General features: G+C 36.1%; 3 protein-coding genes across 3 annotated transcripts; all 3 read right to left on the reverse strand.

Annotated features, from left to right (window-relative positions):
- Window positions 1–1,074: 1,074 nt before the first annotated feature.
- Window positions 1,075–1,797, reverse strand: LOC118348031. The gene is made up of 2 exons (XM_035688757.1): window positions 1,540–1,797; window positions 1,075–1,377 (listed from the first exon to the last, which is right to left on the reverse strand). The coding sequence occupies exons 1-2, from the start codon at window positions 1,795–1,797 to the stop codon at window positions 1,075–1,077; spliced, it is 561 nt and encodes a 186-aa protein (XP_035544650.1).
- Window positions 1,798–16,873: 15,076 nt separating this feature from the next.
- LOC108981202 (probable LRR receptor-like serine/threonine-protein kinase At1g67720) lies at window positions 16,874–25,617 on the reverse strand. The gene is made up of 15 exons (XM_018952300.2): window positions 25,274–25,617; window positions 23,673–24,204; window positions 22,861–23,366; window positions 22,578–22,710; window positions 22,366–22,437; window positions 22,181–22,249; window positions 22,027–22,098; window positions 21,752–21,820; window positions 21,010–21,164; window positions 20,649–20,890; window positions 20,044–20,170; window positions 19,878–19,946; window positions 19,568–19,754; window positions 17,801–17,936; window positions 16,874–17,496 (listed from the first exon to the last, which is right to left on the reverse strand). Exons 1-15 carry the CDS (start codon window positions 25,398–25,400, stop codon window positions 17,161–17,163), a joined length of 2,832 nt encoding a protein of 943 aa, XP_018807845.1. The 5' UTR covers window positions 25,401–25,617; the 3' UTR covers window positions 16,874–17,160.
- A 16,694-nt stretch (window positions 25,618–42,311) lies between these two features.
- LOC108981203 (L-ascorbate peroxidase 2, cytosolic-like) lies at window positions 42,312–46,528 on the reverse strand. The gene is made up of 10 exons (XM_018952301.2): window positions 46,410–46,528; window positions 45,845–45,976; window positions 45,310–45,484; window positions 45,133–45,198; window positions 43,639–43,687; window positions 43,465–43,547; window positions 43,238–43,317; window positions 42,913–43,015; window positions 42,746–42,804; window positions 42,312–42,631 (listed from the first exon to the last, which is right to left on the reverse strand). The coding sequence occupies exons 1-10, from the start codon at window positions 46,496–46,498 to the stop codon at window positions 42,607–42,609; spliced, it is 861 nt and encodes a 286-aa protein (XP_018807846.1). The 5' UTR covers window positions 46,499–46,528; the 3' UTR covers window positions 42,312–42,606.
- Window positions 46,529–72,089: the final 25,561 nt, after the last annotated feature.

Below are 72,089 nucleotides of genomic sequence, written 5' to 3' on the forward strand. Positions count from 1 at the left end.
GTAAGATTTCATTAAAATCTCTTATGCATAGCCACTTTTCAGGATTGAAAAGATGAAGATGTCTCAGAATACTCCAACCTTCATGTCTCTTGTCTGTTTCAGGATTGCCATAAAAACAAGTTAGTATCCACTTGGCTTTTGGTTTACCAACCCACATGTTTATGTGTCTTTGTGAATAGGTGCTTATGTTGAGTTGAACTTCTTCTACCCATAACAGAACCATACCTCCACTTCTACCAACACCTTCAACTGAAAATAAACAATTGAATCCCAATTTCAATTTTAAATCTTCTAAGTTCTTCTTATGCAATTTTGTTTCCATAAGAAACAAAATGCTAGGCTTATGGATCTTAACCAACAGGCTAAGATCTCTAACTGTCCGAGGGTTGCCAAGCCCTCAGCAGTTCCAACTCAGGAGCCGCATTTCTCTCGGCGGGGCTGGTTAACAGCCTCCGCTGATATATCATGAGCAAAAGGTAAAGCTTGTTTTTTGCCTATACCATCTTGCTGATTTTCCATTTCAATCATACCAGATTCTTCATCATTCTTTCTTTTCCTTGTAGCATAATAAGAAGGTTGCATCATTTCAGTAGTTTGTTGCCCCCTCGCCCTTCTCTTCCATCTGTGTACACATACCTCAGGAATTTGTTGTGATTCACTCAAACTGTTCTGATCCTGCAGGTTTTCATTCTGATCTGGCTGACTGGTGCTCATCACTGCTAATGGAGATAGTGTTACAGACTGATCCATCACATTCTTTTCATTGTTGAGAGGCGATAGTGTTATAGACTGATCCATCACATTCTTTTCATTGTTGAGAACGATAGCTTTTGATTTTGCCTCCCTATTAATCAGTGGTATGTCAATAATTTGAGGATTGCTTACAGTACACTCTTCTTGATCCACACCAGTTGATTTCTGCAGTATTATTTCCTGACTTGTAATAATCTCAACAGATTCTTTTTGTTTCAAATTGTCCACCTTGTTACCATTTCCTTGCTTTTGAAGAGTAGGAAACATTGGACCATATGTACTTCCATAACTTGAAACTGCAGCAAAGCTAGAAACTCGCAGTCATGAGCCATACTGTTGCATCATGTATTCTTTGTTTTCTGCCTGCTGGTTATACATCCCCACACATCCTTGCACTCCATGTTTAATAACCCCACATTTAAAACAAAATCTAGGAAGCCTTTCGTATTTGAATTGAATAAAGTTTTTCTGTCCAAGCAGTTCCACAATCTTTCCTCTTATTAAAGGCTTCAGTAAATCCATCTCAACTTTCACTCTAATCCACTTCCCCCAACAATTCCCATCTGAATCAGCCTCCACCTCAATAACTCTACCTATTGTAGATCCAATTCGACCTCCGATTTTCTAATTCAGGCATCCAAGAGGTAAATTATGCAATTGAACCCACGGAGTAGTAGAATTAAAGTTCATATCAGAAGGTGGAGTAACTCCATCAAACTTTTTTAAACAAATCATATTTGAATCGAACAACCAAGGCTGCCCTCCCCAAATTCTTTGTAAATCTACCTCAGTTTGGAATTCAAACACATAAAGGTTTTCTCCAACTTCAATAATCTTTGGTCCAGGACAAGATTTCCACACCTTTACCAACATATTCTTAAAAGCATCCTTATTAATTTTTTTATCAGCTATTACTTTTCCCACCAGACATAACTTCCCTCTCTCCATATTGGTCTCTATATCTTGGTCAGTAATAACTATCTCATACCTTTCCTCTTCAGTTAAGGAAAATTTGTTCCATAATTCTGAAAGTTCCTCATCCATTTGAAGCCAAAATTCAATCCTGTATTTTGTCACCGTTTGAAACTTGTGAAGACAGAAGTGTTACAAAACAGATGTAGAAAACTATACTTCAGAAGTAATAACTACAGTTGCCCCGAACTTGCCCTAGGCAAAAGACCCTTCCATCAAAGGTAAATGACAAAATTCCTCCTCACCAGAGAGTTCTCGAGTAGAGAGGAAATCATTCTAAAGACATCTATTAGTGGCTTCTCGCATCGAGTTTTGCTAGACATAAATTGTTGTGTTTAACTCATCACTTAAAGTAAAATCCATTATAACTTTAAAAAAATAAAAACACCAATCAGAAGCTCAGCAGTGTATTAAATGTATAAAAAATGAGGCTTATTGTTAGATACGTGTTTCGTACCACCGCTGATGGTCTCAATCAACCTATATCACAAGAAGTGTAGGGGCTCAGTGTTCTTGGGACACCTTTGATGCCTAAGATAATGTTTAGAACAAAAAATATAAAATATGTATGGTCATCCAAAGTTACCTTTCATCGCCTCTCATTTTCAATTATATAGGCGATTATTTAACTGATGGAGATCACATAACTACATGATCCTCTCTAATGATTTTGGGTATGCTGAATATCAAGCATTGAATAGGCAGTAGTTTAGGAAGGAATTACCACTTTGGATGGTTATCCTTTTTAGGAAGGTTTAAGATCTCATCAATGGTTATATCATTAATTCTCAATTAATAGAGTTTGTATTCCCTAGTGGTATCTTCACGTGGTTGTACGATATATCTCCTTATTTCTCATTTGCCAGGCTTGTGGTCTTGCATTCGTGGGCCTCTGTAAGGTGGATTAGGCCCAGTCCGAGTGGGGAGAATATTTGTCCCTCCAGTTATCCCGTAAATTCTTTTCGTATGGGTACAGTGGGAATTTTTTTTCTTTTTTTTTTTTTTTCCTTGTACCGTTCCAATTACTCAATCAGTTTTGTCTTTACTCCATCAACTCTCTTCAAAGACACACATTTCTGCACCTAGAATAATGTGTGCCGGTTCTGCGCTCATGTCTCTTCATGCAGCAAGGATCATGGGATTTGCTCGTGATGTCTCTTCTCCCTTGACACTTTTCACTTTCCTACTAAGAGTCGTTCAACCGTCGTTGCCTCCCATTTAAATTTCTTTCCCTGATTTTCATGAATTCTTTTAGTCGTTGCCTACTATTGTTACCTTCTCTTCGAAAGACCCTAATCTTCCTCCCTTACTTTCCTTATTATATCATCAATGACACCCAATAATACTTCCCATTTTTTGTCCTAGGGTTCATGTCCATTGCGTCCCAAGGGATCTCCCAAGAAAGCTAGGACTTCAAGCCAGAGCAGCCCCCCATATTTCGAGGTGTATCACTGGTCCGTGACAACTACCAAGGCAGACCTGGATATGGTGAGGAGTTCCTACAGTGTGCCCAATCCTATTATCTTGGAAGTGCCTAGAGCCCATCGAGGGACAACTCAAACAAATATGCTGAAAAGGTCGCATTGTATACCAGTATGTTCTTGAATGGGTTGCGGCTTCCTTTTTGCCACCCCAGTTGGGATATTCTGGATTATTTGGCCTTGGCTCCTTCGCAACTCTATCCCAATGCTAGGAGGATCCTGGTGTCATGTTGAGTAGTATGGTGCTTCTTTTTGGAAGCTGGTGGTGAGAATTACCTTAACTTGATTGCCAGGGAGTTTGTCTGTACTCACGGGGTACGGTGCCAAGATGATACTCTGTGTAGTTTCCATTCTCGGACTAACAATAGGATAGCCCACTTGGAACCCCGGTTCTCTCGTGTCAATGACTGGTTTAAGAAATTCTTTTTCGTGTTTGGTCACGGTTGGGAATTATCCTTCTGGCAAGGATGCTCGCCAAGAGTTCCATGTTCGTGTCATGTGGGGAGTTGGTCGTGATGATAAGGAGTTTTCCATGGTTCTTTTTGACCGGGAGCAAGCTCGCCTAAAGAAGGTTTATTCCTGGGTCAAACAACACCAAAAAGAAGTTTGGACTAACACCCGTTTGACTAAGGTGAACATTGATTGGTTCTTGGTGATACCAAATTGGTCGCATGTCAGCAGCCGCACTTCTTAAGGGAACCATTCGTTTCTTGGTGGTGACTCCCCTTCCATTCCAATGGATATGGAGGAGTATGAGAGTTTTCCAACTCCTTCATCCATATATACACAACACCCTACACATTCCATTCCACATTTACCCTAGAAATCCAAAAAAACACATAGTAACCAATTGGTGGTTTGGAAACACTTTACTAAAGTGCAACGTATTGACCATGATAACCTAAAAGCTCAGTGCAACTATTGCGCTAAGCTATATAGTTGTCACTATAAGAATGACACTTCATCTATGATACATTACCTCCAGAATGCATGTGAAACTTCCCCACCCGAGTTAAAGGAGTTAGAAAAAGTCAATCATCTAGTGTTAAGAGAGATGCAAATAGAAGAGTGTGCAACTCATAAGGTCTAGTGAAATATGATGCAGAAAACTTTAGGGTGTCCACTACTAAGTTTTTAGTAGGTGTGAATTGTCTTTTAGGCTAGTGGAGCACGAACGGTTTGTTGAGTTCATGACTGATTAAGAGTCTTGATTTATTTTGTCATCTCTAATCACTTTAAAAATGAATTGTATTAAGTTATATAACGAAGAGAATATACATTTAAAGAAGTTGTTGGATGGTCAAAGAATCTGTATAACCACCGATACCTAGACATCGATGCAAAATATGAACTACATGTGCATTACTGCGCATTTTATTGATTGCAACTGGAGATTGCATAAAAAAATAATAAGATTTTTCCAAATTCCTAATCATAGGGGCGAAACTATTGGGAATGTGTTAGACTTGGGGTTACATGATTGGAAGATTAATAAGATTTTGACCATTACAGTTGATAACACCTCCTCTAATGATATTGTTGTTGATTACATAAGGATGAGGATAAATAATAGTAATTGTACCGTATTGGGCGGTGAATTTCTTCACATGCGGTGTGCTACCCATATATTGAATTTGATTATTATGGATGGTTTGAGATATGTTTATAAGTTTGTAACAAGGATTAGAGATGCCATCAGATATGTGAAGTATTCACCTTTAAGGTTTGCCAAATTCAAGGCTTGTGCGGTAAAGGAAAATATTAGTGGGATGATGATTTGCTTAGATGTTTCTACTAGATGGAACTCCACATGTTTGATGTTAAGTACCGCTAAAAAACATAAACATGCCTTTGAACACAATTATATGTATGTGGATAATGAATTCGTGAACCCCACTAGTGATGATTGGAAAAAATCACAGATTTTTGTAGAGTTGTTGAAAATATTTTATGATGTTACATTGAACATTTCTGATTCTTTGTACGTGATGGTTAATGTATATTTCTAGGAACTCTACACAATTGAAAATACAGTAAATGATATGTGCAAGAGTCATATATTATCACTAGGACCATGAGCATAAATATGAAAAGTAAGTATGACAAGTATTGAGGTAGCACATATAGGTTCAACTTGATGATATATGTTACTTTTTTGCTTGATCCACGATACAAAATGGTGTCAATAAGGTTTTGGTTGAAACAATGCGAAGGGGATGAGTTGGCGAATAGGATAGAGGTCAAGGTTAAACTCTTGTAAGCCGCTTGATTGAGCAGTATAAAAATTTTCGTGTGGCTAGTGGGGGGAGTCCTAATGTGGCTCAAGGGAGGTCAAGCACTACTTCTACTTCTACTACTACATCAACTAAATTTGATATCAAGTTAGAGAAATACCTTTAGGAGCAATGATTTATGAAGTTTAGATCAGAACTAGATAGGTATTTGTCGGAGGGGTGTGCACAAAAATACCCAATTTTGATATTTTGGATTGGTGGAGAGTTAATGCCACCAATTATCATGTCTTTGGTGAGGTAGCACGTGATGTGCTATCCACCTACATTTCCATTGTTGCCTCGAAGTCTGCTCAGTACTGGAGGATGTATATTGGATCCTTTTAGGAGTTCAGTGTCTCTAGAGATTGTCGAAGCCCTCATTTGCACCCAAACTAGATCATCACGTTGAAGCCCTCATTTGCACCCAAAACATATTTTGGAATGTACCCAAAGTTGGAAGAATACGTACAGTTGATGGACCTTAAAGGTAAGTTTGAAAATTGAAATATTTTTTTAATATATATCTAACTCAGTTTATTATCTATCTAACTCAATTTTTAATATTTTTTTTAAATGATCATCTAGCTACATCTTCAACAGAGGCTGCTGTAAGTCTTTCTTCCCATTCGTGCTGAAAAAAATCTAGAGTAAGTGATTTCTTCTTGCATAATTAGCCAGCTCTGTTATTTGTATGATTAACATATATGTGTGTGCATTAAAAGATATATGTGGGCTTTTGTCTATTTTAAAGTTTGTTTCTACGTTTAGGTTATACAAATCTTGTATATACCTCGCTCATCCTTGTTTAAGAAGCCATGAACAATATGAAATATGGAATTGGGTATGTTTCTTTTGGGTAACTAATCCGTTTTGACAGACTTACAAAAAAACGCTGCATTATAAAAATATGAATTGTGAAGAATACTTGATAGTATTTCTACTTTGCATTGCTGCTTGTTGATAATTCTTTTTATTGTGTATGTCTGAAGTTAACTACGAAATAATGGCAAGCATAACAAACTTGAATGATAATATGTGCAATTGATGAATAAGTTAGCATTCTTTTATGGGTTGATGAAAAACTTAGTAACATGTATTGTGTAGCTAATGATTTTTTCTTGTTTTTTCTCTTTGCTTTTAGGTACATTATTCTGATTTGGATGACGACGGGTTCTAGAGCAGGATTTTCTTAATTTAGTGTAATGATGCCAAGGTGCAGAATTGTTCTCTTGCATGTGTCTCTGGAACTTTTAGATGAACCTAATTAGGAGGAACTGCATACCAATGACTTTGGCATTTGACTAGTTAATTAAATTATCATTCTTTTTAGGAGATTGGGGAAAAAATGGCAAAAGGAGAATTTGTAAAGAATAATGCACCAGAGTTTTGTGAGGTCACCATTATTCATAAATGGAAGAAGGTAGTGGAAAGCCAAGAGATTTGAAGAGATTGAATGTAGAAACTAATGAGCTTATTTTGTTGGTTTTAAAAGTAAGACATTTCTTAGAAAAAATTTTGTTTTTTCAGGTTCCCAAGTTTCTCATGACGTGCTGATGCAATTAGTAAACACTTCAAGGGCACAAAAGCAACTGAATAGATGGCAGTTTCAAACTTTCAATTGAAGCATTTTGTAACTTTCATATATTATAATTTTGTATTTTGTAATGTAATGTAATTTAATATGTAGTGAATTGCATTATTGCATGCATTTTACATGATAAATATTGAATTTTTTTTAAGATGCAATTAGTTAAAAAGGCAATAATTGTTTTTCACCATTTTTTATTCAAACAATTGAACAATAGGCTTTTAGATTTAAAAAAAATAAAATAAAAATAAATAAATAAATAAACCGTGTTGAAGACTGAAACCTAGATTTTCTGGTTGTAAGGTTCCAGCTCGGGTCATAACCTGGGTTTCAAGCTAGGTATACCCGGGTACCCGGTCCATAACCTAGATAAACACTCTTGTTTCTCGTGGCCAGAAAAGGCCTTCCGGTACTCTGTCGGAGGGAAAAAGAAAGAAATCTCGCATAGAGGACGAGACTATTTGTGAATCGAAGAGGGTTCATGATTGCTCAGGGGTCGAACCCGTCTGGCGGTTTCAATCATCGTCCGGTGTTCACGGGTCGACTCAGTGTGAATCGCCCAATTTGGATAGCCTTGATGATATTCTGGAATGAGTGGAAGTTGATTTAGAGACGGTGTTGGACTTTGAGTTGTCTTCGCCATCTTTTGCTCTTAATCCTACCTTGTCAGGCGGTCAAAAATACGTCTAGGCTCTTAATCAGGATGATGCAGAGGTAGAGATTATACAGCTTTCCTCGAGCCTATCTCGAGTGATCTCCATAGTTCTGTCCCTGGCATGCCTTTTGAGAACTTCGGGAAGATGCCCATGGTGTCGGGTAACCCTGCCCAGGCAAGTGAAGTGGCTACCAAGGCACCTTCCTAGCTGGCCGAGGATATTTCTCGGGGTGACGCTGATGGCAGAGCCCATACTCCACATTCCATTCTGTCCATTGTTTTCAATGGTGAGACTCCAGTCCTTCCTGTTGACCCATGGGGTTTGGTTCACGGAGATCCCCTGCATCTAAGCAGGGATAAGATTATGATACCTTCATCGCCCTTCAAGGCAAGAGGTTTCTTTGCCAGTAATCTTGGAGGACACAACCTCCTGAGTTCTTCTATTGGGCAGAGACAAGCCATCAAACGAGCAAGGAGTTGAGATTCCTGAGGGCTTAACCCCTCCACTTCAGCCTCTTTCTTCCTCTTCGCCACACCCATTTGGGCAGCTAGGAGGCTTGAGGTCAGTTTTACAGGGTGAGGGGCACACTTCCTCTGTGTTGCCCAGACCTTCTAAGCCACGTCCTTCTGGGTCTGCTCCGCATGCCAACGATGCTAGGGCGAAGTCCATCTGCGAAATTGCCAGCTAGCTTAAGAGCTTTCTTTCTTCGATAAACTTCTTTAACGTTTTCTTTCAGCCTCTTATCCTTTATTGTAACACTCGGGTCCAACATCAAGCCGCATTCTATTTTTTTGGGTTTATACATATGAAAAGCCCACTTGAGATTAACGAGTAATTTTGGAATAGACTATGGGCCTAATTTTTATTTTGGCAGATATTGAATTTTTATTAGGCTTGCTAACTAAGTTAAAAAAATTATTGAACATTTTTGGATTAGGTGGAATCTTTTTATGGGCCGAGAAATTTATGCGACTAATTGTATTATTTTTAAAGGTCGAGACCCATAACTCACGGAAAAAGCCCAAACCTTGTACACCCAAAACCCAATCCCGTGAGAACCAATGATCAGACTCCACACACGTCTCCACCTCGTTTCCGCGCCATGCAAGTCTCCTTCCCTAGGGTTTTCCAATTATCTATATATATACACACACACACACTTAAATACGCAAACCCACTCACGAAAAACCCTCGCACGTAAATCATCTTCAACCTATGACTAGGGTTGTTGCATTTTAGACCTCTTCTCTTTTACACTCAAGAGCTTCGCCTCCTAGCGGTAGTTTTCTCCCCGTACCTGTAGCTTCCTCCCTAAAGCCATGCCTCTCCCCTCCGCCAGCCACCTATCCAGCAATCCACCGCACACCCCTCACCCAGGCTGTTTCTCTATCACTAGTAGAAGCCATCTTAGCCGTAGTTGCATCGTGATGTCCAAACCAAAGCCATGATAGAGCACAACCGCGTATGACAACCACCCAACGTTGCCAAGTTCTCTCCTGCAGATAGAAGCCACCAAGCCCACTGCTTCAAACCTCTAACCCACGCCACTGTAGTCCACCTTGAACCATGTGTAGGATTCTAGGAACCACCACGCAAGCCTCCATCATCCTCTGTTTCAACACCCAAAATAGAGCAAGAAAACCCTTCCCCATGTCCCTCAATTTTCAACCTTGTTACACAACGAAAGCCATCGCATGTCGCCCCAGACCCGTCGTACGCCTCCTTGCTGTCTCACGGTGAGCTCTCTCTCTCTCTCTCTCTCTCTCTCTCTCTCTCTCTCTCTCTCTCTCTCTCTCTCTCTCTCTCTCGTCACTCTCTCTCTCTCTCTCTCAGTCGTTCAACCACCCAGCTGGCTGACGTCTTCACCTCATCACTGAGATCTGCCATCATGATCTGCTCTCTTGTTGAGTCCAAGGCCTCTGTCGCATGGCTTCACACTTTGGTGAGATTTTGGTTTCTCTTCACAAAGAAATGGTGCCTTTTTACCCTTCCATAAAATAGCCTTAGTTGTAGTGTTATTTATAAAGAAATGCCAGCAAGCCCTATTGTCACGTGATTATACGTAAGGCAACTGAAGAACCCTTTTCAAATATTTTTTTATGTCACTGCCCTTATAGTCAAACCTCGACAGAATACTTGTTGAATTGGGATGGACTTGACTTTAAAATTCGGACATATATTTCAATTTGGGCTTATTTTTAAATAGACTTGTGATTGAGCTGAAATTGTGTTAGGTGAATATTAAGTGGATATCGATAATTTTGGAAAGTGATGGTATTTTAGAGTTATGAGCATTTTTAGATTTTTAAGAAAATAGGTTATTTTAGTATTTTAGCCTTAAATATCAAAATTTATGGTTTATTAAAGATTTAAGTAAGTGATATGTCTATTTTATAGGTAACAATTGATTTTTGTTTGAAATTGTTGTGAGAAAATTTAAAGAAGTTAAAAAGTCCAGATAAGCGGAGTTCTTATGCTAGATTTCACATAAAATAAAGGAAATGGACTAAAGTTGATTTGTGAAAATATGCATGTTATGTTTTGAAAAGAAATGTGAAATGTAAAAACAACCTCAGTTATGTATTCTGCATTATTCATGAAATCTGTATAAAAGAGAAAGTATTTTCTGTCATGACTGGTGTAGACATGAGCTATTTTTGATATTCTGTTTCTATTTCTGGTGCACCCACTTTGGAAGTAAAGTGATTTTCTGCGTGGTCTTTCCTGTATGCACACTCAGAGCTCCAAGAATAATAAGGGGAAGATTTCACATTCTATTTATGCTCGGTTAGCCGTCAGGGTTTGCACAACCCTACCACGGAGGTTAAATATGGAATTATGTTCTGATGAGATGTTTCAGTTATGTTATGCCAAAGGAATTTTGAATAAGAATATTTCTGAACTTTCGCTTTGATATTTTTGATAACATGTTCTAATTCTGCCTTCTGAAAATAAAAATATTTTGTTCTGCATTCTGAACTCTGTAAATGTTTATGTTTACATACTAGTATATATTATTTGCTTTTTGAGTTGTTGATAACTCACCCATTATCTCCACAATATTTTTTAGATAATTTTGATAGTTCAGCTGGAAATCAAGAGCAGTAAGTATTAACAAGATTTGATAATCGTAAAGGAATAAGTGTCAAGGGTACAAATAATTATTGGAGAGTCCTTATTAGTAGATTTATTAATTTATGTTATTTTGGATATCATGAGACATGGGTATTTATGAGTCTTTAAGGAGATTTTAAGTTGTTATGTTGATGCATTTATTTGGTGTACCTGTAGAGGAACATATATATTTATGTTAAACGGATAAATTTATATTTTATGGAGTCTTTGGAATATATATAATTGTGTCATGGGAGATGATTTTAAGCTACATGAGCTAATTCTCCAGGCCTCCAGGACAGGGGCGTTACATTTATTATTCATTTATTCATTTAGGGGGTTGATTCGTTGGGCTGCTTGAATTGTTGATGGTCGGGCTGAACTAGAGTATGAGGTTCGCACACTGTGGTCCTTTGCACTCCAAGCTCACTAGGAGGTTGTCAAGGTGAGAGTCAAGAGGGATAATGCAGAAGCTACCTTTGCCCATGTGGATGCTTACTCCCACTCCCTAGAGGATATTAATTATGCTCTTCACGAGGACGTATCTTATCTTCATAGTGATTTAGAGAAATCGAGGGAGGAGGTGGCTCATTGTCACTTTGAAGCTAAGATCTTGGAGGAGGAATGAGACAATGGGTGAGATCGACTAGCCTGCCTAGAAAAAGAGCTTTAGGAGACTAAGGAGTGTTGCTGTGAGTACGCAGCTACGACAGACCGAGCAGAGGAGTCCCACCAAAGCCTAAGCCTGGATTTTGACAACCTCAAGGGCAAGATGGAGAGGCTTGATGCTCGGCATGACATGGCCAAGAGAGAGTGGAAGAAGCTAGAAGACAAGTATGTTAAACTCAGTGATTCCCTGTTACACACGAGGAGGAAGGTTTCCTCCGTGACCAACATACAGCTACTCTGGAATCTAAGTTAGCTTCTTCTAGAGAAAAACTTGTCCGACTTTCTCCCCAACTAACAACGGCCAAGGAAGTTCATAACATGGCTTGGGGTTATGGGTACAAGGTGGGTCTGGAGAAGCTGAGGGATTATTTGGTGGAGAACGGGAACCCCCAAAATGATTTGAACACTCTAGTGTTGAAGATTCTCAAGCCTGACCACTAGTCCCATCAATTTCTTGACTCTTTGGGTAGAAATCTAATGCCTGATGCCTTTTCTCTTCCTGCTCCAAACTGTTGATTGTTAATTTTTCTATTGTGATCGTGTTGATATTTTTCCCTTAGAAGGTTTTTGTTGATTTGGACTATGTTAATTTGGATCTTGCATTTGCTTGGATGTTAATGATTATAGATTATAGTTTGCTCCGTTTTCCCTCCTTAGTGTGCATGCCTTGCATTGTTTATTTATTTGGGTTCCATTGAATGTGACTACCCCGAACTTGCTTGGCACTCGTGGGTTTGCCCAGTTCTAGAGTCTACAGTTTCGTCACACATCTTGACCATCGTGTGAGTGTTGGAACACTTGGCTTTACGCTGGGTGGGAGATAGGCCTAACCATGCTGGTTGGAGATAGGAACATCTATGTATTCTTAATCTTATGGAAAAGCTCTCTTCGTACCCCCCCCCCCCCAAAAAAAAAAAAATTCTTTCTCTGAAGATCGTTCTTCTCCCCACTGGAGAGTATCGTCGAGGAAAAAGGAGGAGCTCTGACTCCTCCCTTCCTCCCTAGAAACTTTATTTTCTAGCCAATCCTCTCATTTTAATATTTTCTTTTTGCATCTTAGAATTGTTTGTTTGTTTTCATAGGATGACTTTTAATGCACCAATTTGCCGACCTCTTACCACCAAAACCCACCACATACCAACTATGCAACTTCTTCCTAACATCCTCTTTTCAACCATACCAACTAAACCTTCATATGATGTGAGATCATTCATATGCCACCACCCATGCACCCCCAAAGACTCCTCATGTGCTTTTCTAGTCATTTTCCCTCTCTGTCACCTCCTCATCCACATCCTCACCATTTGTTGCCCACAGACTCATGTGTCCACCATGTGCCATTGGCCCACTAGCTTACCTCCCTCAAAATAATCATCCACAACCACTTATTCCTCCAAACAACCCCCACCTTCACTTAGGTATTAGGTTTTGAAAATTTTCTATTGTTTTATAATTTATTATTTACTTATTTGTTTGTATATTTTCTCAAGCCTATGCATGCAGGCCGGATTTTATCTTACTCGAATTGGAAATCCAAGTATTCGAGCATCCAATTCAAATAATTGGCTCACCTTATGGAGAACTAATATCCGAACCAGGTATTCATCCTACATTGGGTATGTCCCTAATGCGTTCTTATGACTCTACGCAAAAACATATATATGCTCGATGCATAATTGCACCAACTGTTCTTTGAGATCTAGTGTCATGCTCGTTCCTACACTTGTAATAGCTTCCAGTCGCCCAAGGACAAGGCTACCAACTCCAAAGGCTCGGCCGCTTCACCCTTTCTCAATTTGCTCTCCCCTAAGTTTTGATTGATCACTCAATGAGCTCGGGTGGTGGTGAAATAGGGCTTCCTTTTGCCCCTCCAAGGTGGATGGTGCAAACCTTTCCTCCTCTGTTCTTCAACTCGTAGATGTAGCATTTTGACACCTGTATTTGTTCGCCTCGAACCTCCCATACTCTTGCTTCAATAAAAAATTTCATCTTCAAATGGTAAGTCGACATGACCGACTTCATATTGTTCAATGTTGGGAGCCCAATAATAGTGTTGTATGAAGAGCTGCTTCTCAACACCAGGAAGTCCATTATGACAGTTATGGGGGTAGCAAGTTATGTTCGTGAATTATTTTCATGTCGTGTCAAGTCATAAGTATTAGACTATATGGGCTAACCTGAAGACGACACATTTAATCAAACGAGTTAGACCCTAAAATATTAAAACAACTCATATAATAACTGGTAACATGATATGACCTGTTCAACCCGTTTAATAATTAACTTTTATTAAGTTAACCTGTACATGGCCTGTTTAACCTATTTCACATAAATGGATTGAGCTTATCAGTATATTTTCTTAAACTGAATCAATATAATTTTATATATAATACAAAGATAACTATGTAAATCATCCACAATTACAACTAGATTTGTGATAAAGTTTTTGTTATCAATATCCAAACCAATAATATATGAGAAAATTAATATTTTCTAAACTAAAATTGCATATTAACAAAAAAAAAAAGGTTTAATAGTTTAAGATATTAAGTATTCATATACTAATATTAATATTACACCCCAATAGCAAAAAAAAGAAAAAAAAAAAGAAAAAAGACATAAAACTAGATACTTACAAAACTTGTAAATAGAATTTATTCGTATTATACGAACTGATTGCAAGTTTCGTAAGTTAACTTGCAATTGATTTGTTTATTAATTGTATTTTATCGGGTCAAATTAAACCCGCTTATTTTGTGCAGTATTCGTGTCGGATTCACGGGTCGTATCATATATTATCACCCTCTAAATTGTTGTGTAAGCCCTAGTGTCTATTCCTCATAGAGACCATCAAAGTAATAGTGCCAATAGGCTACACGATCTCCCTTGAGAACCCCTTCAATAGTGTAGGTATTGGTCGTATCCTATCTTCCTCAATTCACATTCTCTTAAAAGCATCACAGTATAGGATGTTTGCTAAACTCTCATTGTTGATCAGAATCTTGCGGGTTGTATAGTTGGCAACAAGCCAAGTGACCACCAAGGCGTGATCACAGGGGTATAACATGCATTCCTAATCGACTATCTTGAAGGTAACGCTATCTTCTCGTCTTGGCCATCTATTGTCGGCCGCTTCTTGTTTAACCGAACCATGTACTCCTTTAAGTTCTTATCTTCTCGTTGCTTTACAATGAGGAGGTAGGTGACTGACCACCTCCTCTTCCTACTAGCTATGAATTGTGTGAGGAATTGTTGAAGAAGCTCCTCAAAACTAGAGATTAACCTAGTTTGCCAACTCCTAAACCATCTTTTAGTTGTGCCTTTGAGGGTCAGAGGGAAGACGAGGCATGCTACTTCCCCTAAGGACCCTTATAGAGTCATATGGGTCTTGAAAGTTTGCATAACCTTAAACTTCGGGGGGGTGGGGGTGGGAGACCATCACTATCTTCTTGTTGTACTACAAATTTGTGTTGTTAAGCAGATTGTCAACAAACGAGGGTGATCTCACTCATTTCGTCATTTCTTTGTATTTCTCCATCAGGTCCTTCAGGTTGTCTTGTGTACCCTTATCTTTTCGTCTTGGCCTTTCTAAGTTGGCCCTTCTTTGCACTTAGACTCCTCGTCACACTGCCTGTCATGACCTTGATCTCCACATCCCTCAAAACCCGTATTCCTCCTTCCCAAGCCCTATTTTAACAACTCGTTCTCCCTTTTAAGAGTTTCCATGGCTAATGTCATTCTCTGCCGCTTCTCCTCCATCTCAACGAATCTCATTTATGCTCCATTAGCCATTAATTGGTCTATTGTGACTGCCTCTGGATCGCAAAGTGTATGGGAGTTTAAGGTTGCATGCATCTGAGTCTAGCCTCAACAACAAATCAATTTGGGCAGTATAAATTTTGGATCCCATATACAATGCCAACTGTTAAAACAATTCTCAGCAGTTCCTACAACACTTCCAATAGCCACCTGTGAAATAGAGAAACAACCTCAAATGATCCTAGTCGGTGATGTTTTCGATGGTTAAGCTAGTGAGAGAAGTTAGACTCTCTAGACCAATCTAATAATCTTGCAATGACTTTTGCATAGAAGATTCTAATCCATTCAAACATATTGTAATTTGATATTTATTTGGAAATGTGTTTACCACCAACATTACAAAAAAGTCATCACGGCAATTGACGTCAAGCAGGAGCAAGTGGATCGACTTCCACTCAGATAGTACATTTAAGATCAAATTGCATTTGAACTAAACGATTATGCTCCTTCAAAAAATGGCCTAACTTCCAATACATTATGACCTTGACCATTGACCTCCTGTATAAAGTAGAATGCAATTATACAAAATTCAAATAAGTTGTTAAACATAAATACTGTATAAATTTTGATTGTTAAATAAATTATTCAAGATATTTATAATTAATACTTTTTTTTTATATATATAAGTCAGACATTGTCATATTGACTAATTGTAAAATATAAAGGGGTAAATGACTAATAAGTTGCAATAACTCCATCTGCGAGTAATGTTATGCATAATTTATTTTCTCATCATTATCTCATAATCTCATTATGTGTCATTAGATGATTGTAGACTATTTATTATATTTTACTTATAAATCTATCATTTAATGTCATATAATGGGATAATGAGAAAATGATGATGAATAAATATTTTCTTAGAATTACTCCTCCATCACGAACTTCATCTATCTTACTTAAGCGGAAATACGTGTCATCTCTAGAATTGCCACGTGTTGAAGATTTATAATAATTTTAAATTAAAAAATATGGTAATGCTACTCAATCCCATGAGTTTTCCCCCCTCAAACTCACCATTAGTGCAAATTTTTTTTTCTTTTTTTTTAAACATTTTTTAAACATCTTTAAACATTTTTAAAAAATAATAAAAAATGCATTACTTCACCAATAGTCACTTACTAAATCGTTAAGAAAAATAAAAAATAAAATAAAATACCCAAAGAGTAACTTTGAGGAGGCAAATTCATGGATCAAATATTATTTTCCTGAAAAAAAAAAAAAAAAAGGGTTAGGAGGAGGGAAGGGACCACCCCACCTGCCACCTATTTATTTTTTCTTTTATTAATCATGGCGTACCAAAGTGTCATGTGCCTCATCCCCTGGTGGGCCATTAAGCAATAAAAACCTGTGATAATTAAGAGATGAAAAAACATAGTTTCCTTTGGGCCGTATATGTTCTTCATGTTGCAAATGACACTTCACTTAAGATGTAGACAGTGTTCAGGGAACTTCATTATGCTTTGCCATTCCAACTACCAAGTTGAGCCTAAACCCTTATTTAGATCCAACCACTTTTGCTTGCATAAATTAATTGGAAAAGCTTCATGATTTGTAATGTCTGAAAGGTTACTCTTTGTTGACCACAGACATTACTGCTATCTGTCCAACAGGTAACAGCTAAGTACAAGTTTTTCAAATCCACCAGAACTAAATATTGACACTCAGTAAAATCCACCACTACAGCATGTTCAAAACTTGAGGGGGACGTGGTAACATGATAAAGACTGCAAAATCATGAGCTCACCCTGTAACAAAGAATATGATTATTTTCACCTTTTATCACACAAAAAAGAGGCCTTTTGTGTTTGTACATGCATGATGATCGATGAGAACTATCGTGCAGAAGGCCGTGCGATGGAATCATCAAATGAAAGGTAATTATCAGCACCACCCATATCCAAGAGACCCATATTCAAGGAAGAATGAAGAGAGTTCCTTGATATATCATCTGAGTTGCCTTCTCTTACAGACATTGCTTCCTTCTCAATCGTGATTGCATCTTGTATCTCCTTGAGAACTTCTGAAATTGATGGTCTCATGTGTCCGTGTGGTTGGACACACATCAGAGCTTTCTCTGCGATCTTCCACATTGATTGAATGTCAAATTCATCGTTAAGTGAAGGATCGATGATACCTTGAATGTCCCCACTCTCGATGTGTAACTTTGCCTGTGAGAATCATACCAAGTAATTTATCACTTGATGGAAAGTTAATGAAACAAAGGCAGGGTTCACTTCCACATCAATCCAATTGTAACAATGGTCCATGTTTTTCTCCCAAGTACTTCTGCTGATAACTTTAAGAAAACTCAAAAAAAGTGATAAGAGAAAGCTGAAAGAAGATTGGTATGTATCTTTAAAATATGAAAAACTACTTAAATTGACTAATAAACATGATTAATAACAAATATTAGGGTTTCACTTAATTATCACGAGTCTCAATGCCTGTCTCAGCAGAGAAAACCATACTTACCCACTGGACTATGTTCCGGCAATTAACACCAAAGTTTTCATTAGATATTGCTTCTTGGCCAGATATCAATTCAAGAAGAATGACACCAAAACTATAGATATCACTCTTGTCCGTCAACTGCTGTGAGATATAATACCTGCATATCACAAGAAAAAAAATCTATTATTATGTAATATAATACACTTTATGGTAGCCAGTTGATCCAAGAAAATTTTAAACCCATCTTAATACATGTGGAATTAGATTCTGTCAGAGGCTGCTACATGTTTTGTATTTGCAATTTTCTTTTTCGAAAAGAAAGACGACACAGGGTGATCATGGCTGCAGAGTGCAAAATGCTACACAAGCAGCAGTGGGTTTAGATGTTTGACAAGGATTTAAATCGGAGTCCTTAAAGACAACAATTTTGTCACCTGTGACAACCTATCTCTATTTTTAAGTCGTGCAAAGCTTGCGCAAAGCTTCATGATCAGATCACAGAACTTAGCAGAGACAAAACTGGTGGCCATGGCCCCTCGCACCCTAGTTTTGATTTTTCTTAGAAAAATAATATAAAATACATTATATATTTTATAAAATATATATTTGATTAACATATATTTAATTTTGATTACAAAATTTACATGTTCTTTTCATATATATGTGTTTGTATGTTATATGTGCCTAAAAATTAATGCTTGACCACTCAAAATTAGGCTTGGCTCATAAAAATTAATCCAAGTTCAACTAATTAAGGAAATTATAGAAATACCAATTTCTCCTCATAAAAGGCCTAACAGGAGGAGTGTGATAACTCCTTATAAAGCCCAGGATGAGATTGTTCCTAAGCCATATTAGACTTCTCAATACACCCCCTCACGTGTGGGCCGGTATTTCCGGTACCATCATCTTGGGTAAGTCACAGGAGCCCATCATCAGTCATAGGTTAATCTACTCTGATACCATAAGGATATTGGTCAGGTTAAATGCCAATGTCACTTCCCAAGGTACCTATCAATTTGCACACCGCAGACGGCCGGGTAGCGGCGGAGAGTTCTGCTTCGTGAACCAGCTCAGCTGGTTTGCCCGGAGCCCCTTTAATCACAAGCGAGAGTTCCACTCCTTTATATGCCTTGATACCATATAGAAATACCAATTTCTTCTCATAAAAGGCCTAATAGGAGGAGTGTGGTCACTCCTCTTAAAGCCCAGGATGAGTTTGTTCCTAAGCTATGTGGGACTTCTCAATAGAAATGATGGACTTCTGCTTGGGTGCACTGGATTTGCAATATTTCTTTCTCGTTTCTTCTTTTCCACTCCTTGATAGATATTTTTAATGGTTTTAGTTTTTCTCAGGAAAGCCTGTTCTTTTCCTGAAGCTCTTATGTTTTGATGACTGTTTCATTGTATCTACCTTGATTATTGTTTCTGTTGGCCTTGGAAAGTCAATAATTTTTTAACTTTCTATTAATATTTTGTTTTAAATAAATTACTTCGATGTTGTACATCGAAAGACAATTTGTGGTGAAAATTAGTACAAACTGTCACGTATGATTTTCAGGATTTAAGAATATAACTAGTTCCATTTCAATGGGTGATTGACTTGAAAATTGAAATATTTAAAAAATAAGTATTGTCGTTTATTTTGTTTATATTTTGTCAACACAAAAATAGATACCAGTTTTATTTTCAATATATTAATCTAATCTCATATCTTAGGTTTGATATGATGCTTGACTTGGTCAAGGAAAAATGAAAGGATCTAAGGAAGAAAGAGAAAAGCCTTACTCAGGATCCAGATAACCTACAGTGCCCCGCACTATGCTTGACACATGAGAGGCTCCATCCACTGCAAGTTTAGAAAGACCAAAATCTGATACCTTTGCTCTCATGTGTTTGTCAAGAAGAATATTACTGCTTTTCAAGTCTCTATGAATAATGGCTGGAACACAGCCTGTATGAAGGTATTCAATCCCTAAAGAAGAATGAGAATATATGAATCAATTTAAACAATCTATAAAAGTGGAGAGCTTTTTTTATATAAGTGGAGAGCTTTTCTGTTAGTGATACAAGAAAGAGTTTATTTTAGCTTATGAACCTTTTGCAGCATCCTCAGCAACTTCAAGTCGCTTGATCCAAGGGATACTTTGTTCATGCGTTAAAGGGCCTATGAAATATTATTTATAAGTAATGGGCATATGAAAAATTATATATGGTTGAGCATTGAAACTCATATTGCTTTATTGAGAAATATGCAGGCTTACCATAAAGATGTTCCTTGAGAGTTCCATTATGCATGAACTCATAAACAAGCATGCATCTATCTCCTTCTTGGCAATACCCAAGAAACTGTACCAGGTTCCGGTGATGTATCCTTGAAAGAAGAGTCACCTAGATCCAATTGAAGCATACTCAACCATAAAAATCAGTTTCTAATGTCTAACAGCAATAGTGCCACCAAAGAAAACAGGACATATTAATTATAATGAAAAACGTTTAATTAGCATATTAACTTAAAAAAGATTAGAATGGAAGAGATCAAGTTTCAAAACCTCCTCATTCTCCATATTTTTCCAAAACAAAAGACAAGAGAAAGTAGGAAGCAGAGCAAGGCAATTGCAACAAAATTTTAAGTGACAAAATAGATTTAAATTTCTGGACAAGATACAAGTGCTGTACAAAAGGAATTGGGAAGGGCCTCTCATTTCCACTTTGTTTATTTCCCATTCAATGGAGAATTTCGCAACAGTCTCATGCCATTGCATTACATTTCAATTTGGAAACCTTCAATAGCTCATAAATAGGTCAAGATAACAAGACAACCCAAATTCAGAATATGGAAAGAGGTACAGATCACATGAAAACTTACCTCATTAGAAAATTCTCGCTTTCCCTGATAGGAATTGCTGGTTAGAACTTTAACTGCAATTTCTTTTCCATCTTTTGTTTTGCCATAAAATACAACTCCAAATCCTCCCGAACCAATTTTCTTCTCAAATTTTCTTGTAGCATCTTCAATTTCATAGAAAGTGAAGCACTGTGCAGCCTCTGTGGGAGCATCATTCTTGGAAGAAACTAGCCTTCCAACGGGCAGGGCATGTTCAAGTTGGTCTATAACAAATAAAAACAAGGGTTTTTTTAAAAAAGTAACAAATAAGAAAATTTGTGTTGAACAAAACTGTAATTTTACAAAATAATTCATTAACTTGGAGATTGTTCAAGAGTCATACCTTGCTCAGAATACCTTTTCTTCCCTTTGCTCATGAATAGGCATGACACAATAGTACCTATGAGCAGAACGGCAGCCCCAACTGATGATCCAATAATTATATTGATGTGGCTTCCTTTTTTGTTCCCTTTTTGAAGATTGGTGTTCCCAGAGTAGCTGAGTAGAATCACAGTAGAAAGGGTTAGTGTATTGGATTAACGTATACACAAAAATTTTTAAAACCCCCTCGCCCGCCCCCACAAACCCCAAAAAAAAAAAAGAAAAAGGAAAATAATAAAATAAAACGCATGTTAGGAGCCAAGGGACAGATGTCTACATTCATATTCATATTGACTTGTCAACAGTATTACAATTCAACATATCACATTGGCTTGCAAAAAGAAATATAAGACAAACTGTGGAGTATGACTTTATCTACGCTAAGAACCATGAGGCAGGGCCTTCGTAGCTACTTTAGTTTCCACATTAGACACATAACAAAATTGTAATCAGCCATAAAGAAACATAAGTAAACCAAGACAATAATATAATGTGCTCAGAAGCACGCTTTAACATAAATGGAAATACATACACTAGTACACACACACCCACAAAAACGATTCTATGGATGAAAACAAATAACTTGGGTAAAAATATACACCAATGCTTTCATCTCAATGCGGTTATCATTTTGAGGTTACTATTTCTCAAATTTGTAAGAATCTCATATTGCATTTTCTCTATTTGTAAAACGTCATACTCACTTCAAAACCAAGTTTTTATTGAGAAGTCCTGAGGGTACCGTTCCGGACAACATATTGTCTTGCACATACCTGCAACCATCAGATGCATCATATCTATAAGACTGAGCAAGGCAATGCTTACAATTAAAAAAAACAATATTAATATGTCGTATTACTTAATTCTTGATCATATATCAGATAAGATCAATCGCTCAATTTCTTCACAAGAAGATCTGCAAGAGTCTTTCATATTGCATGCTAATTAGATAACCAATATAAAAGTCTCAATAACTTACAGTTCCCTCAAATTTGGTAGATTCATCAAAGAGGAAGGCAGCCCACCCGTCAACTGATTATTCTCTAGATGACTATTCAAGGGAAAGATCATGGTTAGCTTAGTTTTTTTAATATATAATAATATGGTTAGGATAACAAGTCCTCTTATATTACATGATTTTCAAGTCCATGCATCCAGAAAAATCAGGTATTGGACCAGTAAGTGAATTACCATCGAGCCACCTACAACCATAAGAGAAATGGATGATTAAACTGCAACAATCATCAATACTTGTGGAACTAAACTTGGAAACCAACTGTTACAATTCAGAAAAATGGAAATGCAGTACCAAACTTACAACTCAACCAAACCAGTCAACTTTGTCAAGTCTGAAGAGACACTCCCTGTCAAGTTCTTTCTAGACAATGAACTGCAAAGCACCAGGAACAGAAGTAGTTGTGATTATATTAGTGACATTGCTTTTCATTTATTTAGAGACTTACCCTTCAAAAGAAGCAGAAACAAATTGAATATTCATAAGAAAAAGCCATAAGAAGGCTAAACCTTTACATTTTAGTAATCTTTGGCCGTGGATCTGAGTCACACTGCACCCACGACCATGGAACTGGTAGACACGGGTCACCACCTTCTTGAGCCCAGTCTGCTGATGAGTAGTATGAAACCATGTTTCCAATAACTGTTCCTGCAACTCACGAAAACCCATGTTAGAGAATGACGCTCAAGAGCAAACAATCACTTTGCCAAGGACAATAACTATGTATACTAAATTACAAGTTCGAAAACATGATTTTAAATCTTATGCATGCACTCAAGGAACCATTATTACACTTACCGTCTAAAGAACCACCATTTTTCTCCAGATACTTATTAATCTCCATAGCATTCAAAAGAGGCCCCATCAAAGAATCAGATGTTTTCCCAAATCTGAAAGATAGTACAAAGGGAAGAGATAAATTTGCAAACCCAGGCTCATAAAGACGATATTTTCCGTGAGCATTCTCTTCGATATTGACTACAGCCTTGCTGATATCAGTGTTGCCCGGGAGTATCAGTCTAAATTTTCGAGACTCATCTGAACCCAAATCTTCAATTTCTGCAAAGTAGCAGTATGCCCATCCAAAACCAGGAAAGCCATCCAAGTTCAACCGGTATGTTAATGATCCATTTGTACCAACTACAGCAGTCTGCATCACTTTTTCAGGTGGGTTCTCATCACTGTTAACATAAATTGGCATTTTGGTTGACACTTTTTTGGTTCCAGCAGCAACATCAACAAGGTAATTTGCTTTCTTCAGAGAGTCTGACTCCCATATTCTATCGAAAGGGTCATCAGGATACCTAAAATGGCAGTGATGTCCATCATTTCATTGTATGGACAAATCTTCAGCAATAAATATGCAGCAAGATGAATATGTGGCTAGTAAGCCTTTCCTAGCTCAAAGTTCTTGTTTTCTTAAACTATTAGGCTTCCGTGTATGTCAGAACAAATTGAGTAAATAATCTGTGTTCCTTCCCATATTGGTTAATGGATGTTATTTTAAATGCATTCAGATAACAGCATATTAGAATAGTAACGCACTCAGACAGTTGTGCATTTGAAATAGCAAGCTGCAAGGTACTTCTAACCAGATATTCTGAGCATACCTGATGGGAGCTTCAGTATCAGCACCAAAGTTTATCCTGGCAGAGACACTGAGGTAATACTGCTCCTCAAATGCTGTGTAGTAAATTGAACCATTAAATTGTCGAAGCTCAAGAGTAGATATAAATGGCTGCCCAGTAGTAGCATTGGATAAGCACACACTGATAGTAGGACTTGAGGCCAGGAATATCAACTCTCGGACTTCCATTGTGCTAGCATCTGAAATGACTATTGTAGACCAAGGAGTCGCGCCGAGGGAAATGTCAAATTTTGGATAAACATTGTTGCTGTCAAAGTTACCATACAAGAATGTTGCTCTTACAAGGTACCTAGTTCTACTTATGACATTAAGTGTGTAACAATACTTCCTGGAATCAGCTGGAAAGTGTCTTAGGGTCATGTATTGCTTGCGTGTCTCATTTGCAACAGATATGTTAGCTGTTTCTCCATAAATAAGGTGACTGTCAGGAGTCCACTGAAGGCCGAGGCCATCAGTGAAGTTTTCTTGACCTCCACAGTCAAAACTAACAAAACCTGATTCACAAAGCCTTACATAATTATCAACAAAGATGTATTGAAAAGCAAAATAAGAAGCATCAACTTATCTTGAAATAAACCAAATCTAGCAAGAAAATAAAAAGAGGAAGAAGAAAAGCTCATCACACATAATAGTGGCACTTGGTATCAAACATGAGTTTAAAGCTTCAACAGTACATGATACAAAAGAAACCGGACAGCATGCAGCATGTAGCACATCTAAAACGAGCATAAACATTGATAAACTAATTACCAATGTAGTGTTTGACATGAGTTCCAAAATTACTTTAAATCGCAAGAAAAAACTGAAGCTGGATCTTCACTTGTTTATGCACCAGATAATTTACAGGACTCAGACACATTCGACCACCAAAAACAATCACACTTCCCACTACATCCAAGTGACTCCTAAATTCATTCAAGTCCCAGCCACTTATAATCATGTAGTTTACGTTAACTTCAATTAACAAAAGAAAAAAACGACGGTATATTTATGCATTACAAATCTTGCAAGACTGCCTAAAAAGCTAACAGTTTTAGGTAGTTGTAGGTAAGAGAACATTATTATTAATATAGCCTGAATGGCACAGTTGAAGTTTTATTGATCTTTTAGGGTCGGAGAGACCGAGTTGCAAGCACAGCGTTTTCATTCCAATTACCATTTATGCGTTGGATTCTTTATTCTCTCTCTCTCTCTCTCTCTCTCTCACACACACACACACACACACAAATTCTTATGCTGAAGAATAATTGGATCGTACTCAGTTTCACCCAACCCAAGAATCGATTGTTTCCACTTCTTCAATGCGTCATTTGGTTGTTAGTTCTGGGGAGTAGGACAATGGAGATATCTACTTTCCCTTCCTCTTGTTTAGAGCACCAATCATAAAGCAAATGAAAGATGCAAAAATGATAATAGGAGCAAAATTAAGAAAAGATATACATACAAAGCAAATAAGAACAGAACGTTTAAACCCCAAAAGAAACCATAAGAAAAAGGCATATAATTTTGCTTAATTCTTGCTTACACATACACAGAGGAGAAAAAGAGAGAGTGAGAGAGCACCTCGCATCTGGGCTGAGGACACATCCAAGAAAAGGAGGAGGAAGAAAGAGAGAGAGAGGAGGAGAAGCCGAGTCTCCATTACGGGTGTGAAAAGCCAAACTGAAGAGGCTTGAGAATATGATGCCATAACAATGGTGGGAATAAAGAAAGAAAGCAAAGCAAAGAAACAGAGAAAAGCCTGCCTCTGCGCTAAAGATATAAAGTTGCAATGCCACTAACTGAGAAGATTAAAAAAATAAAAGAAAACCCAAGAATTATTAATCTAAATCTGATAGAACAGAACTGGCTTGACTTGAGTCAGTCTCTCTCTATTTTCCGTCTTTTTATTCAAAGTGTACGCGAGTGAGTGACTGACTTGTGGTTGGAGGTAAAACCGTAAAACCACGGCTTCTGTATAGAGTCGTCTTTTTACAGGGTTGTGACTTATGATGTTTATCCGAAATATTTTCAGTACCCAAACTCCTCGGACTCGTCGACGTCGTTGTCACTCTGCTTTAGGTATTTGCTTGCGATTCATTTATGAAAAAAATTATTTATTATTTTTTTTTATCATGATATTAAATAATAAATTTATAAATAAAATATAATAAATAATTTTTAATTATATTATATAATATTATAAAATAATAATAAAATAATAAATAATAATCAAGACAGAATGTAAAGACCAGATTTTCACCTACTACTACTTCTTTAGTCTTATCATAGACTCTTATTGACCGCTTCCAGGCCCTTACATGTTACATCACATCCCACTTGCCTTTCGATTCAACCATCTGTTTTAAATAAAGTCTTTATCTTTAATTATATGTATTTTTTGTATTGATAATTGATATTAAACCAAAACTTTATATGAAATTTTAGGTAGATAATAATAATAAGAACATAAATTAGAAAACCAGAAGACTACAAAAATCATTTAAAATAAAGCCTAAAATCTTTTTAAAAATTTTAAAAATCAGAAATAAAAATAAATAAAATTTAAAGGAGCCAATGAAAATAATAGTAATAATAATAATACAACAAAATTACAAAAAATAAAAATAAAAAAGGCTTGTTGGTAGCCACCGAGATATGGTCCTACGTCACCCCTTGGGTAGGCACTCTAAGGTAACCCACGTGCACCCCCCTTCTCTTATAGATATAAAATATATAATAAAATTTTTATTTTTTTATCAATTTAAATGTTTAAAATAAATAATTAGTTTACATAATATTAAAATAGAAGTCTTGAATTTGAATCATGACATTATATTCTACCACATTTAATTATATATTTCATGTGTTGAATAATCCATTGAGAGAGAGTCTGACTCACACGTGAGAAGAGGTATTAAGATATAAAATATATAATAAAATCTTTATTTTTCCATCAACTTAAACTTTTGGAAGTGGTGGGCAAAAACTCCAAAATTCCGACTTTGGCCGAATTCATACAAGGCTTTGACTTCGATGGAGTAGAGTTTTTAGAATTTGGAGTCGGAGTAACTTCGATTCTACTAGTCGAAGTTGGAGTCGAAGTCTAGAACTTATGTGGACTCCGAACTCTAACATATATATTTTTTTAAATCACATAATCAAAACAATGTCGTTCCACTTCAAGAGGAACGACGTCGTTTTACTTAGAAGGGGGGTCCAAAATGCAGGACCTCCTACTGAAGTAACTAAAAGATGTCATTCTGCTTCATTTCGTGAAGAAAAGGTCCAAAACTGGACCCCCTTCTTACTCCTCACTTTCGCACAACACGCTTGCCACACCCTTTGCCTCCCTCCTCTCCACATTGTGCTTCACCTCCCCCGCCTTCTTCCGTTACCTGAGGCCCCCACGAGCCACCTTTCAAAGTTCATCACAAATTGTAAGCCACTCGGCACTAATTCACTCACTCAAATTTTCTTTTTTGTAGAATTTTAGGGTTCCAAAATCATTTAATTGTAACATTGTGGTTTGAGATTTGTGAAATGTATATGATTTGCTATTCATTGCAATGATTCGTTATTTGCATTTCAATGATTTTAGTTTTTAGGCTTTTAAATTTAAGAATTAAGAGATTTAGGTTTTGGAAAAATTAGGTCTTTTTGTTCTAGACAATGTTCGCTCGAGTGTCGCTCAAGCGAACGTCGAACATATTTTTCAATCGAGTCGCCGCTAGAGTTTGGCTCGAGCGAACATCACACAAATTGTTATGCTTGAGTCTTCGCTCGAATGTTGCTCGAATAAACATCACACAAATTGTTTGATCGAGATTTTGCTCGAGTGTGGTTCGAGCGAACATCACACAAATTTTTTACTCGAGCTACCACTCGAGTTTGTCTCGAGTGAACATCACACAGATTGTTATGCTCGAGCCTTCGCTCAATTGTGGCTCAAGCGAACATCACACAGATTGTTCACTTGAGCCTTTGCTCGAGTGTGGCTCGAGTGGATGCTTATCAGAATTTATTATCTCTGACTACCGTCGAGGCCCTTGTTTGCACATAGAATTGGTTAAGTTCAACTCCCATTCGAGTAGATACCATCAATGCCGAGAGCTATAGGCTTGAATCGGATAACTTTATGTTTATAAATGATTATTTACAAAATTTACATAATTTTATTATTTAATTTATAATTTATATTATTTTGTAGACGTAGCTGTAAATCCTAGACTAATTGTAGATGACTGAGATGGGCGCACCATGGGATGACCCCTTTACTGATGAGAAATTCAATACCATGATTACCATCATACAAAACTCGTCATAGTTAGAGGTAGAGGTAAGTTCATAATGTGTCCTATTTTATGTCATATATCACTTGGCTGATAGTTTAAAAGTCTATAGTTAAATGACTAAATAAAATATAGTGCATCTGATTAATAAAACTTTATGCAGAAAAATTAGAAATCACTATTAAGTCTTCGACTCAAATGCATGGACTATCAGGACTGATGCGGGAGAAATTATTTATATTTTGGTGCTGTAAATTTAAATTTATTCTGAATTTGTAGTTTTAAATTTAAATTTATCGTTTGCAAATTGCAAATATTAAATAACCTATTTTTGTATTGTACATTATTTAGTCATTGTATTTAAATTTTAGCTTTTTAACTTATTTTTTACAGTATTTTAAATTTGTTAAATTACATTATTTTATTTTTTTATAATATTTTCTTACATTAAATGAACTTCGATTGAAGCTTCGACTCCAAGTTTCGATCTCTGATCGGAGTCGAACTCCAACTCCAATCGGAGTTGGAGTCGGAGCACGTTCCGACCTCTGATCCCAGTTGAAGTTAGAAGTCAAAGGTGTGCATTCCATCTTTGTCGGAGTTGGAGCCCATTTATAATTTTTGAAATAAGTGGTGATTTTACACCCTCAACCACCGCCATACATGAGTGCCACCACTTGTGGCTCTTGCTTGAAATTGAATCGAACCACCTATGGATCAGCATCAGTTCCACGACCGCTGTCGTGGTGACCAACTACAATTAACTTTTTTTTATTATTATTATTTTATGTTTTATTATTACTAATATTCATGATTTTATATGTGTTGCTAATAGATCATGATAAATGAGTCAAATTTGAGTGAGTAGTGAGTGGATCAGCCTCGTCTGTTTAAATTTTATTTGAATACAAGTTGACCTGGATCGATCTTTTTATCGAGTTGCATTTTTATATTCATGGTTTGGTAAAATAAACTTTATATATATATATATATATAGATATGGTGGAGTTTGAATTACAAATATTGGATTACAAATTTTAAAATTGAGATAAGAGGAAACAAAACAGATTTGAACGTTGCTGATCGATGATATCCTAAATTTATTTGAGTCAGCTGGATTATTGGGTTCACGACGAATTCTTCTTTAGTGAGACCCTAATTACGAGGATGTCATGTCATTAAAACACTCATGGCTGATTTTACTTATAAGGTTTCTCAATATTTCCAAACAGTACTACATGGTGAATTATTGTTTGGATTTTAAAGCATAAATAATAATGCTCGTGCATGCGTACTGCAAGCTCGGAGCTCATGATAAAAGAAAGAGCAACCCCATGATATGCATATATATATATATATAGTTCCTTTTAATCACTTTCTCATGATGCTTTCAACAAAAAAACTCTCATTATTCATCAAGGACGCCATGCCTTTTACCAAAGTGTGTACTGGAGCTTTGTTCTACCTTTGTAAAAAGTTAAAAACCAAACACATCCCCAAAAGGAGAGAGAGAGAGAGAGAGCTTTACTGAAAGTTGGTTGATTTCTCATATGTTTTGTAATGCTTCCACTTTTTTCCTTTTCCTGTTGGACTTAGTTGTGGAATCTACCGCTGAAGTTAGGTTTTATGTTTTCTGAGTGTTGAGTGTTTTCCTTAGTTATTCTTTTGACCAAATAATATATATATATATATATATATATATATATCTTCCTAATATATATATATATGTGGAGTAGACTTGAGATGTTAGCAGTGGGCGCTTTTAGGATAGCAAACAAAATAGAAACCCCTTTTCTTAATGACTAAGTTTAGTTTAGTTTAGTTTTCGAAGAAGCAGCAATCCCTGATATTAACAGTTTTGTATTTTTGTGTAAAAGCAAACTGCTGCGCCCGCATGATGCATAATTATATATTATTAAAAAGAAACAAAATTAAATTGGGTATGTTTCCAGATAAAGATGAGATTGTTATGTCAGTATGAAATGCCAACTTCCATGCATGTTGATAAAGATCGGTATTTGTGTCCACTGATCCAGAACACCTATAAATTAAGATCAGACTAGACTGGTAGTTATCGGTCTAGTCTATAATGATTTATTAAAATATTTAATTAAATTAAGTGATTTATTAATATAAATTATATAACAAAATAAAAAAAATATTTTATATGATTAATAATAATAATTTAGATTAAAATTACATTATTAATTCATATAATTACTATATAATTAACTAATTGATATTATATATTAGTTAATTCATAGAATATTAACAAGTATTAATAATATATTTAAAATTTTATATTATTAAATATACAATTATTATATAAATAATATATAAAATATTTTTTTATTTTTATTTTTCATTCGGTTCAGTCCGATCTGAAAAAACTCTGGACCGAAACTTTTCGATCTTCTAAAATGTGAACCGAGACCAACCGGTCTTAATCTCTGTCCGATCTGGTCTGTCCGATCGGACCGTTTATCAACCCTAGATGAGACGACCCAAGTGCACACTAAACTGATCCAGGCTAGGGCAGTTTGATTGATCAGTGCATCAGCATGAGGAGCGGCCAACAGCACCTAAGTGCACACTAATTAAAGTGGTCTATGTTGAGGTAGTTGATTATGATGAGGGTCTCCGCGGGATATAATGGTATCTCTGGACAAAAGTGACACTTTCTCACTCAAGTAGCTAGGAATGGAAACTGCTATACCGAAAGGCAAATGTTTTTTTTTTCTTTTTTTTCAATCATTTTTTATACACTTTAAATATTTTTAAAAAATATAAAAAATCATAAATTTATTTCAAAATACTTTCTTAATTATTAAGTAAAAAAATAAAATAAATAAAATATAATTCAATAGAAATTTTCGGTAAAAAATTTCTGTGGAAATAGTATTTTCCGGTAGGAATAATGCAAACTAGAGATTGAATAAGGCAGGGGAGCCACTGAAGATGACGGTGGGTGGAGCCTACTCGTGCTTGTGGCTGTAGTGCATGAGCCATGCACATGCACCCCACTTGATCTTGATGCATGTGATGCATGGGCACTGGCCTACGTACTGGAGATACCCAATAAACACCCATTGCAATAAACACTTGATCTTTTTATATTTTAATTAATTGACATTTACAATATATCATATATCAATTTATCAATTTTTTTTCTCCTTATCGTTTAAATATTTTTTTATAAATATTTTATTAATTTAAATTATTCTTTCTAACTATCAATGACTCGCAATATCTTCGTATCTTTTGATATGTGCAATATTTACTCATATACAATATAATATAATTTTTTCTTATACATAAAAAATAAATTATAAGCAAAGAAAATTTAAAATAAAATCAAAAGATGAAAAAATGTGACTATAATATGAGAAAATAAGTTAGAAATATTAGATGCATGGAAATGATCATTTCATTTCTAGTTATGAATCTAGCAAAATATTAAAGCTTATTTCATCTGGCAAGTGTTAAGTGGAAGACAAAGTGGAAAGAGAAAGAAATAAATAAATTATACATGGATGAATAGTGCCAACTAAATATAGAGAAATCACTATAGCAAAATGTAAAATAAAAATAAAAATATATATCATCAAAATCTATTTTTCTATTTTACATACTAACTTTTACAATATATCATACATGAACTTATCTATTTTTTCTTCATATAATTTAAATTACTTTTTTTTTTATTCTTTTTAAATAGTTCCTCTAATTACTACCATCAAATTTGCAATATCCATATGGTTTTTTTAATATATTTGCAATATATTTTTATATAATATGTAATATAATTTAGTCCTATATATACACACAAAATAAAAATATATATAATCTAAATAAAAATTAAAAATAAAATAAAAATATAAAAACATTGGAAAAATATTTCCAAGATATTTTTTAGAAGAAAATTAAATAGATGTATTTTAAATGATGAAAAATAAAACGAATTTGTATAGTTGGTGAAAATTAAAGCAAAAAGAAATGAGAGAGTAAATGATATATAAATAATAATAAAACTATTTATAGGATTAATAGCGCGCTACATGTAGCGGGTTTATTTTATATGGGTGTAAAATAGAGGAGTTTTACATGATTTATTGGATCTAGTTTTTAGACAAAAAATTACATATTTAGATTCTAAATGCGTTTTAAAGGATCCATAGATAGTGCCCTAACATTCACTGCACCACTAGGCCTTGTTTGTTTTCAGGAAACATCTCATCTCACTTCATCATTATAACTTTTTCAAATCCCTACACAAAATAAAATAAACAATTCAACTTTTTCAAATCTCAAAATAAAAATAATATTAAAAAATATATTCTAACAATATTTTATTCAACTTTTTAACTTTAATCTCAACTCATCTTATCTCATCTCATCTCTGAAAACAAACAAGCCTTGAATTTCTAAGTCATTGACCTACAACGATAATAAAGTTGCACACCAAAAGGATAGGTACATGAGTCTCACGTGCCGTCACTATTTTTTATGCAAGAAAATGTTACAATGATTTTCATTTATGTTTCTATTTCAAGCTTCCCATTATTACAATTGTTGAAAGAAACACTTCTATGGCAGCAAATGAACAGAGCAGCGCGAACTCAGCTCGTGTATATTCGTTCATTTGATAAATAAGATGTTCGTAAATATTAATATAGGTTTGAATATTAAACGAGAAAAACTCGTATAAACTCAGCTCAACTCGGTTTAAGCTTGTGAACCAAACTTGTATAGCTCGACTTGAGTTGTTTGAGCTTGTTTTGAAGCTCGTAATATGTGTTATATTTATTACATGTTACTTATATTTTATATACTTAATTATATATTATTAATTTATTTATAGTTTGTTATTTTATATTATATTTATTATGTTCCCAAAGTGTGTATAGGATAATTTGAATAATAATATATCATGCAACTAAAACTTTTGATTTATTATATTAGCCATATATATTAAATAGTTTAGTCTATTACATTTATCTTATGTAGTATTATGTTTTAATTATAACTACAAGTTAATTTAGTTTATAAAAAGTTATACCACAAGAATCTTTTAACCGAAACCACTTGGTTGAATACTAAATGGTTAGAGTCCTTTTTTTTTTCTTTTTGTTTTGTGTAAAATTTTAAATTTTTTATTAATCAAAGATACAATTCCGAATTTCAAAAAATAAAAAAAAATTGAGTTCGAGCTCGAGCTTGAGCTCTAGTCGTTTATTTATTTTAGTCGAGCTCGAACTGAATTTGAAGAACATTAACAGTTAATGAGCCGAGTTCGAACAAAGATATTCGAGTTTTATTTGAGTTCGAGTCGAATTCGAATGGATAAATATACTTGTTGATGTCGTGTTTCGTGGCCTGGGTAACTCCATGTTGTTGGGACTCGGGCCTTGTAACGCCCCGTCTTCAGAGGTCCATAGAGTTATCTCTTGTATAAATCCATCTTCCATAACTTATTTATATACTCTAATATTCTCAAAAAGTACAAAACTATTTATTCAAACAAAAAATATATATTCCTCTACCAGGTCACCAAATAAATACCTTAATGAAATAATTTTAAAACTCCGTAAACATTTTGAAATATCCATGACTCTAAATATCAAATGACATAAAATCATAAACCTACTAAATATGACTTCTCCAATAAACTTGTACCATCTGGCACTTATTTCTCTAAGATCATCAAACCTTACTATTGACTTGCAGTTGAGACAACAAAATTATCTGAAAAATATTGTAAAGATAAGAGGTGAGTTATCAACAACTCAGTAAGTAGAGGACATATATCAGTGGGTAAACATGAGCATTTTCAGAATTTAAAATGCAAAACAAAATGTTTACCTTCATAATGCAGAAATGGAAACATTTACTTTCAGAATGTAAATATCAAAATATGTTACAAAAAATATCAGAGCGAAACTTTTTAAAAAATATTTTTATTAAAAAATCCTTTGGTATATCAAAATCTGAGAGCTCATCTTTATCATATTAGACCATCACATATAGACATATACCATGTTTAACCCCGTGGTAGGGTTATAAAATACAATTATAACTCATGAAAGGGTCATATCCACTATTATCACCTGTGGTTGGGCCGTTTATCATTTTTAATCACCGTGGTAGGATTATAAACAACAATTATAACCTGTAGAAGGGTCATATCCACTATTATAACCCGTGGTTCAGCTATATCTACTATTATTACATGTGGTTGGGCCGTATGACACTATTATTACCTGTGCCTAGGCCGTATCTACTATTGTAACCTGTGGTTGGGCCTTATCAGAACAAAACGAAACCATCAGAATCAAACTTTAATCAAAATACAAACACAAAATCTCATGTCAAGGTTTTCAGATACCACATCATATCAAAAATCAAATACTGAACAACTTCAGATAATTTCACATGTTCGAAATAAACAGAATCAAAACATTTTCATTTATTCACAACAAAAATTTTAGATCTCATACATCAGAACATCTTTATTTCATCAAAACTTGCAAAACAAAAAAAAGACTCATATTCGCTACACCAGCTATGACAGAAAATTCTTTCTCCTTATACAGCTTTCATGCATGTATAAAACACATATTTGAGGTTGTTTCCAAATTTCTTTTCAAAACAAACATGCATATTTTCAAAATCAACCTCGTTTCATTTTATTTTATAAAAAGTCTAGCATAGGAACCCTACTTATCTGGACTTCTTAGTTTTTTTGAAATTTCCTAAAAAATGCCGAAATCAGCATATTGAAATCAACCTACTAAATAAATAAATCCACCAACAGCACTAGTATCACGAGGTACCCAACTACTATCCACAGCTAATCTTGCCCACAACCTCTATTACTGATCCTCAGCTGAACCATCAAAGCCATCTAAAAATATCAACTTTTTCATTTAATCAAAGCAAAACTTTTGGGATCTTAAATTCGCTCCTTTTCATAGTTTAGAAATATAATGCTAAAATCTGCTCATGTCTACACCAGTCATGACAAAAATAATTTCTCTTATATATGATTTATGCATATGCAGAACAAACATCTGAGGTCATTTTTCAGATTTCTTTTCAAAGATAAACATGCATATTTTCAAAATTAACCTCATTTCATTTTTTTTTATGCAAAACTAGTATAAGAACCCCGCTTACCTGATTCTTACAGAGAGTTACTTAAGCTTTGGACTAGAGCTCTATCAATGTCACAACCTAAATAGAAAATTATACATTATCATGTTAATAACTCGTATCCAATCGTCAACTTAATTAACAATAAATTCCATCATACAATAATCAACCTTAGAAAGTGATGTTATATTTTAAGGTTATGAGAAGTTTAGGCTTTTAAGGAATTAAAATAGACATTTCAGGTTTAAGTATTAAAATACGTGATCGATTGAAAATTTATGGGAGTTACATGATAATTTTATAAGTGACAATTGATTTTTCGTTTAGTACTGCTGTGGAGAAATTCTGATAAGTTAAGAAGTTCAAACAAGCAGAGTTCTTATGTTAGACTTACATAAAATAAAATAAAACGAGATTGCTTTCGAAAATATGCATGTTTGTTTTGAAAAGAAATAAGAAAACAACATTAGATATGTGTTCTACATATGCATGAAAGCTGTATAAAGAGAGAGAATTTTCTGTCATGATTGGTGTAGACATGAGCTAATTTTGTGCATTATATTTTTTATCTGAAAAAGAGCGAATATAAGTCTTTTTTTTTCTGAAAGTTTTGATGAAATAAAGATGTTCTGATGCATGAGATCTAAAAGTTTTTATTGTGAATAAATGAAAATGTTTTTATTCTGTTTATTTCGAACATATGAATGTGAAATTATTTGAAACTGTTCAATATTTTAGTTTTTGATATGATATAGTATCTGAAAACATTGGCATGAGATTCTGATTATGTATTCTGATTAAAGTAAGATTCTGATGTTTCTGTTCTGTTCTGATATGGCCCAACCACGAGTGATAATAGTGGATACGGCCCAGCCATGGGTAATAATAGTGGCATACGGCCCAACCACGAGTGATAATAGTGGATATAGCTCAACTATGTGTTATAATAGTAGATGCAACCCTTCCACGGGTTATAATTGTAGTTTATAACCCTACCACAGGGGATGCAACCCTTCCACGGGTTATAATTGTAGTTTATAACCCTACCACAGGAGTTAAACATGGTGTATGACCCAACCACGAGTTATAATAGTAGATACAACCCTTCCATGGATTATAATTGTGGTTTATAACTCTACCACAGGGGTTAAACATGGTATATGTCCCGCTGTGATGCTCAGATATGATAAAGATGAGGTCTTAGATTTTGATATGCCAAAAGATTTTTGAATAAGAACATTTTCTTGAAAGTTTCGTTTTGATATTTTTGTAATGCATTTTGATATTTGCATTCTGAAAGTAAATATTTCTGTTTCCGCATTCTGATAGTAAATATTCAGTTTTGCATTCTGAATTCTGAAAATGCTCATGTTTACACACATCTATATGTTTTTTGCTTACTGAGTTGTTGATAACTCACCCATTATCTTCATAATATTTTTTAGATAATTTTGATGCCTCAACTGGAAGTCAAGAGTAAGTTTTGATGATCATAGAGGAATAAGTGTTAGATGGTATAAGTTTATTGGAGAGTCTTATGTAGTAGGTTTATGATTTTATGTTATTTAATATTTAGAGTCGTGGATATTTCTAAATATCTATGGAGTTTTTAAATTATTTCATTAAGGTATTTATTTGGGATCCTGGTGGAGGAACATATATTTTTTTGTTTGAATAAATGGATTTGTACTTTTTGAAAATATTGAAGTATATAAATATGTTATGGAAGATGGATTTAGATTACAAGGATAACTCTCTAGACCTCCGGGGATGGGGCGTTACAGGCTTAATTCCTGCTACTAAGAAGGAGAATGGTGGGTTTGAGGCCGTGGTATCTCCGACGCTCAAGTTAGTTCAAGGTAGGAGATGAAGAGAGAAAATACTTGCTTAAGATGAAAGATAGTTGAAATGTATAAGAGTGTGAACCCTTTTCCTTGGTTGTGGGAGGGAGGTATTTATATCTGGCTGGCTAACCCTCGTGGTGGGGTAGTGGGTGTGTCGTTCCGTATGGGGTCAAGTGTCCCTGCCACTCACCTGTCGCACTGTAGATCAGTCAAATCTGATGGTGGTTGCCTTTGACACCCAAGATTCACGTTGTGGGTGTGCCGAACCCCTGAACGCATTAAATACGGCGTGACTCCGCTTCGTGGCATGGCTTCCTCCATCCCATTAATGTGGCGTGGCCTCAGTCAGGCATACCTACCTCTCTGACACGTCTGGGTGCCAAGGTTCAAGGTCAAGGGATGTCCCTGCCTGTCAGCTAGTAAGGGTGTCAAACTGCTCTTCCTGCTATCCTTCTGTTAGTGTGTTGTGCCTAGTTATCCCTCTTCTTGGGCCTCCTAGGACTCGGGCCAAGGCCTCCTTCCTAGCCCAGCCCCGGGGGATAATTCCCCGCACAATACTAATCGAGTTTGAGTATCTTTGATCAAATCCAACTCGACTCGACTTATTTCAAGCCTTAGAAACACTATTCAAGGTGGCCCTTCTTTTGGACTTTAGGCCTCGAATTATTTCCATACTTTGCTTTCATTGTTTTTCAAAGCATTGTAGAGTTTGGCTTGGGAAAATTGTTGGATCTTTCCTTTTTTTCTTACTGTTTTTAGTGATAGTATTGTCGTGATCACCAAATAATAGTTTTATTTTTTTCTGGTTGCAATTGTCTACCAATTGATGAAGCCATAAGAAACTTTAAAGTTAAAAGTGAGAGATTAAAGTAAAACCCAATGCACAACCCATTGCTACATTGCTAGACAGATACATAAATTGATCCACTGCAAAACCCATGACACTTCAAAGAGTATTTAAGATTTGGTTTTTTTTTTTACACATATGAGATGAAATGAAAGTTGAAAGTTTTATAAAATATTATTAGAATATAATTTTTTAATATAAGTTTTAGTTTAGAATTTGAAAAAGTTGAATTATTTGTTATATTTTATGTGTAAATTTGAAAAATTGTAATAATTATGTGAGATGACATGAAATGATTTGTGAAAATAAACGAGACTTAAAGCATACACGCGTATGCAAGTTGATACGTACAACCCTACTTCCCACGTACAACCCAACCCAAAAAATTACAAACTAATTACACAAAGTATCCTCCACGTGACGCACATCATGATATATAAAGAATACTCACTAGCCCATTACAAGATATTTTATTATGTTCACAATTTTTATCAATGAAAGGGGGAGAAAAATGTCTGCCAAATATATATATGCATGTATGTATGTATATGTATGTAATTGGCCCTAAATTATATACATGGAACCAAACCTATTCTAATGCACAGCCCAAATGATTCTTTTACCTTTTCTAGAGTCTGTACCATCAATATTTGCCCCTATCCTTGTGGATGGCGTTTTTCTGGCAATGATAATGAGCTCTAGGTCTGAGTTATAGGTCCAAACCAACTCAACCTAGATTCAACTTCAATATCAATATCTAAACAATCCAATCCATAACCAAGTTAGGAGATTGACAACAATACTCCAATGATACGAGCTCGTGAATCCTACATTCACAATTCAATTGAAGAATTAGCAACAATTAAGGATAATCAAGGATGAGATTCTGCAACATAATCCTATAGATGTCGTGCCTAGTTTGGAAAGTCTGGTTGTACATGTTTAGATTAGTTGCATTACTTTTGGTAGCTAGCATAAGTTTAGTGATTCTTGTATCCATTCTTGTAAGGAAAGACATATCATGTAATAGTATATATATTGAATGGAAATGCACCTATTCTCTTATCTCGTGAGATAGGTTTTTCACTAAAATTCTTCATGGTATCAGAGCTGCTAGGAAGATAGAGAGATCTTCTTTTTGTAACTAAATCAAACATGTCTTCTAGCTCTAGTAACCCATCATTCACCCTTTCCATTGATGACTATCCTTATCCAGTGTCACAAAACATTGCAAATTTTGTATCATTGAAACTTTCCTCCACAAACTTCCTTCTTTGGAAGACATAGATGATAAATATCCTTGAAAGCTATAACCTTCAAGAATTTGTGATTGGGGAAACTCAACAACCCCCTCAGCACATTACTGTTGATGATTCTGAGCCCCAACCAAACCCTAACTTCTTAAAATGGCGCAAAACAGATCGCTTGGTCAAGGGTTGGCTTACAGCCACCTTGTCTGAAGAAGTTCTTGGCATTGTAGTTGGGCTTACCACTGCTGCTGAAGTGTGGCATGCAATGGCGAATGCTTTTGCAAGTATTGCTTCAGATCGTAGCCTTGCTCTTAAACAAAGGATGACCTCTATTAATCGTGGAACTGATACACTCAGTGTGTACCTATGAAAATTCAAAACCATCTATGATGAATTGGTTGCCATTGGGAAGCCTATCCCATATAATAAAAAGTCCTGCTAGCTTCTCAACGGCCTTGGCAAGGACTATAAAGTCTTCACTGCCACCATGCTTAAACCACCCATTCCTCCATACTCTGAATTTGTTACATTATTGGAAAGCTATACTGAGAGATACAAATTGGATGCATCAATACCTTCATCTATGGTCTTTTATGGGCAGAAGGGAAATAAAAACAAGAAAGGTAACTCTACATCTTTTAGCTCCAAGGGTCGTGGTTTTGTTCAAGGTAACAACTCTGACCCTAAATCTTCAAACTCTCAGTCTCGTGGGCAATCCTCCAACTCTGTCCTTCGAGTCTTAGGCTCAAGGTGTTTCCCTTACCTTGGTGATTATGGACAACATTAGTTGGAACCTAAATCTCTCCCTTGTGTCTTCATTGGTTACGACACCAAACATAAAAGGTACAAGTGCCTTTATCCTCCCATAGGTAAGATTTTCATCTCAAGGCATGTAGTGTTCGATGAATCAGTTTTACCTTACTCCAAGCTAGCACTACTTTATGGTTATACTACTATTGAGGAGGAGCTCTCTACTTTTGGTGACAAATCCACCAATCTTCCTGCTGCTGCCTTTGCACCTCCTTCACTACCAGTACCATCTGAACACTCAAATGGATCCACTTCAATTAGTGACATCCACTCATATCATAACTCTGGTCCTGACTCACCTTTGGTCAGTCCTTCAAATGAAGTTGCTAGCACTTCTCAAGCAGCTCGTCTTCAAAGAATGATCACCAGGTCACAAACAAGAATTCGAAAGCCTAACATAAGGTATGCAAATTTGCATACCTTATCTCCTATTCCTCTATTCCAAGATCAATTGTTATTGCCAAAAAACACCCAGGCTGGTCCTTTGCAATGCAAGAGGAATTCAATGCATTAGCTGAAAACAATACATGGTATCTTGTACCTCGACAATTGAACATGAATGTTGTAGGTTGCAAGTGGGTTTATAAAGCTAAATTACAACCTGATAGCTCCTTGGAATGTCTCAAAGCTAGACTTGTTGAAAATGGGTTCAATCAAATTGATGGTATAGACTTCTTTGAGACTTTCTCTACAATAATTAGCCCTGCTAGCATTCATGTTGTGCTTACTATTGTTGTTGTTAAATAGTGGGAACTTAGATAGCTTGATGTTAAAAATGCTTTCCTTCATAGGAGGCTTAACACCACTGTTTATATGCAACAACCTCCTGGATATGTTAATCCTCAACACCCATCTCATGTGTGCTAACTTCATCGAGCACTTTATGGACTTAAACAAGCTTCAAGAGCTTGGTTTGATAGGTTGAGTGACTTCTTACTTCAGCTTAAGTTCTACTCTAGTCCTACTGATCCAAGTCCCTTTATCCGCTATTCTAGTCAAGGTATTATCATTCTTTTACTCTATGTTGATGACATGGTGGTACAGGTTCTAGCTCAACTCAAATCAATAACTGGGGGATCAATTCTCCGTTTAGGATCTGGGTCATCTGCATCATTTTCTTGGAATTGAGGTACACAGATTTGGTACCAACATGTTTCTCACTCAGCACAAGTATGCTGTTGAGCTTCTGACTCGTTTTGACATGGCTGATTGCAAACCTATTTCCACCCCTATGCCATCCAAAGGTTAACATCTAAGCTCCTTTGAACAATTCCTGACCCTACTAAGTATCGAAGCATAGTAGGTAGTCTGCAATATCTCACATTCACAAGACCAGACCTCTCTTATAGTGTGAATCATGCTTGCCAATTCATGCAATCACCTACTGGGGCCATTTTCAACTTCTCAAACGCATACTAAGGTACCTTAAGGGTACCACCACTATGGGGCTTCACATTCATGCAAATAGTAGTTTATACTTTAATGGTTTTCTGATGCAGACTGAGGAGGATGCCCTCTCACATGTCGATCAACCTCTGGTTTTTGTACTTTTCTTGGTGGAAATTGCATCTCGTGGAGTGCTAAGAAGCAAACCATAGTGGCTCGATCAAGTGCTGAAGCTGAGTACAGATCCATGACTTCAACTGCAGCAGAACTTACTTGACTCTCTTACTTGTTGCGTGATCTTGACATCTTTCTGCCAAACTCACCTCCCTTCACTGTGACAACATTAGTGCTTTATACATGACTATAAATCTAGTTCTCCATGCTCTTACTAAGTATATCAAGCTAGACTATCACCATGTGCGTGAACTTGTAGCACTTGGTTCACTTGAAATGCGCTTTGCTTCATCCTCAAATTAGCTAGCTGACATATTTACAAAACCTCTTCCAAAAGCCAGGTTCAAACTCTTCGACACAAACTTAGCCTTTTGCTTGATCCTTGGCCATGTTTGAGGGGAAGTGGTAGCAATACTCCCATGATACCAGCTTGTGAATCATGCAATCAAAATTCAACTAAAGAATCAACAATAATCAAGGATAATCAAGGATGATATTCTGCAACATAATCCTATAGATGTTGTGCCTAGTTTGGAAAGTTTGGTTGTACATGTTTAGATTAGTTGCATCACTTTTGGTAGCTAGCATAAGTTTAGTGATTCTTGTATCAATTATTGTAAGGAAAGATATATCATGTAATAGTATATATATTGAATGGAAATGCACCTGTCCTTTTATCCTGTGAGATACGTGTTTCACTAAAATTCTTCAGAGATATCTCAACCCATCAGAATGACCAAATTTTCCTGTCATCCGTCTTACCTTACCAGCAGCAGGTTCATATAATTGGAAAAGTTCAAGAACTCTTCCCATTATAAATTACAACAATCATAACTTCAATCTAGAGGGAGAGGGATAGGGGTAGAGTAGGATCAAACCAGAGGACAAGGTTCACTATTTATATTCTGATGGCCAGTCAACAAGCAATCACATAGCTTGGCTAGTGACTCATAATGGTTACATACAAAGAAGATATACAAACCGATGCAAACACCAAACACCATCGATAGCTGCTTTTTGTGAAGCAATTATATTACAGACAGTACACCAAGAGAAAAGACAATAACATAGCCAGAAACCAAAGCACACAAACTCCCACCATTTAGTTTGTCTAGTCCTCCAGACCAGGCACCTGACAACAGCCACGTTTCGCTTCTCTAAATCATTTATATTCAGCATCAGCGAATCTAAACAAGTGACAGAAGAGTTGATTGTAAGATCAAGAAATATAAGTTCTAAATAATTTTTATGCATTAGGCAGTTGAAGGAAAAAAAATAATGAAGACATGCTTCTCACTCACCCAAGCTCCGAGAGCTTCAAATGAGCTACTGCATAATCTGCAAAGAAGGCATCCTCGTCCTAAAGTAGAAGTAGATAATTGTTAATATAGTGTGAAAAATTGTTTACCAAATAACTACTTGATTAGTTTTTAATAAATAAAACTGCAGGACAGAATTAGATGCTCACAGCAGCATATTTTTCAACAAGAGGACGGAAGACTGGATCCTCCAAAAGAGCCTTATCTGATGGCAACTGGATCAGACCTTCTTTGTCTCCACTTAGTAGCTCCCTATTTAAATAATCAGACACACATCAATTAGTTGGTTGCTTCCTGGGTTGAACCCAAAATGTTTCTAATACTTAATGGTAGCATTGGCATATGAAAACCACTTGATGATATGATTACACTAGAAAACATTGCATACAATCAACTTCGCAAGAAAACATTGTTACATTGTATACAATCGACTTGAGTACCATCAACACCAAAAACAAATGATCTAGGTCTTACTTGAAGTAGGAGTTATCAAAAATTAGAGGGTTGATAGTCCAAGGTCCCTCAAACCCAGAGCGCTCCTTGTGACATCTTCCCTGCAAAAAGATTGCAAAAGCATGTGGCACGTCACATCATTACAGAAATTGCTTATACTCTATACCATTCAAATATCCCATTATCATGAAACAAAGGAACCTCTTATGGAAGCATACAGTAAAAGAATTTCATATCGGTGAACATACCAAGGTGTGAGCACCAGATAAAGCAACTATATCTTTATCAGTGAGACCCATGTGACCAAAGATATCCCTCAGATGATCCGAACCTTGAGTTACAAAGAAAATTAGGGAAGTCTATGAGTAACTAGATACCTGAAACCATCTAACTATTGTTTGATTTTAAAGAAATCAACTGACCTTTAGTAGCATCAGGTAAACGACCTTCCGGGGGTGGTTCAGTTTTGTCCTGAGAGATTAAAATTTATCATTTGCAGGGCTAATGTATCATACTCAAATAATATATTTTGGGGAGTCTAGAACATCATTTAAACTATATGGTGATAAATACGCTCCCTCAACTGCAGATAATCATATATTGAAGTACGTGGAACTGATTTCAAAACAATAAAAATCCAGACTTTGCACGTTCATGCCCTGTTCTTGGTATGCAACCCTCCCAGGGAAAAAGTAACTAGAGATCTGTTGAATTGGATGAAGCATTAATAGGAAAAAGAAAACATAGGAAGGCTCATTCCAAGCCAAACTTAAACCTACTTAAGAAACTAGATGAGCGTGGATCTAGTAACAAGGAAGATGATGAGAAGACCGACCCCATCCAAATTGAGCCTTAGCATACTTTATTCAAGCAACAGCAATAAATGTGGAAGGCACTATTTGCCAATCAAGCCGGATTTTAATAGAATAGGATACTCTCCATGTTACTTGAAATGGAGACTCCATGTTTTGGAAAGGCAACCAAAATTCCAAATGTTTTACACTGAATGGATAAATCCATTTCAAGTGAGGTGGAGAGAATCCTTGTCTGTTTTAATAGGGGATCAACAATTATAATTGATCCAAATCCATGGTAGCAATTGTTTTCAACTCCACGATCTTTTATTCAAATACTTTCTTTGACAAATCCTAGCAGTCAATATGCTACAATTGACTAATCTCAAGGCGAAGATTACAATGAAAAGATTCAGCTCAAGAGTGAAGATGAGGGGTTCAAGATTCGCAATGGTTGACCAAGATACGCAAAAGTCAGCAAAAGCTGAAAACTTATGCAATTTGACTTGCATTGACAGGATCTACAAAGGTATACATGTACTGCCTTAAACCCAATCTGATCACCGTATATATTATCTTCTCAAAGTAGATGTTATAAACTCCACTCTCCTCCTTCCTTGCATTGAGACATTGCAATAATCCCTTAAATGACAAGAGTCTTTGGCAACAATATTTGTCACTTTACTCCGTAATTGCCCTCAACTGCTATTTCTTATCTTCACCCAATCAAATGTGTTATAGATTTCCTCAATTTCCATCTATACACAAGCTCCCCATTCACTTCCACACCCATTTATTAGCCTGCCTTCTGAATATTCCTACTAGGCTTCATCAGTATTTCCAAGAAAGTCACAAAGCACCCAACTCCACATCTAATATATGATGCCACCAATTACAATCAATGTGCTGATAAGGTGATTACCCTAGTTTGACTAGTAGCACAAAGCAAAAGATTAATTTCATTATAAACACGTTCTGAAATGAGGTTAGTACCAAATCGAGTCCTAGACAATTAATTCCAATGACCAAGTTTCCTATACTTCATCACGCAGAACATCAACTCAACAATTTTTCTAGCAGACCAACAAATGGAAAGCATTGACAATATGGTGGTTCACTGACCGGTCTCCCGGGATGGAAAGGAATCTCGGGCCCTCCCGTAACTTCAACAGCAACAACTCCAGCCAACTTCAATAAGTGAACACATTTCAGAGTTAAAAACAAAAAAAGAAAAATTGTACTCTGTATTTTGATCGTACGGTAACTTATATCCCGTATTCGAATTGATCAAACAAGTACCTGGTACAAGTCTGCGTAAGACAAAATGGGGAACTGCTCCTTGATCGGCTCCAAAAGCCTTACGGCAATATCGAGACCGTTGTTTGCTTCGTGGGCAAGCTCATCCGGGTGTCTTATCGTCCCAAACGGCCCTCCTGTCTTCGTCCCAACATCGAAGGTACCGGCCGAATGCCATCTGCAGCCAAAATAATGCTGAAAACGCTCCTCAAAGAAGAAAATATTGATCGGGGACAGAAAACTGGTAGAAGAATGAACAATGGTACGAGGTGGTGAGACTTCCACTTCGTCATTTCCTCGACTTTCTTCTCTTCCAAACAATTTTTTTTTTTCATTTTTCATTTGATTTTTCTCAGTTATTCTAGTATACGAAGAGCATATAGCTTTCTTTCGCCTACCTTTTTTTCTCCTCCTTACCTTTCCAATGTTCTACTTCTCCATCCTCTTGATCCTTCGTATACACGTACGTATTATAAAAGCGTGGTATAATATATTTATGTATAGACATACAAACCTAGCCCGGAGTGGGGAAACTTACGCCAATCGGAGCATAATAGGAGCACAATGTTTCTCGGCGATAAGTCCTCTAAGCTTCTTCTTGCATTTGTCGACTGCCTTCCGGTATTCCTCGCTCACAGTCGGGTAATTCTTCCCCATGGCTACGATTTTCCTTCATATCCGAACCAAAAGAATTAAAACATCACGTCTATCAGACTACCAAGAAACAAACAAAACCACATCAAACAAAAAAAAAATAACAAGAGAATCAGTTTCAGTTTCAGTTTCATCCCTCCATTTGGATACTCAGAAAAGTGAACAGAGCAAAGCAGAAGAATCCAGATGAGATTTTTAGTTCTACTTTCATAGTTATCAGAGTATTAAACAAGTATACTAAGCTATTACTTTAATCAATGGGCTAATAACCAAGTGTTGCATCTTCAGTTTCGTCCAGGTTTCACAGATTCTTCTTTCAATAGAATCTTTCTTTCTTTTCCTGAATTTTCTAGTGAAGAAAGATAGCAAGGAAATCGGAAAAGTAACGTACAATCGAAGCACAAATTGCACTGAAAAAGATTGTCTAACAGAATAAAACACATACAGACCTTCGATCACGACAAGGACTGAAGTGTCGATAGCAGAGCAGAGCACAAGCAAATGCGAAGGGTAGACGGAGCTGATATATATGACTCATTTCTGGGATAACTGGAAGGTTCTCGCATTCGTTTTCTTCCGTTGATTATTTTAATCGTTGGCTGGGCGGCTAGGATCAGGCTCTGTGAACGTCATGCGGTTGGACTTGGAGATGTCCTCTAGAATTGCAAGGAATAGGATGGAACAGTCTTGCCAATCGAGTACAGCCACGTGTAACAGAGATGTGACGCCTAATGTCATGGCGTGGAAAAGTCGTCGTCACATTTGTTGTGGCGACTTCTCGAAATTTTGTCTTGTTTTCTCTAACCTACCTGTTTAATAATTAAGTGGAATCTCAATACTAAACTTTTTTAAAACTAATAAAATATATGTATATGTACTTACAAAAATTTCACTCCACAATCCTACACCACGCATCTGCTTTTATTTTATTTTTTTTATCTTTTTTTGAATAAATATATAATATAAAATTATTGAGTAGAATAACTCATGTATTTTACATTATATGTATCATAAGACCTTTTCACAACAACACAAATTCTCGTCACTCTTAAGGCCTTGTTTGTTTTTCAAAAACATCTCATCTTATCTCATCTCATCTCACCTCATCATTACAACTTTCTTAAATCTCCACACAAAATAAAATAAACAATTCAACTTTTTCAAATCCCAAAACAACAATAATATTAAAAAATATATTTTAACAATATTTTATTCAATTTTTTAACTTTAATCTCAACTCATCTCATCTCATCTCATCTCACCTCTAAAAACAAACGGACCCTTAGATTTCTTCGTTTTGACAATTTATAAGAAATCAAAACGCTTTATTCGATGGTTCTTACTCTAATGGAAACATTATGGCCCAAAATTCTCCCTCTCACGTCATTTCAAAAGAATTTTAAAATTCTTTCGTTTCAAAATGATTATCCTCGTACTTTAAAACATTGTCTTTTTTTCTTTCTTAAAATTAAATTAAATTAGAACATGAAGTGATAGCATGTCATTACCCTCACGTCTCTCATGCAACAATATCAAGTTCTTAACTTATCAAGTCTATGTAAAATTGTGGAAAAAATATAATTATGATACTTTGAACTTAACAAGATTCCTAGTTAACTTCAATAACAAGTAAAAAAGAATTAAATAAATTAGTAAAAGCTATGTCGCAAGGCTATGATATTGATGACGAAAGAAGTCTGCCATCAAACTATTCTCAGCAGGCCCAATTATCTCCTGCTCAACAGCCTCTCACGCCCAACAGGCTTTCCCTTCACATGCTTCTCCTCTTAAGCAAACACAGTTACTCCAAAGATGCTCAGCACCCATTCAATTTAGAACTCTTTTCATATTATGATCCGCATCTTGTGCCATAAAAGACAAAAATGATGTAGGTCTTCCATTACAAAAGGATAATTATCCAGCCAATCAGATGATTATGCCAAGAATAATAATTATTATTATTTTTTTAAAAAAAAATTTGAGAAAATTATATTGAATTTTGTATTTATATAAGGAAAAACTTACTCTGGTAATTATTTTTTATTTTTTTTACTTAATGATTAAGAAAGTATTTTTTAATGAAATTATTATTTTTTTAAAAAATATTTAAAAGTGTTAAAAAATACATGAAAAAACAAGTTACTATAACTAACGGTAGTTTTAAGCAGGAGTTGGGAGCGGTGCCTGTAAAGTCATTCTTTATAAAATGATTAGATAATAATTAGGTAAAAAAATTTAAAAATTTTAAATTGAAAAGTGGTTTATGTTTCAATGATATCTCATCTATTAAGAATTCCTCTTGCCCCAAACAAGGCTGCAGCAACCTAGATTGTTTGTATTTACCTCGTTTAGATGATCAGCGGCAAGTGGGTCTCGAGGGCACCCATCTGTGGCGGTCTATCTCTTGTTGATCTCCTGGAATACCATGCACGAAACATGAGGAATTTTGTTACCCACTGACATATGAGAGTACTCAATCATTTCATGGCTTCAGTACTGACAATACAACAAATGTAAGGGTTCTGTTTGTGATAGAATGTAAAAATGGAAATGGAAAATAGTGATGTTGTGTATATGATGAAGAGATAAAATGGTAGACTAAGTGTTTGATAAAATGGCACTGAAATCTCAGAATGCCAATAGGGTGCTTCGAGGGATTCCCTAACCTCCAAAGATGGACAAGTCCTTAATATTTTCCAGATAATTCTTTGTGGTGCTTTGGACGTACATAAAAGGATTGCAGCCATAACAAACTAATCTAATGGCAATGCAACACGTGTAAAGCAAATAACAACTACAGTTGTAACGGAAAGCAAATGACAAATGAAGGAAATAATAAAAGGTAAACGACAAGCAGCTTTATTCTTGAACTGAGCCAAACGACTGGTAGCTTCCATTCCCAATTGATTAAACGATGTGCTTCATCTTTAAACGATGCGTTTTGAGTTCCTATGTCTTAAACACTTCCAGACCTCACTTCATCTCGACATAACCCTAACTCCTTAGTTCATTCCTCTAACTTCTCTGTGCCGTCTTCCTCTTCTCACTAGAGAGTCCCCTAACAATCCACACCCCTTAAAGCACTTTGCCCACAAGGTGTGGGTAAAGGTTGCGTAGCCTCCATAGGGACTCCTATGTATTGTTTTCGGCTTCCGTTCCCACCCACTTGATGAACTTCAGTGATAGCTCGATGACCCAGTTTCTTCATCCTTTGGTCTACAATAGCCTCTGGTTCGGGTAAGATTTCACCCTCTCCATTCACTGTTGGCAACCATGGCAAGGGATCGATGTGTTCACCCAGTTTACGTTTCAAGCAAGAGACGTGAAAAACTGGGTGAATCTTGGAACCGAGAGGGAGATCAAGCCTATATGCCACACTTCCAATTTTTTGGTTGATGCGAAAGGGTCCATAAAATCTTGGAGACAGTTTGAGGTTTCTTCGAGTGGCCACTGATCTCTGTCCATAGGGCTGCAATCTGAGGTAAACCCAATCCCCTTCCGCAAAATGTCTCTCTGTTCTTCGTTTATCTGCATACATCTTCATCCTTGCCTATGATTCCTCAAGATTGTGTTTAAGTATTGCTTTCAGTTGTTCTCAGTTTTGTAGCAAACTGTCTACTGAGTCATTTAGGGAAGTACCGGGAATATAGGAGAGGAGTTTAGGAGGACAATACCCATAGAGGGCTTCGAAAGGTGAAGTCTTTGTAGAGTTATGATATGAAGTGTTGTACCAAAACTCTGCCATTGACAACCATTGAGCCCAACAATTTCGTTTAGACCCTACATAGCTTCTTAGATAACCTTCCAATGTTTTGTTAAGGGCCTCAATTTGGCCATCTGTCTCCGGATGATAAGCCAAACTGTAGTGTAATGTGGACCCTTGGAGCTCAAATAAGGTCTTCCAAAAGCAGCTTAGGAAAATAGGGTCACGATCTGAAAATATGGTCCGGGGAAGACCATGAAGTCTAAAGATCTCTTAGAAAAACTTTAGGGCCACCCCAACGGCTGTGTAAGGGTGAGTCAGGGGTATAAAATGGCCATATTTGGTCATTCTATTGACCACCACCAGAATAACATTCACCCCGAGTGTCCAGCTTGAGGATCATCATGTATAAATTTCAACACCTTGGTCTTGAAAGCAGATTGCTCATCTACCACAATACTCCCATTTTTTAAGATTAATCCATGCTGTAGTGCAAAACCCTTAGGTACTTCTTGGTTAGAATTGAACTTGGCCAACAGTCCTTGTAAATCCTGAGAGGTTGCATAGGTGGCCTTCAGTTCCTCAATCTAGGTAGGAGTAGGGAAAGTAATAACAGCCAAAGATCCCTTTGTGACTATGTTAGCCTCATGCTTCCGAGACAAGGCATCAACCACTTTGTTGTCTTTGCCTTTTTTGTATTCAATGCTGAAATCATAGCCCAGCAGTTTAGTGATCCATTTCTGTTGGGCAATCGTGCCCACTTTATGCTCTAGTAGGAACTTTAGGGCCTGTTGGTCTGTTTTGACTTTGAACACTTGACCCAACAAGTAAGGTCTCCATTTATGAACAGTTGTGACAAGAGACAATAGCTCCTTGTCATAAGTTGACAAATCCAAGGCCCTAACCTTCAAAGCCTTGCTAAAAAGGGCTATAGGTTGTCCCTGCTGCATGAGGACAACACCTACACCCCTTCCACTTGCATCACACTCCAAAGTGAAGGGTTGAGAGAAATCAGGCAGCCCTAGTACTGGAGGTGATGTAATTGCAGTTTTGAGCTCCTCAAAAGCCGCATCAGCCTTTTCATCCCAAGAGAAGGAATTCTTTTTTAAAAGGTGAGTGAGGGGAGATGCAATTAAACCATAGTCCTTGATGAATTTACGATAATAACCAGTTAAGCCGAGGAAACCCCTTAAGGATTTTATATTTTTAGGCACTATCCACTCCAACATAGCAGCTATCTTTTTGGGATCAGCTTTAACTCCAGCACCAGTTACTATGTGACCCAAGTACTCCACCTCAGGAACCCCAAATAGGCATTTTGATCTCTTCGCATATAAACAGTGACTAGCAAGTGTGTTTAACACCTGCCTTAGATGATTAATGTGTTCCTCCATGCAACTACTATAAACTAGTATGTCATCGAAGAATACGAGTACAAACCTTCGCAAAAAATGTCTAAAAACTGTATTCATAAGACCCCGGAAGGTGGAGGGTGCATTGGTAAGCCCGAAGGGCATTACCAAAATTTCATAGTGGCCCTCATGTGTACAAAAGGTTGTGTTATGAATATCTTCAGGAACGACTCGTATTTAATGATAGCCTAACCGGAGGTCAAGCTTAGAAAAAATGAGGGACCCATGCAATTCATCAAGTAGTTCATCAATTACTGGGATTGGGAACTTGTCCTTTACAGTCTCTTGGTTTAGTGCCCAGTAGTCCACACACATACGCCAACTGCCATCATGTTTTTTGACCAAGAGAACTGGTGAAGAGAAAGGACTGTTGCTAGGTCTAATAACCCCAGTTGTGAGAAGTTCAGTGACAATCTTTTCTATTGTAGCCTTTTGATAGTGAGGGTATCTGTAGGGTCTAGTGGAGATGGGATTAGTGCCATCCTTCAGCACAATTTTATGGTCATGAGACCTACTCGGGGGTAAGCCAACAGGTTCCTGGAATATTCTATGAAACTACTCTAGCAAGCGAGTAATTACTGGGCAGCAAAACTGTGTAGGTTCTTCCCTTTCAACATTCAACAATTGTAAGAGAAGGCCCCTCCCTTTGTGGAAGGCAGTGTCTAAAGATTTATCATCCTCATTAGTAAGGGTAGATGCTTTGGTATGTACCCCCTTCAATTCAACTCTTATCCCTTCCTATAAAAACTGTATGGTTAAACATGAAAAATCCCAAGTAATAGGACCCAACTCTCTCAACCATTGAATGCCCAAGACAACATCACAACCAGCTAAGGGTAAAACATAGAATGAAGGCCTGAAACAATTCCCTTGCACAGATGCCAGCACTTGACTACAGAAACCCTGACTTTGTAGAATTTCACCATTTGCCACCTAAACGGTTATCTGACCAGTTTTGTCTATAGTAAAGACATTTTTGGAAACAATCGATGGATCTAGGAAGTTATGTGTGCTTCCTGAATCTACCAAGAGCACTACCATGGTGGAACCAATTTTAGCCTGCAATCTCATAGTCTTGGGACATGGTGTACCCGTAAGGGCATTTAGTGATATCTGAGGCTTAAAATCAGGCTGCTAGTTAGGCATGTTATCAACTACTTCAGTTGAATTATAGAAAACATATTTATCAAGATTGTCATTTACAGCATGCATAAAGTAAATTTTAGGAGACTTACAAACATGTGTTGGGTTCCACTTATCACCACAGTAGAAACATAGTCCCTTGCGTCTCTTTTCATCCATATGCATCGAATGAACTTTGGTTGGTTGTGTTGCTGGTTTAGTTTATTTGTTGGAGTTGCTAGTTGCAGAACTCCCTTGTCCCCCGTAGAAAGTAGATGAACTGCTTTTATCTCCCCATATTTTGAGTGGTTTGCCAGAACTAACCAAGTACTCTTCCTGAATCCGTGCGAGGCCATATGCTGCATTCAAGTTGACAGGGTTGAACATGCGGAGAGGGAGCTAGATCTCATCTTTGAGGCCACTGAGAAAATAGCTTAACTTATGAGAATCAGGTAAGCCTTTCAATCTATTCGAGAGAGCTTCAAACTGACTCTTATAGGCTGTAAAAGAAGCTGTTTGTTTTAGCCTTGTGATGGCCTCCACGGGGTCATCGTAAGCTGTAGGGCCAAACCTCAGTTGCAGGGCTTCAATAAACATCTGCCAACACTGAAACTGTCCTGTATCAACAACATCTTGATACCACACCAGAGCTTCACCATTCATGTGGTAAGAGGCCATGAGGAGACGATGAGCAGGAGCTGTTTGGTGATGCTCGAAGTAACGAGAAGCCTTGAAAATCCATCCTACTGAATCTCTGCCTTCAAAATGAGGAAACTCGAGCTTGATACCGCACTGTAAGAATCTTCTAAAATTTGTATCACCTTCTGGTGGTGGCTCCCTCTGAGCCAACTGAGCTTGTTGTTGAATCTGCGTAACCATTATAGTTCTAAGCATGTCATTCATTTGCTTCATTTGCTCCTTTAATTCATGTATACTCTGGTCATGGCTGTGTAGTATTTCCTGGGTTTGCTATTTATTTGTGCTTGTGTTTTCTGCCATTAGAATTGTAGGCTCTGGATACCAATTGTTAGGGTTCTGTTTGTGATATAATGTAAAGATGGAAATGGAAAATAGTGATGTTGTGTATATGATGAAGAAATAAAATGGTAGACCAAGTGTTTGATAAAATGGCACTGAAATCTTAGAATGCCAATGGGGTGCTTCGAGGGATTCCCTAACCTCCAAAGATGGACAAGTCCTTAATATTTTCCAGATAATTCTTTGTGGTGCTTTGGACGTACATAAAAGGGTTGCAGCCATAACAAACTAATCTAATGGCAATGCAACACGTGTAAAGCAAATAACAACTACAGTTGTAACGGAAAGCAAATGACAAATGAAAGAAATACTAAAAGTAAACGACAAGCAGCTTTATTCTTGAACTGAGCCGAACAACTGGTAGCTTCCATTCCCAATTGATTAAACGGTGTGCTTCATCTTTAAACGGTGCGTTCGGAGTTCCCATGTCTTAAACACTTCCAGACCTTACTTCATCCCAACATAAGCCAAACTCCTTAGTTCCTTCCTCTAACTTCTCTGTGCCATCTTCCTCATCTCACTAGAGAGTCCCCTAACAGCAAATATCATTGCGAATTTGGGCAGGACGCTTGGTTTGTCTAGTGTGCTCTCTGAGAAGGGATTAGGAAATTGGGGCATGTTTGAGCAACAATTACCACATGTTGACTATAGTGATGTTTCTAATATGGAAGAGAGCAGGCATAATGTCAAATATTCTGGCTTTGGATAACCATACATGGGAAGATTCATTAACCTCGCCACGACAGTTTGGTTAAGTTATTGAGTGAAATTGGTAAACAACATAGTTCCATTAAAGTATCATAAATTTACAAAAACCACAAGATAAAATATCAGTATTAAGTTTTCATTTGCTAGACAGGTGAATCAACAAGATGTTTTGGAGTACACATTAATCCTGTTGTGAACAGTGCCATAATTATAGTAGGAAAAATACTACTCTTACTATTTGTTTCTACTGCTAGTTTCTACCACTGTGAGTTTTTTATTATTATTATTATTTATTTAATGATTAAGTAAGTATTTTTTAATAATATTGTGAATTTTTTTATTTTTTAAAATATATTTAAATGTGTTAAAATAATACATGTAAACAAAAAACACACATCCCAAAACCACTAGCGGGAGCCCCAATGGGAGCTCCTAGCGGTGGGAGTAGCACCGCTCTTATAGTAGTTATCATGTTGGTTTTAATGCAACATTTGTAGATGGCTATGTCTAAAGTCCATTCTGTTTTATTTCTCATGCATTTGTAATTTCTCTTGGACCTCATCTCAATTCTGATAGCCTTATGGGACACATCTCTTTGCTCCAATGTCATTTACCAGTTTCAAGAGCTTCAACTTCGATCTCAGCAGGACTTTCAGTGCCAGGATTTCCTTCCCATGGGAGAATAGAATGGGATTTTGACAATTTTGTTTGTCATTTACTACATCTGTTGTTTTATATATTTTTCTTTAGATAGATTTTAATTTTCCTTTCACCTTTTTAGCAAATCATTTTCTATTAACTTAATCTTCCTTTTACCCTTCTAGCAAATCATTTGCTGCTAACTACTGCAACAACCAGAAATGTTGGCATCACCAGAGATGAATTTTTTCTTCCAGTAGTAAAGGAAGTTGGTAAGGGGATTCTGACAAGGGGTTGAATAATTCAGGCTTGATGCAAGACCAACTCTATCTACACAATTTAGTCCTTCAAATCATGATACAAGGCTTAAACTGTTGATGCAACAATCTATTTCCACACAACAGAATGTAGTAATTTCATATCACTTTAGATTCCCCTCAGTTCAATCCCACCAATCCATCTGCCTTCACATTACTGACTGCCTGGGGTCGATGGAATTAGATCAGGAGCCTTAGTGATTTGGGTAATATCTGAACTACTGCCAAATGAGTCTGGAACGTAAACAAGTTTATTCCTAGTCATGTGGAGGACCTACCAACAGAGAATGTGGAATGTGAGTTTCCATTGTAATTTCTCTTATCAAATTGAGTCGGCGGTCAAATGTGACTGTGGGTTTGTTGGTGGATGTCAGCTGCCTGCCATGCTTTTAACAAGTTAGGGTGCATGATTTGATGCACATCTTTTTGTAAGTAATTAATCCCTGGTAAGGAAAGGAGCAAGCAACTTCTATCTTTGTAAATAATTTTTTTTTATGCTGGAAAATGTATTGGATTATATTGTTTGCAGGGACTGTCGAAAATGAAGCCTGGCAATGGATTTTGTGTAGAGTTTTGCTATATACAAGCAAGTTTGCATACCAATCTGCATACTAATATTGTTGCCTTCATATTCTAAATTCAAATTAGCATTGTTTTCAATAAAATCTAATTTCTGACCAATCATATTGAATAGGTGTGCGTATTAGTACGTAAAATCGTTTACAATTAGATTTTTCTTTTTATGTAACCCCCGTACCTGGAGGTCTAGAGAATTACTTCCTGACACTTAAAATCATATCTCAAATCTATAGACACTCCAAACTCTCTATAAAACATAAATTTTATTGGTTCAAAACAACTACTCCAATATAATTACTTTAAGACTCCACAAAATCTCAAAATAAATGTCAATTTTTCAAAATACCAAGTCAACAAAACAAAACAAACATACTAAATAAAACTTTCCAATAATCAAATTATCCTTTTTGTACTTAATCCACTATGCTCACTTAGCCTTGTAAATGCTTCATATTCTTGACTTTTAGCTTAAACATCCAAAACATAAAAAAATATTGTAGAGATAAGAGATGAATTATCAATAATTCAGTAAGTAGTGAATATAAAGCAATGTGTAAACATGAGCCGGTTACAGAATGCAAAACAAAACATATTAGTTACAAAATGCAGAACAAAACATACTATTAAAATATTAGAACGTCAGTTTCAGAAGTATTCATATGCAAAAGTCCTTTGGAATAACAATATTGAATATCATCTTATCATAATAGAGGCTTCATATTAGAACAGAGACAATGTTTAACCCCCAGGGTAGGGTTGTGTTATCTCCAGTGGCCAAACTGGACAGAAATAGAAGTGAATCTTCCTCTTATAATTCTCGAAGCTCTGAGTGTGCATACAAGAAAAACTACATAGAAAATCACTCTTGTTTCCAAAGTTGGTGCACTCATAAACAGAGATGTTGGTACCAACACAATATTAGGATCAAAATCAAAAATTTTATTACGGAAACAAAACATAAACAAAATCAGAATATCATGCCAGCTACTTTTTAGATGCAACATTTTATTTCAGAATCAGAGTGTTGAACAAATTCGGTCACGTAATCATTTAAAAAGTTTCAAATTCATATTCTCCCTTTTTACACAGTTGAGAGCAGAATGTCAAAATTTGTTCATGTCTACACTATTCATGACAAAAATATATTTCTCTTTTCTTATTTAGATACAATGAGTAATGCAGAACAAAATACCAACGTTGTTTGCAATGTTCCATAACAAAAACATACACGTTTTCCATAAAGTCAACATCATTCCATTTTTTTTACGTAAAGTCTATCATATGAGTACCGCTTAGCTGACTCTTCAACATTTCTAAAAACTCCTCACAACAATGTTAAGCAAAATTCATTGTCACCTAGACATAATTAAACATACTATAAGTTAATACAATTAAACTGGCACATCTAAAATAAACAATACAACTAAACAACTCCACGATAATCAATCTATGGTTCCAATTCTTCTAACCCGGTTACAACTAAACTCCAACCCACAAAATAACTTCACGAACCTTCCCATTAGAGACATTCACACTTATCTCATCACTGTACACAATGTCCAATCACAACACAAACTACAAATTTGATCACCATCTTTGCACGAACATCAACCATGTCACAATTACCTATTTTATCACAACATTTCACAGGGCACAACAACCACGTCACAACTACACATTTTATCATAACATTTCATAAGGGGCCTCGGTCACTACACAAATTCACAACCAATGCTACAAATCAATCCCAACACTTCACATAATTATTTCGATCACAACCACAAAGCCCAATTCATAATTTCTCAAGTTCTCATCACTTCACATAGCACACAATCAATAAATTCCATATTTATAAACATAAAATTTGTCCACATGTTCACTACAACATCATACACCTCCATACACACTCATCGGTTCCAAGTAATAGCATAAGTCAAACTAACCAAGGATGAGAGGTTTACCCAAAATCGAGTAGCTTTTGCATGGTAGTTCGGTTTTCATCTTGTATGGTACGACATGGTTGTTATTTTGGTGAAAGAAGGTGGGCTTGATTGTGGCTATTCTAGTTGATGCCAAAACCAAGGGTTGGGTGCACTACGGTGGGCTCCCTGTTTTCTTGGTTTGGGCATCAACAGTCGAAGAAGACTACACAGGGGCGGGCCTGAGTCATGGAGGCATACGGCGGCGGTGCCACTAAGTAGAAAAAACAAAGAATGTAAGGTGCTTGATAAGGTGAACTAAATAACCTGCCACTTCGAGGGGGCTAAATCCTCCAACACATAAATTATGGGAAAAATACTCTGATACTTTGCATTAATAATGAGAATATAAATAGACATTACAACCAACAACACCTGTAATAATTACTGACTTTAAGCAACTAACAACCCACTACTTTAGCACGTCTCCCATTTATCCTAACAAACACTGACTACTAACAATATTGCCCAAAGACTCGGACTGCTAACAATACTACGTAGACATATTCAAACATAAAATAAATAGACTAAGCCTACACAAGGCCTTACATAATATAAACCCAATAACCAAATCAGAAGGCCCAGGGGCCTATAACAATCCCTCCCCCATTAGAAGACCTTGCCCTCAAGGTCTGGAAAGTCTTTCAACAACTTCCCGTACTCCACCCATGAAGCATCATAAACTCCTAGCCCCTTTCCATTTGACTAGCAACTCACTCACTGTTGTGCTGCCTTTCTTGCGCATTTGGCACTGTAAAATTGCTTCAGGTTCAGCTTTGAAGGCTCCACTATTGTCGCATGGAGGAAGGGTAGGGCTCAGCACATTTTTATGCCCTAATTTCTTCTTCAAACAGGACACAGGGAACATGGGATGCACGAGAGAATTAGGAGGAAGATCCAATCGAAAAGCCACACTGCCAATCCGCTCCAAAATCTTGAAGGGTTTGAAAAATCTGGCCGAAAGTTTCAAATTTCAGTGTTCAACAACGAATTGTTGCTTATATGGTTGAAGGCGCAGGTAAACCGTATCTCCCACTTCAAAACTTCGCTCAGTTCTCTTAAGGTCTTCAAATTTCTTCATCATCTCCTATGTAATGTGTAGATTTTCCTGCAAGCGACGTAATACTAAATCCCAAGATTGTAAGGCTTCTTCAACAGACTGCACTAAAACTAATCCTGGGGTATGGGCCAACAAGGGCGGCGGTGAGTACCCGTAAACCACTTCAAATGGTGTAAGTTTTGTTGATGTATGCATATTCGTATTATACCACCATTCCGCCATAGGCAACTATGTAGACCACTACTCCCTTGGTTTGTCAACTGAAAACACCTCAATTAATGTTCCACACTCTTATTCACTACCTCTATTTGGCCATCTATTTAAGGGTGGTAGGCTGAGCTAAATTTAAGTGTCGTTCCTTGTAACTTGAACAATTCTCCCCAAGACTGACTTGTAAAGATAAGGTCTCTGTCACTTACAATCGAATTAGGCATCCCATGCAGTTTAAAAATATTGGTAGTAAATAGCTAAGCTGTTTTAAGAGCTGTATAAGGGCGAGATATCGAAATAAAATGGGCATATTTACTCAAACGATCCACATCCACGAAAATCACACTGAACCCATGGGAAAATGGCAACCCTTCAATGAAATCTAGGGAGATATCATACCATACCTTGTCAAGAATAGGCAATAACTGAAGTAAACCTATTGGATGTAGAGTACCAACTTTATTCCTTTGAAAAACTTCACACTCTTTAATAAAATTTAGGACATCTTGCTTCATACTTGTCCAGTAAAAATTTGCTCTAACTCGATGTAAAGTATTGTGCAGACCAGAGTGCCTAGCTTGAGGGCTGCTATGAACCAAATGTAGTAATTGATTCTTAAGAGTTTCTGATTGGCCAATAAATAACTTGTCCTTGTAAAACAGTAGCCCATCTTTCTTCTTATATTTGGTCTCGTCCTACAACTGGTTATCATAGTCAGCCAACAACTTCTGCAACATATGATCTTCTAAGTATGATGCCCATAAATCAGTAAGCCAACCTGCTGCTGGAAAAGATAGTGCAACTAACTGGGGTTCCTCCTCCGACTTCCTGGATAAGGCATCTGCCACCATATTGTCATTCCCCTTCCTGTATTCAACTAAAAAATCAAATCCCAGCAATTTAGTGAGCCATTTTTGTTGCATAGGTGTACCGAGTTTTTGCTCAAGTAAATACTTAAGACTTTGATGATCAGTTTGTATGCGAAAGGTCTGGCCCAGCAAATAGGAACGCCACTTCTTAACAGCCATAACCAAACCATAAAAGGCAATGGATTTGTTCTTTTGCATTAACACAACACCTACACCAGAACCAGAAGCATCACATTGAAAGGTGAAAGAGTTAATAAAATCAGGAAGAATCAAAATGGGGGGTTTGGCCACAACTTCCTTAAGGGCAGTGACAACTTCCTTTGCTGGTTGGTTCCTTTCAAAAGAATTTTTCTTAAGTAAAGAGGACAAACGAGCAGCAATAGAACCATACCCTATAATGAATTTCCTATAATAACTTGTAAGATTGATGATTTAATGGTTGTAGGAAATGGCCAAGTTAGAGTGGAATTAATTTTTTTAAGGTCTGCCTGAACATCAACTTTGGAAATAATATGGCCAAGGTATTCGATTTCATAATTCCCAAATGAACATTTGGAGTTTTTGGCAAAAAACTGTTGATTTTTTAGAATCTCTAAGACAACCTATAAATGCACAACATGATCATTTAAACTCTTGCTATAAATAAGAATATCATAAAAAAAGACTAATATGAATTTACGCAAGTAAGGTTTAAAAATGTGGTTCCTAAGAGATTGGAAGGTTGCAAGGACATTTGTGAGTCCAAAAGGCATTACTAAAAATTCATAATGACCCTCATGGGTTCGAAAGACGGTTTTTGGAATATCTTCGAGTGCACCCTAATTTGATGGTAACCAGATCAGAGATCCAATTTACTAAAAATAGTTGCATCATGAAGTTCATCTAGAAGCTTGTCTACAATAGGAATTAAAAATTTAGCTTTGACTGTTTCCTTATTGAGAGCTCGATAATCTACGCAAAGATGCCAGTTGTCGTCTTGTTTACGCACGAGGATTACCGATGAGGAAAAAAGGCTTTGACTAGGTCTAATGATTCCAGATTTGAGCATGTCATTGACTAGTTTTTCAATTTCAAATTTTTGAAAATAAGGGTAGTGATAAGAACCAACACAAAATGGTTTAGCATTTGGTTGGAGAGTAATATGGTGGTCATGGTCATGCTTAGGAGGTAGGCCAAGAGGTTCCAAAAATACCTGCTGAAATTGATCCAACAAGGTAAGAATGAGGGGGTTAGTATCCAAGCAAGAAATGATATTATCATGAGATTCAAGAAGCTGTAAAACCAAACCCTTCCTGTCTTGTTTCAAAGCCCGACCAAACTCATCTACCTCCATTAGAGATATCTCAATGGGTGTGATGCCCTGCAAAACATTCTTACGCCCAAACATAGTAAATTCCATTTGTAATTTGTCAAAATCCCATAAGATAGGTCCTAATGTACTCAACCATTGGATACCTAACACAATATCACAACCCCCCCTCCCCCCAACGTCAAGAGATAAAAATCAATGTGATAAGTATTACCCTGCATAACAAATGGAATATTTGAGCACCTTCCTTCACTTAATAATATGTCACTGTTAGCCACCTTAACTTGAATTCCTTCGATTGGTTCTAGATGCAGGTGAGCTCATTACTAAATGGATGAATCCATGAAGCAGTGAGTACTGCCCATGTCTAAAAGAATGACCACTGGATAGCCACAAACTTTGCCCAAAATGCGCATGGTTTTAGAGCTAGGAGACCCAGATAATGCATGGATTGAAATACCTGGTAGTGGCATAGCTGTTTTGGTGTCAGGGGCTCTAGAATTAGAGATATCACCCTCATAGAGAGGTTTCGTGCTAGGCTGAAGCTCCTCATCATCAGTGGGTTCAATGCATTCCATCCATAATAAGAGGCGGGCAGATTTGCATTTATGACCGGCCCGCATTTTTCATTACAGTTATAACAAAGTCCTCGCTCTCTTCTTTCCTTCATCTATATTGGTGTCAATCGCTGAACTGGAAGTATAGCCCTTTTCTCCTGGTTTGAAGTCAAAGTAACAATAGGCCGAGTAGGAGTAGAACCGAAACGGTTGTTTCGGCAAAATGCAGTAATGTTTTCCTATTGAATCTTAGCCATACTGAAAGCCATTGTGAGATTCGAGGGATTAAGCATACGTACCATAAAATGGATATCCACACGTAACCCGCTTAAGAAGCAAATGAGCTTGTAAGGCTCAGCTAATCCTTTGAGTTGGTTAGATAGGATTTCAAATTCTGTTTTATAGGCCTCCACAGTTGCAGTCTGCCGCAACTGAGCTATAGCCTCCATAGGATCATCGAACATAGTAGGGCCAAACCATGTGAGGAGAGTTGTAGTGAATCCTTCCCAGTTAGTAATTCCTCTAGATGATTCCAAATCCTAAAACCAAATAAGTGTCTTCCCCTCCATATGGAAAGAGGCCAAAAGTACCCTATGGTGAGGCTTGGTTTGATGGTATGTAAAAAATTGTTGTGCGTGATAGATCCAGCCATAAGGATTTTATCCATTAGACTTGGGAAATTTCAGACGAATAGCCCTAGTTTGAATGCCTCTGTGCTCCTCAAACAATGGGTTTCCATGTGAAGTCGAGGCTGAGTTTGAATCTTCTTTGGACTTCCACTGCGCATGGACCAACGTCTCCATATTAGCCACAACAAGTTGTAGTTGTTGTGCTAAACCATCCACTGCTTGCTGCAATATTTGTTGATGCTAGTTTTGAGTCTCCTAGGATACCATTGATTCAGCTAGTTGGGAAAAATGTGTATTGTGACCCTGCCCGTCAACTATGGATCACGACTCTGGATACTACTTGTAAGGTGCTTGATGAGGTGAACTAAATAATCTGCCACTTCGAGGGGCTAAATCCTCCAACACATAAATTCTAGGAAAATACTCTGATACTTTGCATTAATAATGAGAATATAAATAGACATTACAACCAACAACACTCGTAATACTTACTAACTTTAAGCAACTAACAACCCACTACTTCAGCACGTCTCCCACTTATCCCAACAGACACTGACTACTAACAATATTGCCCAAAGACTTGGACTGCTAACAATACTACGTAGACATATTCAAACATAAAATAAATAGACTAAGCCCACACAAGGCCTTACATAATATAAACCCAATAACCAAATCAGAAGGCCCAGAGGCCCATAACAAAGAAAGTATGGGTGATGGCGACATTGCCTGTGTGTGTCCAAGGTGGAACTGGCAGTTGGATATGTTGCCTTTCTTCCATTGGTTGCAACGGTGGTGATGGAAAAATCGTGGAGGCCACATTTATGCTTGTTCGTGGAGGAGAGAGGCAGTTGGGCTCACCGCGAAAGGGAAGCCTACAATGGATTTTTTTGTGCACTGGGCAGTGTGTGACGCGAGCAGTTTTTGGTGGTTGCTTGGTGCTTGATGTCTCAAGTGGATGGCACTGACGGGTGTAGGAGAAGAGAAAGATACTAGGTGACAAAGAAATAGAGAGAGAGTGAGGGAGAGACAAAGAGAAATGAAGATTGGCTGAGAGAAATGAAACCTAAGGGAGGTGGATCGCTGTAGTGCTCTGCTCTAGTCTCACACTCACTTGTCTTTTTCCTCAAGAGTTTCCCGCTCAAGTTCTTTAAGAACTAGTTAAACTAAATCAAAACAATACAATCTTATTTTATTCCAACCAATAATATAGATTGAAGACACAAGAACAAGAAACAAAAAATGAATAAAATGACACGAGACTCAATGAATTTATATGAGGGAAAGAGTAATTATAAAACAAGATACAAACTAGAAAGATGTATTCAACTCATTTGATGATAAAGTTCAATCAACAAATGTCTTTCTTTCTCTTTATTGTAACTATGTAACAACATTTGAATATGTTACATTTTCTTTTCTTTTCTTTTTTTTGAATTTTCTTTTCTTTTTTTTTTCTTTTCCTTTCTCTTATTCAGTCACAAATAGCAATATTCAATTGTGAAAATCAAGCAATTGAATTCAAACACAAGAATTAATAATGATGTAGAAGAGAATAAATGGAACAGCACTCCAAGCAATTGACAAACTTAGAGATGCAAGAAACCCTAGAATTTTGAAACCCTAGGTGATGCAAATTTCAGCCAAACCAAAAACTCTAAGAATTTCGACTGCCTACTTTTTGTTTTTTTTTTGTTTTTTTGCAACCCTAGAAAATTGGAGCCCTAGAAACAAAATTAAAGATGCAAGAATTAAAAGATAGAATCAAACCTGATTAGAAAGCTTGCTCTAAATATCAAATGATATGAACCCATGAGAATGTAATCTCTTGAACCCATAATCAATTTGAAAACTCATCCAAAAAAGCCAAAAATCAAGTCAATGGATGGAGAATCTAAACCCATTGAGAACCCATTTAAAAAACCTAGATTATATTAAAATCTAGACCCGTTGAATAACTTGTCTCAGGAACCCAGATTACAAGGAGGAACGTCACAAAGGTTGTGATTTACTTTTAATAAGTTCAAAAGTTCAATCAAGAACGAGAGGAGTAAACTCAACTCACAATGAAAATTTAATATTGTCTAAAACTAATTAAAATGAGGCTACAAAGACTATTTAAGCCAAAACCTAATTAAAATCCTAACCAAAATAAACCCCTTTCTTCCAAAACTACCCCTGAATGAATAGTATCGCGGCTACAGTAACGCGGTTATGGTAACTTCTTGAAACCCTAGTTCAACAAAATAAAACATATGTGGGCCAAGTATCCTCAAACCCAATTATTCTAGACTAATTCCGATAACTAATAAAATAAACCCTTTTAATGAAATAAATAAGTTCAAGGTCTTCAATCACATAAACATAATAATAGGCCCTAATTTATGTTGCACTCTTCCATAATTTGTATCACGTGGATCAAAACTGATTTTTATTCTTTAAATCTCATCTTGTGTGTTGGGCTCTTGCTAGCTTCATTCCAAGTGGATTGCACCAATCCTTGCATTACTTCCTTGATCTTCTTGACTCTGAATCTTGTAGTTGGCCCATCTAGAACTTGCAACGGATCTTTAAGACTTAGTCCACCTTGGTGTCCATGATGCCCACTATCTCCAAATTCCAATCTCAAGACTCAAAATCAATATCAAAGTCATCTTGCTACAATTTGTAATTTTATTGAAACATTATTATTCATTTAAAGTATTTGACAATTTGTAATATTTTTAGATTAGTTTTTAATAGTTTAAATTTATATTATTGCAATACCTTAGAGCTATTAGTTACAATTTAGAAGTTACAAACTTAATGGTTAGAACTTAGTTTTTTATATTTTATGCTTTGAAAAGTTTTGTTTCATTTTAAGTAATATGTATAATATTATTTTTTTATTTTTTGTTTTAAGTTAGATAATTTTTTTAATATCTAGGCCCAAAATGGCCCATAAATAGGTTTTGAGCCCAATGGGCCACATGCACATTTGGGCCAGACGGGAGGTGGGCCGACTATGGGTTCAAATCCACCCATTGGCACCCAGATGCAATGGATGATGGAATATCTATATTAACCGTCTTGAATGTAGCGAACTCATTATACAACCTATTAAATGTGTCCTTAACTCTGAGCACAAGTTGGTCCGCCCATTCCTTCCCGCTAGTGTTTCCCAACCCATACATTATTCCATCAATTTTGTTCTATCAATTTTGAACTGTGGATCAAGAACAATAGCAATATATAGTAAAACGTTGATTCTACTCAAATCTTTCCAATATTCCTCATACTTGAACCTTATTTTCAATGCCACAATACATAAAGTAGAATCAATACTTTGACACATTTCATCCAATTGCTCCTTCGTCTAAACCATTTGTTGACAATATTGATTGGACGTTACAAATAAAGACTCATAAATTATGCGACATCATAAAAAAACCTAAAAAATTATACAAAACCTAAATATTTTTCCAATTAACATTATTGTGCTACCCCAGTATCCCTTCGTCCTTATCAAAGTGGTGGACATATTACATGTCCTCATCACCCATGGCACCAAAGGCCTTTTTATAATGTTCGACTGTTTTCAACATCAAGAATGTTGAGTTTTATTTTGTATAAACATTAAGATACAATATTTTCTTACATTCAAGACCCACAACATGAACAATGGTCTTGGATTTCTCAAGTCTAGCTGGTGAAGATTTCACAAACCTCTCCACATTTCTTTTTCTTATAATTGAATCGTGAACATCTTTCAAACCTTCGATCATAATAAGATTGAGGACGTGTGCACAACATCGAACATGAAAAAACTGACCACCTAATATAGACATATTTTTCTCTCCAGCCCTATTCTTCAAATACTCAAGTGGAGTATCGTTAGACGAGGCATTATCAACGGTTATTGTCACCACCCATTCCAAACCAGACACCTATATTCTGGACCACACCTCATTCCCAATGGTGTCACCTTTGTAATTGGCAATTAAATAAAACTTAAGAATATTTTTGTGTAAACTCCAATCACTATTTACAAAATGAAAATGAGCAGGCAAACACATATAGTTAAAATTTTGGACTGATGTCCATCTATCAGTGGTGAGGTGAACTCTCTGGCCCTTAATAAATTTTTTTAATAAATCCTTATCTAGGTCGTATATTTTAAAAACAACCTTCACTACCGTGTGGCGAGAATGAATGTTAAACCTAGGTTCCAAGTCGTTAGATTAAGTTTTGAACCATTCACCCTCTACAAGCCGAAATGGTAACTCGTTTATGATGATCATTTGAACTAAACTCCTCCTACACCTCTCCAGGTAAAACTTCACAAACCCTTTCAATGTATTGCCCCCACTACTCTCACCCACCATCTTCTTAAGTCCAATCTCAGATCTAGACTAATTCTCTTCAAGTACTACAAGTCTTATAGAACAATTCTTGCACCGTTCTTTTAAATGATTTTTCAGTTGGAAAGTATCATGTCTTTATAGTGACAACCATAAACAACACCACAATGATTACATTTTGCTTGTGGATCATTGAGGTCACCACCCTCTAATTTAGTAAAATGTTCTCGCAGGATGGAAATGAGTTTTTTCTTTAGTAGACCCATGGATGTAACCGTGTAAGGGTAAGGAAAGGTATAAGGGAGGTAGCACTAGTGCTAATTTTTGAGCTTGGAGTAGTATTACTGTATTATGATCTCCTACATTAGCCCAATCACTACCAATAATGGATTTGACAAATAATCAAACACCTCAAACGTGTGCAAAGTATCAAGACTTTTAGGTTTTTAAAATCATATAAAAATCATACTATGTAGTTTGGGGTTTCAACTTTGAAACCCCAAAATAAATTAGGTTAGGGTTTCAAACTCAACCCCTAACTTAATTTAGGATTACTTCGATGGACCCATGGCTGTAAGGGTAAGTGTAGGTATAGGGGTGGTAGCACTTGTGCTAGTGTTTGATTTTTGAATAGTATTATGATCAACTACACTAGCACAATCACCATTATATATGGATTTCACACACAACCAAACACCTAACATGATGCGAAGTATAAAAAATTTTAAAATTTAAAATCACACAAAAGTTAAAATCATACAATCTAGTTTGGGGTTTCATATTGAATCCCAAAGGCCGGTTTTGGATACTAAGATACTTTCATCTCATCCCATATCAATCTTATCTCAATATCCAAACACCACAAATATAAACACTTTTCAATTTTAAATTTTCAATATTTTTATATAATCAATACCTAATTATTAAAACTTTTCCAAACTTCTAAACAAAACACAAAAAATAATTCATTGTTTTCAAATCTCAAAATAAAAATTATATTATAACAATATTTTAATTTTATAATATCGTTTTCAACTTTTTCTCTCATTTCCCAAAACACCATAAAAATCTTAACTCAAACAATTTCACTACTATTCGCATACCATCTCATCTCACTATCCAAACCAAGACTAAATTTGAAACTCCTAACCTAATATAGGGCTTCAATCTGAAACTCTTAACCTAGATTAGGGTTTTGGATTGAAACTCTAAACGAATTTAAACGTTCAATCCAAAATCCTAAATTAGGTTAGTGGTTTTGAATTGAACCCCTAGACTATTTAGGGCCTCAGATTCGACACCCTAAAATCATCTAGGTGTTCAATCCGAACTCCTAAACCAATTTAGGGTTTCAGATTAAGCTCTGAATCATCTTCAAAAATCAATTCAAAACCAAACTTATAGCACAAAACCAACTCCACAACATCTAAAACACAACCCCATCCTCCATTGAACATATATAATAATCCAAAGTTTCAAACTTAGCGCTTTGAATTACTTACAAGATGAGATGAAGTGGAAAACTCGATGACGGCTATAGAGAGCAGAGGAGAATCGAGATTGAGAGATAGATAGAGAGAGATAAAGAGACAGAGACGCAGAGAGCGGTGTAATTTACACTAAAAAGAAATGACATCATTTTATTCTAAGTTTTTTTAACATATATAAGAAATATATAAAAATATATATATATATATATTTATAAACCCAGCCAAGGGTAGTGTCCCACCTGGCATTCTCCCCAAGGGTGGCAAATCGTGTTAACGGGTCATGTTCATGTCGTGTCAAGTCGTGTAATATTATACAATATGGGTCAACACGAACACACGCATTAAGCTTAACGAGTCAGATTTCCAAACCCTAACGCGACCCATTAAAATAACGGGTTGGCACGACACAACCCATTTTGACCCTATTATGAATTAATTAAAAATATATCGATATGACATGAGTTTCAATTCGTTTTGCCCCATGTCAACCCATTTCAACCTATTTATGTAAATGAGTTTAATTGATCTAAATAATCCATTTGACCTGATTAACATAATTTCACATAAAATTTAAAATTACAATATCTCTCAAAAATATAAAATTAACTATGTAAGTCTAAAATTACAATTCAAACAATAAAAATACAAAAATTACAATCCAAAGGAAGTGTGGGAGGCGGTCATGATTTGTGAGAACTAACTCAATTGAGAACTGTGAGAAATGGAGAGAGAGAGAGAGAGAGTTAGGAAATATGAAATAGGGTTAAGGTATTTTTGTTTTTAGGTTAAAAAGGATATAAATATAATTTTGAGTAAACAATTTAAGGAGTCTAAATGGGTCACTAATAGGTTAAACAGGTTGACCCGTTAATAAATCATGTATTAACGGGTCAACCTGTTTTGACTCGAGCCCGTTAACATCAAACTCAAATCTGCTAATTTTGTGTCGTGTTCGTATTGGGTTAACGAGTCGTATCACATATTATCACCCCTAATCCTTCCCTCATGTTTTTTACTAGGTGGTCGCCCTCTAGTCTGCCCGCCGAATGTGGGCAAGCTACCCTGCCTAGCGCCCACCCCCCAAACGAGGCTTGGGCAGGTATGGTGCAGGTACCCGATCACAGCCCTAGCATCCACTGCCAACAAAAAAGTTTATATCATCCAATGTCTGTTCATATTCTATTAAATTACTTGATGTACATTTGCGAGAGATCTTTTGTTGAGGACCTGAGCACTCCCAAGATTAGTAGAGATTTTCTCCAAAATAGCTGGTGCAAAAAAAAAATAAATAAATAGATATCACCAATGCCAATTGGTTTCAAGTCAATTGATTGCATAAGCTTTAAAAAAGCATGGTGTCTTGAGGGTGAAAATAAATCTGTATGTTAAAAGACGTGCATAATATTGTGTTAGTACATATTGATTCCCTCATATTGTGTTAGACTTGCTAAGGCATGCTTTCTTATTCTTTCTTAACCACTTCCTAACCTCATGACCAAATTTCAAATGGAATTGTTAAAATTGATGCATTGCCTTGAATTTTCTAGGGTTAACCATTGTATATTCTTTGTATCAAGAATGTACATTGAACTTCATTGTGAAGATGTCAAAAAGATCATTATCAAGATGTGTTAATTAATCTATTCTCACGACTATTCTGATTTAGACACTAAAACGAAATTTTCGTCTAAATGGCTAAAGCAAACCGAACAAGAGAAACGTGCATGCTTAGATTTAAAATGAGGGATAAAAGTGTACCGATTATTACACCAAAACAAGAAGCTGTTAAAAGTAGTAAATCTAACTACATGATCATGAGCATGAAAAGAAGTGCTCCAAAAAAGAAAACCTTCCATTTAAACTTGTCTTCTACCTACTGTTCTTCCATCCTTCCAAAACCACTAACATCGACCTGATCTGATTTCCAACAGTAAAGCTTATAATCAGTTCAGGTACTGTAACATTTGACGTCAGTCCAACATGGATATTCCTCAAGTTGTCAAGCATAAATGTACGACGTCGAAACTTGAGAAACACAACATTTTAAATTCATATATTTCAAATGAAATTATTTTGACCCATAAATAAAATCCAAAAACAAGTGAATTTCCCATAACTCACGCCCGAAGTCATGCAAGTCAAGACAGCTTGTGATTTCTAGCTAGCGAGGAAAGCACGGACGAGGTCGTAAATCATGCATGCTCTGCCATTCGCAGTTTCAGAGTCAGTACACTCATAAAAGAAACCTAATGCACCTTTAATTACATGTAGACGGCCACAAATATATACAGAGAAAAGTAGAAGGTAGGTAATTAGCCCCTTGATACGATGTCTGTATCCAACGAAGATCATTAAAAAAGGGAAAAAACAAAAAACACGAGCTAATAATAATCTATCTGAGAAATCTAAATTAACATAGTACGCAATGGAAATTGTGTACCACGTAAAGGATGCGCGCGTATATGTATTTATGTTTGTACAAGTGTACAGTAAATCGTTATAAGTAGAAAGAACTCGACCACCTTGATTTTAATGAATGTTCTAATCCATTCATCTTCATAAACGTCATAGATGGAGTGCACAGACTCTGTTTAATTAGATGATAGGTCAAGGATCCCTTCACTTCTATTTATAATAGAAATATAATAATTTATGTTAACGTCGTATTTTATACGTTTAAATAAGGTTTTAGCAACTTGGACCGTTATCTTCACTTACAAACACAAAAAAGAAGGTGGGCTCGTAGTGGTTCGGAAAACTTCCCGATACTTAAGTCAGTCTTTCGTGGACAGAGTAATGGCTAGAGAATAACTGAGTTTCCTGAACCACCCCGAGCCTACCTTCGTCCTTGTGTTTGCAGGTAAAGATAATTGCCTGAGTTGTTAGAACCTTATCCAGGCATACAAAACATGTCATCAACAATTTAATATAAAAAGATGTCACAAAAGTAAATTCACTAACCATCTTTTGTTATCAATATCACCTATATCTTGATGTTAAATAAGTATGATATAACAAGATATGAGCCATATTAGTCTCTTCATATGAGAGATACTATATATATTTCTTGTAATATCGTGCGTCATGCCTTACCCAATCATATACTATTGATATGGTAAAACTTAATTTATATTTTAATTCTTTTTATGAATCGTGTAGCTAGGTGTCATGACTCAGAATGCATGTGACCCCCTCACACGCCAAAAGGATCAGATTTAGGACAATGACTCGTGAGGGAGCCCTAGGGTTTGTGGACCACTAGTTTTCTGACAGTACTGCAAACTGTTGGTGCTGCTTAATTCATCTTGTATGCATAATATGGGTCTAGCATGAGAAGAAGATAGACCAAAAGTTACAAGGGACCTGATCAGAGAGGGCCGCTCAAATGTCAACGTTAAGCTAGCTGGAGTGAATCGTCTTGCTGTAGAGGAATAATAAGTACTACCAGAGTCATCCTGTATATATCATATATATATATATATTTTCATCATGCTGGCGGGCCCGCGGCCAGCGATTATAGTTGGACTAACCGTTAATTATAAATTTTTTATTTTTTTATTCTTATTTTTTTAAATATTTTTTAATATTTTTAAAAATACATAATTTTATTAATAGTTACTTCTTTAATTATTAAATAAAAAAATTAAAAAAAAATTAAAATATATAAACGGTGACACTTTCCATCATATTTTGACAGTGTACACAGTAGTACTACCTCATGTGGAAAATTGGGGTACTTTGGAAACAACTTATTACCAACTGCGCATGCTTTTACTGCATGTGAATTACTTTTCTTGTTTCTTTCTTTGGCCGTTACCATGCAGTAAGATCAACTTGTTAGGGATTCATTCTGTGAATTTAACATGTTTTTAAGGTGAGAAGTGCTAGTTTTCCATAGAGATTTTATAAAAGTGATCGATTTATAAAGTATTAGATCAAGCTGTCACGTCAGTTTGTAATTTAATTTATCTTTGTAAGAGCTTTGTGTAGATTAAGGTTGTGTTTGGATGTTGAAGTGAGTTGAGTTGAGATGATAAAATATTGTTAAAATATTATTTTTTAATATTATTATTATTTTAAAATTTGAAAAAATTAAATTATTTATTATATTTTATATTGAGATTTGAAAAAGTTATAATGATGAGTTGAAATGAGTTGAGAGTATTTG

The sequence above is a fragment of the Juglans regia genome, chromosome 3 (assembly GCF_001411555.2).
Source record: "Juglans regia cultivar Chandler chromosome 3, Walnut 2.0, whole genome shotgun sequence".
In the NCBI taxonomy this organism is placed as follows: Eukaryota; Viridiplantae; Streptophyta; class Magnoliopsida; order Fagales; family Juglandaceae; genus Juglans; species Juglans regia.

Coding starts and splice junctions, on each gene's coding strand:
- LOC118348031 (XM_035688757.1), bottom strand. CDS start 1,797: ATGGATGAGGAACTTTCAGAATTATGGAACAAATTTTCCTTAACTGAA. Junction 1,378..1,539: donor TGTTTGAATTCCAAACTGAG/GTAGATTTACAA, acceptor TGCCTGAATTAG/AAAATCGGAGGTCGAATTGG.
- LOC108981202 (XM_018952300.2), bottom strand. CDS start 25,400: ATGGCATCATATTCTCAAGCCTCTTCAGTTTGGCTTTTCACACCCGTA. Junction 19,947..20,043: donor TCTCAAGGAACATCTTTATG/GTAAGCCTGCAT, acceptor AATATTTCATAG/GCCCTTTAACGCATGAACAA. Junction 19,755..19,877: donor TGCTGAGGATGCTGCAAAAG/GTTCATAAGCTA, acceptor ATTCTTCTTTAG/GGATTGAATACCTTCATACA.
- LOC108981203 (XM_018952301.2), bottom strand. CDS start 46,498: ATGAGTCATATATATCAGCTCCGTCTACCCTTCGCATTTGCTTGTGCT. Junction 45,199..45,309: donor CTTACGCAGACTTGTACCAG/GTACTTGTTTGA, acceptor CACTTATTGAAG/TTGGCTGGAGTTGTTGCTGT. Junction 42,805..42,912: donor TTGTTGAAAAATATGCTGCT/GTGAGCATCTAA, acceptor CTTCTACTTTAG/GACGAGGATGCCTTCTTTGC.